The sequence below is a fragment of the Arachis ipaensis genome, chromosome B1, assembly GCF_059453495.1.
Source record: "Arachis ipaensis isolate K30076 ecotype BB chromosome B1, ASM5945349v1, whole genome shotgun sequence".
Lineage (NCBI taxonomy): Eukaryota > Viridiplantae > Streptophyta > Magnoliopsida > Fabales > Fabaceae > Arachis > Arachis ipaensis.
The window spans coordinates 143,974,145-144,046,233 of NC_142436.1; the positions used below are offsets into that span (position 1 = coordinate 143,974,145).

The 72,089-nt window shown below is 36.7% G+C and overlaps 4 protein-coding genes and 2 long non-coding RNA genes across 18 annotated transcripts; 2 read left to right on the forward strand and 4 right to left on the reverse strand.

Moving 5' to 3' along the window:
* Positions 1-7,630: 7,630 nt before the first annotated feature.
* Positions 7,631-8,376, reverse strand: LOC107619977 (Low-density receptor-like protein). Its single transcript, XM_016322206.3, has 2 exons — positions 8,104-8,376; positions 7,631-8,016 (listed from the first exon to the last, which is right to left on the reverse strand). Exons 1-2 carry the CDS (start codon positions 8,249-8,251, stop codon positions 7,889-7,891), a joined length of 276 nt encoding a protein of 91 aa, XP_016177692.1. The 5' UTR covers positions 8,252-8,376; the 3' UTR covers positions 7,631-7,888.
* Positions 8,377-26,751: 18,375 nt separating this feature from the next.
* On the forward strand, positions 26,752-28,491 carry LOC107613938 (uncharacterized). The gene has a single exon (XM_016316139.1). The coding sequence runs from the start codon at positions 26,752-26,754 to the stop codon at positions 28,489-28,491; it is 1,740 nt and encodes a 579-aa protein (XP_016171625.1).
* A 92-nt stretch (positions 28,492-28,583) lies between these two features.
* On the forward strand, positions 28,584-29,411 carry LOC107613947 (uncharacterized). The gene is made up of 2 exons (XM_016316151.1): positions 28,584-29,046; positions 29,407-29,411. Exons 1-2 carry the CDS (start codon positions 28,584-28,586, stop codon positions 29,409-29,411), a joined length of 468 nt encoding a protein of 155 aa, XP_016171637.1.
* Positions 29,412-42,183: 12,772 nt separating this feature from the next.
* On the reverse strand, positions 42,184-44,743 carry LOC107638129 (small ribosomal subunit protein uS2-like). 2 transcript variants are annotated; one of them, XM_088502032.1, is made up of 5 exons: positions 44,456-44,743; positions 43,475-43,737; positions 43,123-43,320; positions 42,722-42,944; positions 42,184-42,431 (listed from the first exon to the last, which is right to left on the reverse strand). In XM_088502032.1, the coding sequence occupies exons 1-5, from the start codon at positions 44,610-44,612 to the stop codon at positions 42,349-42,351; spliced, it is 924 nt and encodes a 307-aa protein (XP_088358158.1). In that variant the 5' UTR covers positions 44,613-44,743; the 3' UTR covers positions 42,184-42,348. The 2 variants fall into 2 exon arrangements, with proteins under 2 accessions (XP_088358158.1, XP_088358157.1); XM_088502031.1 differs by having other exon boundaries at positions 42,184-42,437.
* Positions 44,744-47,016: 2,273 nt separating this feature from the next.
* Positions 47,017-48,153, reverse strand: LOC148578724 (uncharacterized). Its single transcript, XR_015899895.1, has 2 exons — positions 47,462-48,153; positions 47,017-47,163 (listed from the first exon to the last, which is right to left on the reverse strand). It is a non-coding gene; the product is annotated as an uncharacterized LOC148578724 (long non-coding RNA).
* A 2,554-nt stretch (positions 48,154-50,707) lies between these two features.
* LOC107638138 (uncharacterized) lies at positions 50,708-57,346 on the reverse strand. Of its 12 annotated transcripts, none has more exons than XR_015902555.1 (11): positions 56,889-57,346; positions 56,582-56,685; positions 56,246-56,358; positions 56,001-56,142; positions 54,684-54,851; positions 54,472-54,582; positions 54,214-54,347; positions 53,513-53,602; positions 52,896-53,025; positions 52,589-52,705; positions 50,708-51,133 (listed from the first exon to the last, which is right to left on the reverse strand). It is a non-coding gene; the product is annotated as an uncharacterized LOC107638138 (long non-coding RNA). The 12 variants fall into 12 exon arrangements; XR_015902554.1 differs by having other exon boundaries at positions 56,001-56,178; XR_015902559.1 differs by adding an exon at positions 53,117-53,145 and having other exon boundaries at positions 56,001-56,358.
* Between the last annotated feature and the right edge of the window lie 14,743 nt (positions 57,347-72,089).

Sequence of the window (72,089 nt, forward strand, 5' to 3'; positions counted from 1 at the left end):
CTCGAGAACCATCTGTCCCCATCCCTCCCATTCTTGGCATGGAGCCAGTCGATATTCGAGGCCAGCTCAGGCTCGTGCTGAACGCCACCCAACTGTGGCAGCACCCTATCCACCTGGTGCCACTCAATGACGGCGAAGTATATCAAGCAAGTACATGCACTCCATAACCAACTGTGCTCCCCTGAGAGAATCTTTGGGTGAACAACAGCCATCACGTCGAGCGAAGCATAAGGCTCCCAAACAATCTACAGACGTTGACTGAATACATTTATTAGTCCATTAACTAACAAATATATAGTTAATTACTAGATAAAAATTGAAACAAAATGAATAAACTTACATCTCGATCACCTAAGCAGTCCAACGCTAGGCGACACTGGACAACTCTCTCCTCCTTGCGGTCGGATGTCGACAGGTAGGTGGCCCACCTGAACGAATACAATGTTATACAGTGTTAACAGGTAGAATGATAATAAAAAAAGTTACAGTTCAAGTCTAACTGTACAGATATGTATACCTGGAAGCCAATGGGAAGGAATATGTGTCGAATCCCCGCGACCTGAGGCTAGGAAACCGCCAGAAAATCCATGACTGCAGTGGCTACAGGGGCCTGCCAAGTTTGTCATGTTGAGCCTGTAAAGACTGTGTGCTTCCGCCATAGTCCCGGCTCCGATCTCAACTCAACCAACCCACACTTTTCTCTCTTTTCCTCTCTCTAGAAAACATCTCCTTCTCTCTCTAAAAAACTTTATCTCCAGCACAAATGTAATCCGCGATACCCCTTCAGCGTATTTATACTCACGCATAAACCGCTAGACCCCTATCGCGGTTTATGCTTATTTCCCTTAACACATAATCTGCGATACCCCTATAGCGGATTACGTGTATTCGTAAACCGCAGGACCTCTGTCGCGGTTTACATAAATTATGGAAAAAATATATTTTAGTATCCATTTTCTATATGCATTCTGGTAATAATAGATGCTACATTATTTATTATAGTAAATTGTCCTTCAAATTATGAAATAGTTATTGATATATTTATTATATTAAATTACCTACCTTTTTCATCATAACAGGATTAATTTTTTTAGTTATGAAAATTCAAAATGTGTTATATCCAATTATAAAAAATTATGTATTTCTTATGGATATAAAGATATTTTTTTTAATTAGAATTCACAAATAGGAGACTTAATTTTGTCTTGAAAACAAAACTTGCCCGATTTGAGGTCATGAAAATATTTGAGTCTCAAATTTTTGTGGGTTAAAATTTAAGTGATAAGTAAATCGGTGAGTCAATTTTATGAAAAAAAAAATTATAAACCACAAATTTAACTTTTATATTTGTATTTAAAAAAAATTAAAAACCATAAATTTAAGGATCAAATTTATAGTATTTTAAAAAAATTACCAAATATTCATATTATCGAAAAATATCACTTGAACCATAACACTAAAAATAAAAAGCGGTACAACAGATAGGGGTGGCAAACGGGCCTAAATCTGTCGGGTCGGTCCGCATAAACCGCCAAAAAAAGTGGGTCGGACTGGAAAATTTGGACTGCCAAATAGCAAAAGTCCGCTTAAACCGCGGGTTTTGGCGGGGTGGGGTGGGCTTCCCTGCCGGACTTAGTATTTTTTTTTGCAAGGGATATTTTTACAATTTTTTTTACCAAAACCTAACTTCCCCCAACCCAACTTACAAGAGAATGAAGATGAAAATTGAGTGTTTTAGATTATGTTTATTTTGTTTTAGAGACAATATTGTTAATTATGTTTTGGAACTCCGCCTATGTTACACTTGTGGTACATAGCCGGTCCCAAGCCCGGATAAAGGAGGAGGGTTGTGTTAGGTCTTCGGCAACCAACATAAAATTATAGCCGAACCCCCATGACACGAATCAAATACATTATTGCGCTAAAGCTAGGTCGTTGCCCGGAAGCAACGCGCCATATGGCTCGAGTACGGTGTCAAAGCAGGAGCCGCTGCATCGGTGCCCGGATGTAGTGTTAAATGAGCAAGGGTTCTCGCGTTTTCGTGAACGGACGAGGGTAAATAAGCTAGTTCACAAAGTAAAAGGTAAAGGTCGAAGTGACAGAAAGTTGAGATTTGGGACATGGAACATAGGCACTCTAACAGGAAAATCTATGGAGGTGGTGGACACCATGAAAAGGAGGAAGATTAACATTATGTGCCTACAAGAAACAAATTGGGTTGGTGCAAAGGTTAGGGAGTTGGATACTTCTGGTTTCAAACTTTGGTATACAGGAAAGGTGAAGAATAGGAATGAGGTTGGAATAATTGTGGATAAGTAGTGGAAGAATGACGTAGTGGATGTCAAGAGGGTGGGAGATCGGATCATCTCTATCAAACTTGTGGTGGAGGGAGGTGCTTTCCATGTGATTAGCGCCTATGCACCGCAGGTGGGTTCGGACGAACAACACAAGATAATGTTTTGGGAGAATCTAGAGAGTTTGGTTCAAGGCATACCTTTGGGAGATAAGATTTTCTTAGGAGGAGATTTAAATGGCCATGTTGGGAGAGAAGTAACTGGATATGGGAGTATTCACGGAGGCCATGGTTTCGGGGTGATCAATGCCGAGGGTAAAACTATTTTGGACTTTTCCTCAACCTTTGATCTTCTCATCGCAAATACATGTTTTAAAAAGAGAGACGAACATCTTATAACCTATAAGAGTGGCATGACAAGCTCTCAAATCGACTTCTTCTTGTTGAGGAGAGTCGACCGGAAATTTTGCATTAACTGTAAAATTATCCCAGGAGAGAGTTTGACAACACAACATAGGGTGCTCGTCATGGATTTTCGCGTTGAGCAAAAGTTGAGGAAAAGACATCATACGAAGAACCCAAGGACGAGGTGGTGGCGGATGAAAGGTGAGGAACAAAGAAGCTTCCTAAGACGGGTAGGAGAAGAGGCAAAGTGGGATGGGAATGGAAGCGCGGAAGAGATGTGGAGGGAGATGGCAGAAGTTATTAGAAGAACAGCAAAAGAAAGTTTTGGTGAATCTAAAGGAATAGGACCAAGAGACAAGGAGTCCTGGTGGTGGAATGCGAGTATACAAGAAAAGATAAAGATAAAAAGGGAATGCTTTAAAGAGTGGTCTTTATGCCGCAATGCAGATAATTGGGAAAAATATAAGGCGGCTAAGAAAGAGACAAAAGTGGCTGTAAGTGAAGCAAGAACAAGAGCATATGAGGGTCTCTACCAGTCTTTGGGCACGAATGAAGGAGAAAAAGGTATATATAGAATCGCAAAGAGCCGGGAAAGAAGAACGAGAGATTTGGATCATGTTAAGTGCATAAAGGATAAGGATGGAGAGGTGTTGGCTCAAGAGGAGAAGATTAATGAAAGGTGGAAGAGCTACTTCTACGAGTTATTTAATGAGGGACAGAAGACTCTTCCGAGCCTTGGTCGATTATGCACAAGGGAAGAAGATAAAAACTTTGACTATTATCGAAGGATTCGAGACTTCGAAGTAAAAGAGGCTCTAAAGCAGATGAAAAATGGCAGGGCAGTAGGACCTGATAACATCCCGATTGAGGTTTGGAAGGGTCTTGGAGAAAAAGGCATCAACTGGTTAACCAAGCTTTTTAATGAGATTTTAAGGTCAAAGAAGATGCCTGATGAGTGGAGAAAGAGCACCTTGGTACCTATCTACAAGAATAAGGGGGATATACAAAGTTGCGGAAACTATAGAGGGATTAAGCTTATGAGTCATACTATGAAGTTATGGGAAAGGGTGATAGAACGGAGGTTGAGAAAAGAGACACAAGTAACAGAGAACCAATTTGGATTTATGCCAGGAAGATCTACCACTGAAGCGATATACCTATTAAGAAGGATGATGGAGAGGTATCGTAGTAATAAAAGGGATCTACATATGGTGTTTATTGATTTGGAAAAAGCGTATGATAGGGTACCAAGGGAGGTCTTATGGAAGGTTTTAGAAAAGAGGAGAGTAAGGATCGCATATATTCGGGCAATTAAAGACATGTATGATGGGGCCACAACTAGTGTGAAGACTCAAGGTGGTGTGACAGAAGAATTCCCTATTGGTATAGGATTACACCAGGGATCATCCTTAAGTCCATACCTTTTCACATTAGTCTTGGAAGTACTCACAGAGCACATCCAAGAGCCTGTGCCATGGTGCATGCTTTTTGCTGATGATATTGTCCTTATGGGGGAGTCAAGGAAAGACCTAAATAAGAAGTTGGAGTTATGGAGAGAAGCTCTAGAAGTGTATGGTCTGCGCATAAGCCGTAGCAAGACGGAATATATGGAATGTAAGTTCAGTCTGAGAAGGGAAAACCCCAATATAGAGATGAAGATTGGAGAAAACACCCTACGAAAAGTTAAAAGTTTTAAGTATCTTGGGTGCATCATACAGGATAATGGAGAGATTGAACAGGATGTAAATCATAGGATCCAAGCAGGTTGGTCAAAATGGCGGAGTGCATCTGGTTTTATATGCGACAAAAAGTACCTTTAAAACTTAAAGGTAAATTCTATCGCACCGCTATAAGACCGGCTATGCTGTATGGTACGGAGTGTTGGGCGGCTAAAGGGGAGCACGAATATAAGCTGAGTGTGGCAGAGATGAAGATGTTGAGATGGATGAGTGGTCATACGCGATTGGATAAAATAAGGAATGAAGATATAAGGGAGAGAGTTGGAGTAGCACCCATTGTGGAAAAGATGGTTGAATCGCGCCTTAGGTGGTTTGGACATGTGAGAAGAAGACCGATAGAACATCCAGTCAGGAGAGTGGATGAGATGGAAGATGGACAAAGGGCGAAAAGCAGAGGAAGACCTAAGAAGACCATCCATGAGGTGGTCAAACGAGACCTACATGTAAACGGTCTCTCTGTAGACATGATACATGACAGAGCACAATGGCGTCGTTTGATTCATGTAGCCGACCCCACTTAGTGGGACAAGGCTTTGTTGTTGTATTGTTAATTATGTTTTGGATTATGTTTATTTTGCTTTGGGAACAATATTTATAATTAGAAAGACTTTAATGTTTGTGAATATAAAAATTATAATTTATTTATACTTTTAAAAATTATAATAGTTAAAAGTAAAAAATAAAAGAGATTTTTTTATATTTTTATATATATTATTTAATAGTTAAAAAAAAAAGAGGATATTTGGCGGGTTTAGCCCGCCGGCCCGCCAACCCGCCGTTAGGCGGAACGGGTTGAGATTCTGGAACCGCCTCACTAGACAAAGTGGGACGGACTAGCCCACCAAAAGACAGACTTCTGGCGAGACGGGGCGGACTTCCCCGCTTACCACCTCTAACAGCAGACCCTTTTACTTCAATATATATATATAAGTTCAATAATAATTAGCATGCAAAGGTTAGAACATGTGCATACTGCATAGACACAATAAATGAATGTAGAGTACTTACATGGAGAGAGACTCGAACACAAATCATTTTGACATATGTCCTACGCTATGAAACATGACACTTCACTATTTGACCTTAAAAAAAAAAAAAAAAAATCTAACACCCATTCTGCACGCATCTTTAGTAATGTCTAAATAAAATAATAAAAAAATACTTCCTCAAGCACACTTGAACACCTTCAAATATGATTGCAAACTAAGATGTCTAATTTTATTCTTCGTTGATATACTTGAAATAAGTTTAAAGTATATCAAAACAATTCTGCAGGTCTAACAAAAGTTAAAATTAGCATGTCCGTGTTAATTTATCATTGGCAGATAAATGATAAATGATAAATCCATACAGATAAATGATAAATCCAAATGTTCAATCCAAATGTTATGCAATGTTCTTTTGTCCTTTGGTTTTCTATTTTTACTTTTTTCACAATATTTTATAATTTGACGGAGTAAAAATTAATCCATTATGAATTTAAATTTTATTTAAAAGTTTATTATTGGTCAATAGATTATTGGATACACAAAATGAAAATTAAATTTCCTACACTTATTTAAACGACAAATAAACTAACCACTCGAACAAACATTCTTTTTAATCTTTTAAATACACCTAAAATAAAAAGACAAGGAAATTTTGTCCAATTCCATTCTATTCAATAAATAGGTTCACCATTAAGAAACTTCAATCAATAAACAGGCTAAGAACTAACGTTTTGGATTCGCTTAAGCAAGTCTCAAGTTTAAAGCCTATTGTATGTAGTTATTCTAGTTAGGAGACTCGTCACCACAGCCAGATGCGCAACCCATGTCACATTCGGACTAGTCGGGCCAAGCTCCAAAGACCGGGCAAATAGAGATGGCAAATAGACCGAAAACTGCCAAACTGATTCACATAACTTACCAAAATGATGGATCGGGTTAGAAATTTAAAACCACCAAAGTTAAAAAACTTGCCCAATCTGTTGGCTTTGGTGGGTTTCGACGGGCGGGCTTCTGGAGCGGATCCATTTTTTTTTTAATTGAAGATATTCATAAGTTATAATTTAAATTATATTTTATGTTTGATTTATTAGAGATTTGAAGATGTTTAATTATATAGACAATATTTATTTTATTTCTTATAATATTAGTTTTATTATTTTATTTCCAAAAAGTTTAGCTGATGATAATGTTTAAAAAAAAAAAAAACAGAATTGGCAGGAGTGGGGCAACGGCCCACCGCCCCCCGGGAGGCGGGGGTTGTTTTGCGATTTGCCGGGGCAAGCAACCCAAAGAAAGGTTAAGAAAATAAGTACTAGTTAGATCACTACAACTATCTATGTGGCAATGCACGGTAATTTGAAATTTGAAAGTAAACGCACTTGCAGATGGCAAAGAAAGAGTAATGCATTAACTTGATTAACTTTCGTGTTAGAGGGGAGGGGAGTAGGGAGAGGTAGACACGTCTTTAAATATTAAGTCCATTCTGAATTAGGGGAGTTCTTTGGTGTCTATGATTTTTGTGCCTAAATTGCCTAAAAATAAAGATAGAAGAAGATGGAATCCACTTTTTTATTTTTAAATTCTCTGTCTAAAATTTAGGCACCATAAAAAGCCCCTCCAAATTATCTGTAACTTGAAACTTCTTATGATGTATTCAGAATCTATCATTTAATACATTTAGATACCAAGATACATTGAGTATATTTCTACCATGTTTCTAAAATTTCTAAAGTGACATAATTTGTAACAGAGGAGTTGATTTTTCAGGGTCATACAATATAACTGCAGCTATGCACCGGAATATTATCAATTTTTAAAAAAATTTCAAGCAAAAACGTTTCCCAAGATAGGTGAGGCCTAATGCGTACAGTGAAGGGAACAATTTTTCTATGGCATGACAAAGTTCCAGTTTCCTCCTACTCTCAGATCCCATTCCTATAGAGCGGATCATCTTTTCTCCTTCCATATTATTGAGCTTCAAGAAATATCAAGCCGAGTTTCATGTTATTTACCAGTAATGTGATTATTGAACTTAACCAATTTACTTTTGCATCGCCTCCATTCAAATTCAATATAATATAGAAGTGACATTCTTTTTTCTGAATGTAACATAATATAATACAGCATAGCACCAGCACATCATTAGTTCATTACCCTTCCGCACTTCAAGCAAAAGTTAACACAATACAAGAAAACAGAAGACATAAGAAGAAAATCATTCACATTCACAGGCAACAAAATCATGTGATTTGTTCTATACGGCAGCATTAATAACTACATAAGAAAATTACTAATTATTAATTTATTATGTTTCCGTTGAAAGTCTGAAACCCTAGCATCACATGCTTGAATAAGATTAACCTAACTAATTATTGTCACTATAGACAATTAATTACATGTATAATAAAAGCACACAACCGAATCGTGAATTCATAATTTATTAAAAAAAACGCACACGAATCCTAACCAGCGACAGTGGAGAAAATGCGACGGAGGAGCTTACGGCTCTTAGCAGCACGGAACCCTGAGTCAGACTCGTCGTGATACCAACCGACCGATTTCTGAGCTTCGATTACGATCTGTGAGAGACCTGGAGCGAAGAATAACAGATTAATTGAAGAATAATTGTAGAGAGAGAAACATCGGAATGAAATTGAAGGTGTATTGGTATTATTACCTTCTCTAACGGTTTGCTTGTTGTTGCGAATGTCATGGACGGTAGCGGAGATTTTCCAGTACAAAGGGCGACCGATGTAGAAGAGAAAGAGAAGCAAGATAGCCACCATTGCTACGCGGAATACAGTCCTTGATGTCCTCGACGCCATTCTCTTCTCTCTTCTCTTCTAAGAGGGGGAAGAAGAAGAAGAAAGATTGTGCGTTCACTCTTCTTAGATCTACTTAAATACGTCTAAACCCCCCAGCGAGTGGGGAGTTCCACATATCTTTTTAGCTAAAAGATATATCGTTGGGAAGCAATAAAAATCAAATCAAAATCAAAGTTAGAAATAGTGTAATACCCAAACAGGTCTTCAAAATTTTGAGATATTAATCTTAAATTTAAATAAGTATATTTTAAATTATATCTATAACTTTTCAAATTTAATTAGATATACAATTTTTTGTTAGTTGATTTTTTAACTAGTTTTTATTTTCTTCTTATCTACAAAAAGAGTAAAAAAAAATAATCATATTTATTTTTTATTTATCATCAAATTAAGTCTAATAATCTTTATCATGCATCGAATATGATTAAAATTTATAATTTTAATTTTTAATTAAAATAAATTAGCGGCTCAACAGGCACTGTCGTGCTTCTTCAGTCGTTTTTGTATTGAGTTAAAAAAATATTTTTATATTTTTATTTCTAAAATTATAAATTTAATATCAATAATTAAAAAATAAAAAAATAAAATATTTTAAGTTATTTAATATATATAAAAAATATAAAATAAATAAATTTAAATTAAAAAATTAAAAAAAATTTTGTTGTTATTATGTATAACAATAAAAATAAAAATTTATTAACATTATTTACAAATTAATTATTTATATATTAAATTTATTTATTTTTTCAATTCTATTTAATTTGAAATAAATTTAGAATTTTATATTCATATTTAAAATATTTTTTTTTATGCATAATTCTAATAGATAAAAAATTATTTCTGTAATCTTATATTAAACATCTTTAATTTTATTATTATTTTAAAATTATTAATTTTTATTTTGATTATATCATCTCATCATATTATACACTATTGTTTTTTTTATTATTTTTTTACATATATAACTATTATTGTCTGCCGTCACTATTATGTTGCCTTGTTTTATTCTCGTTTTTTGTTTTTTTTCTTCTATTAACCCCAACCGCAATCAATTACCACCATATCATATTACCATTATCGCAGCTCTCATTTTTGTTTGTCACTTTGATTCATACATATCTATTGTGTTAACTTTTCCGTTGTTAAAGATTTGTTAAAAAAGTTTTTTTTTTGTTTGATTTCGATATCTAGATGTATAACTATTATAAAGATACTTATTTTTCATACTTACTTGTTAAGTCATATTTTATTATTTTAAAAAAAATTAAGATATCAAGCATTCAAAAATTTTGTATAGAATAATTAAATAAAAAATAAAAAAATTTATTAGTTATTTAATTTATTTAATATATAGAATAATTGAATTTAAATTAATTTAGGTATAATACTAAAATCATTATGTTATTACTATGTAACAATGAAGATAAAAATTTATAAATATTTATAAATTTATTTATTTTTCAATTATATTTAATTTGAAGCAGATATAAAAATTTATATTTAAATCACTCTTTCTCTCGTATAATTTTAATAGCTAAAAAAATTTTATTTTTTATAATTCTATATTCAACATTTTAAATTATCTTTTGTCTTATTATTCTTTTAGAATTTTTAATTTTTGTTTTTATTATTCTTTTTTCTTATCATTATCTATCTACATATGCCTCACTACCATTCTTATATTAGCTTGTTCTCTCTTCCTTCCTCGGTTTTTATTCTCTTTCTATCTCCTCTTCAATCGCAATTAGTTGCCAACATATATTAGTTCATAATTATTACACTAAGTGAATACTACTTTAAAAATAAAAGTTCAAAAAAATCTCGCAACTCTTATGTGAATCATTTACACTCCTATAAATTTAACGAATGAGTAAATTTAACTTTTTTTTATTATGAGTTTTTTTATTATTTAATACATTCAAAGTCACATATTTTTATTTATGATAAAAATTAAAAATTAAAGTTAAATGATATTAGTAATTTTTGGTTTAATAAAATTAAAATAAAGTACAAAAATAAAGATAAAAACTAAAAAAATAGATGACTCTAGAAAAGAATAATATTAAATTTTATGTTATTATGTATGAAACACTTGATTTATTTTATTATATTATTTTTGTACCAAATAACAAAAAAATTAAATTTTATGACCGTTTTTTATTACTTATGTTACTTATCTATAGTTATTTAAATTATACTCTATAGTCATTCAGTCTTGTTTTATTCCAATAAAAAATAGTTATGAAGTCATTTTTATTTTTTTATAGGAATTGTTACGGCCTGGCCCAAACTATTTGCGGGCCAGCCCGACCTGAGCACCACCCAACCCGAACGGTCAGGAGTAAGGTGCTCAGCCGCCGACCCGGACACGCGTCCCTGACAGCTTTGCTACAGCTGTGTGAAGGAAGTATTCAAGAAGGTGGGCCTGCCCCTGCGGGGCCCACCTCTGACACGGTATATATAGGAAGGTCCTACCATTCCCCCAAGGTACGTCACATACCATTCACCCCTTTTTCGCCTGCACACTTTGCTGACTAGAGCGTCGGAGTGTCTTTGCAGGTGACACCCCCTCCACACGCGAAGTGCTCGGGACGTCGTCTACCCCAACCCAGTAACTTACGACCAGGCGAGACCTCCCCCTCATCAACCAGGATACTAATCCGAACCGTATGGTACCCGACCAACCGAACATTGGTGCCGTCTGTGGGGATCGCCTGAATGGACGTTGTACTGGATCCAGGAGGAACAGGCCGCGAGACCGAGCGCAGAGGGGTCCGTGGCTTCTTCCCGGGAGCGCACAAGGTCCCCTCCAAGACGAACCTCACGATCTCTCGAAAGGCGCCCCTTTGGGGGAACTGGTGACAACAGCGCCAGAATAATGCAAGAACTACGTCACAGGATGCAGGACCTAGAACGCCGGCTGGCAGACCGGGAACATCGCCAACAAACTCCCGAATCAAGCTACTCCCGTCCCCCCCCCCCCCGAGAAGCGGCTCCCGACGAACAGCTAGCCCACGATCTGAGCCCGAGAGCGCCAGGGAGGAAGGACGCGCAAGAAGACGCCGCGACCCCATCATTTACACCAGGCATGAAAGGAGGCGCACCACAGATCGAAACCGCGAGGACGCTCGTCGGGAGGACGACGAGGGAAGAACAGCGAGAGCGCGGGGACCAGTGATAATGGGCGCAACCCCATTTCATCATTCCATCCTCGAGGTCCGGCTGCCAAAGCACTTTGACAAGCCAACGGATATGAGGTACGACGGAACCCAAGACCCACAGGAGCACCTCACGGCTTTCGAAGCCAGAATGAACCTGGAGGGAGTGGGAGACGAGGTAAGGTGCCACGCTTTCCCGGTCACCCTAGCGGGACCTGCAATACGGTGGTTTAATAACCTCCTGCAGGGCTCGGTGACCAGGTTTTCGGACATCAACCGTGCCTTCCTAGTCCAATTTACAACCAAAATCGCAAAGGCAAAACACCCAATCAATTTACTCGGAGTGACTCAAAGGTCCGGCGAGCCGACCAGGAAATACCTAGACCGGTTCAACGATGAGTGCTTGGAGATCGACGGGCTGACGGATTCGGTTGCTAGCTTATGCTTGACAAACAGATTCCTAAACGAGGACTTTAGAAAGCACCTCACCATGAAGCCTGTATGGACAATGCAGGAGATCCAGAGTGTAGCCAGGGAATACATTAATGATGAGAAAGTCAATCAGGTTGTGGCCGCCAACAAGCGGCAGCTCGCCTACAACCAAACCTGACAGCACGGCATCGGGGAGAGGCAGAAAGAACACGCCAGAGACGGCGGTCCGAGCAAGACGCCCCGAGCGTTTCCTTGTGTCAGGAAATTCACCAATTACACCCCCCTCACCGACCCCATTATAGAAGTCTACCAGCAGATAGCCGAGAAGGGAATTCTATCGAAACCTCGACCTCTGAAGGACCGAACCGGGGAAAACAAGAGCCTCTATTGTGACTATCACAAAGGCTATGGACACAAGACATAGGACTACTTTGACCTAAAGGACGCGTTGGAACAAGCTATCCGGGACGGGAAACTGGATGAGTTCTCCCATTTTATCAGGGAGCCGAGGAGACGAGATTGCGACCGTGAAAGAGAGGATAAGACCCGTGCGGCAAAGCACGCCACGAGCCTAAGGACGACGAGCACGGCCTCACCATTGTGAACGTGGTAACGGCACGAGATGCACCTCCCAGGTCGAGATCGGCACATAAGAAAGACGCCAAGGTCCTGGCGGTCTCCTCGTCCTCTCCGCGAAGCTCCAAGAGGCTCCCATCCATCTCGTTCGGCCCTGAGGACCAATGGTTCGATGAGGCCGCAGAAAACCCTCCCATGGTCATCACGACTAGGGTAGGAACCGGCCTGATCAAGCGGATTCTCGTGGACACCGGGGCCGACTCGAATATCATGTTTCGCAATGTATTCGATGCCTTGGGCCTACGGGACGCTGACTTGAAGACACACCAGCACGATGTCGTAAGATTGGGCGACCACTTCATCAAGCCAGATGAGATAATCTCCCTACCTGTATCCGTAGGATCAGGACAGGGATGAAGATCGGTAATGGCCGATTTCGTAGTTCTACGAGACTCAACGGCTTACAATATCATCCTAGGAAGAAAGACCGTCAACGACCTAGGAGCAGTGATCAGCACGAAGATGTTGATGATGAAGTTCGTCGTCGATGATGGATCCGTAGGATCCATAAAAGGAGACTTGGAAATGGCAGTCGCTTGCGACAATGCCAGCCTCTCCTTAAGAAAAAAATCTAAAGAAGCATCGGGGTGTTCCTTGCTGACCTAGACGCCAGAGTCAGCGACAAGCCGAGACCCGAGCCGGAAGGAAACTTAGAGAAGTTCAGAGTCGGGGATACGGAGGAGAAGTTCACCTTCGTGAACAGAAACCTCCCACACGACTTGAAGGAACCTCTAATGGAAATGATAAGAGCCAACGGCGACCTATTTGTATGGACGCCAGCCGACATGCCGAGTATAGACCCCCAACTCATGTCACATCACCTGGCCGTGATGGCGGACGCAAGACCGGTAGCTCAAAGAAGAAGGAAAATGTCGCAAGAGTAAGCGGAGGAGGTGGCCTGGCATACGGCTAGCGTTCTCGAAGCAGGATTTATTCGAGAACTTGACTACTCGACATGGCTGTCGAATGTGGTTCTAGTGAAAAAACACAATGGGAAATGGAGGATGTGTGTGGATTACTTTGATCTCAACAAAGCATGCCCCAAGGACTGCTACCCCCTGCCCAACATCGATGCGCTCGTCGACGCAGCAGCAGGATATTGGTACCTGAGCTTCATGGACGTTATTCAGGCTATAACCAGATACCGATGCACCGGCCTGACAAAGAGAAAACGGCGTTCATAACGCGAAGAGGGACATATTGCTACAAGGTGATGCCGTTCGGCCTGAAGAACGCTGGGGCAACGTACCAAAGGCTAATGAACAAAATATTCAGTGACCTTATAGGCAAAATGGTGGAGGTGTATGTAGACGATATCCTCGCAAAGACCACCCGGTCTGAGGACCTCATAAGTGACCTTGGAAACGTGTTCGCCTCCCTCCAACAACACGGCATGAGGCTCAACCCACTCAAATGCGCCTTTGTCATGGAAGCAGAAAAGTTTCTAGGGTTCATGATAACCCAAAGGGGGGACCAGGCCAACCCGAAAAAACGCCAAGCAATACTCCAAATGAAGAGTCCGGGCTGTGTCAAGGATGTTCAGAGGCTATCCGGAAGACTCACCGCTTTATCCCGTTTTCTCGGAGCGTCGGCTGCTAGAGCGCTACCATTTTTCAACCTTATGAAAAAAGGGATAGTTTTTTATTGGGCCCCGGCGTGTGAGGAAGCATTCAACCATTTCAAAGAAATCCTAGCAACACCACCCGTGCTCGGGAAGCCAAAAGTCGGAGAACCGCTCTACCTATACCTGGCCATAATAGAGGAGGCGCTGGCGGCAGTCTTAGTATGGGAAGAAGGGAAGATTCAACAACCAGTTTACTTCGTGAGTAGAGCGCTACAAGGAGCAAAAATAAGATACAGCAAACTAGAGAAGCTGGCTCTAGCACTGCTAACCTCCTCCCGAAGACTACGGCAGTACTTTTAGTGTCACCAAGTGGTCGTAAAAACGGACCAAGGAATCCGCCAAGTTCTCCAAAAACCCGACTTAGCGGGAAGAATGATGACTTGGGCCATCGAACTATCTCAATATGATTCGTGATATGAGCCCCGACATGCGATCAAGGCACAAGCAATGGCAGACTTCTTGGTGGAAGTAGCGGGGGACCCGACCGAAGAAGCGGGCATACAGTGGAGGCTCCATGTGGATGGGGCCTCCAACCAAACGTCCGGGGGTGTCGGGATCATCTTGGAAAGTCCTGCCGGGGTCATATACGAACAATCAATCAAGTTCGAGTTTTCCGTATCAAACAACCAAGCGGAATACGAGGCTTTCCTGGGCGGCTTGATCCTAGCTCGGGAAGTCGGGGCTACGAGGCTAGAAGTATGCATCGACTCACAGGTCGTTACCTCGCAGGTGAACGAAAGCTACCAAGCCAGGGACTCGTTGTTGCAAAAGTACTTGGAAAAGGTCAAAGAGCTAGCAAAACAGTTCGAGGAGGTCGCGGTCCAACACGTTCCGAGGGAAAGGAACACACGGGTAGACCTCCTATCAAAGCTAGCGAGCACGAAACCGAGAGTCGGCAACAGGTCCCTTATTCAAGGAATGATAAAGGAACCAGCAGTCGTCCTCCACCTGACAAAGATAGGCTCCTCCTGGATGGACCCTATCACTGATTTCCTAGAAAATGGCAAACTACCTGAGGACGAGAAGGAAGCTAAAGCACTGAAAAAGGGAGGCGGCCAGATATGCGATCATACAAGGCCAACTGTTCAGAAAGGGACTTAACCAGCCCTTGCTGAAGTGCCTCCATCCCGACCAGACGGACTACGTACTCAGAGAAGTCCACGAGGGATGCTGCAGTCACCACATCGGGGGCAAAGCCCTAGCAAAAAAGCTCATCCGAGCGGATATTACTGGCCGTTGATGATGGTCGACTCAAAAGAGTTCGTAAGGAAATGTGTCAAGTGCCAAGAGAACGCCAACTTCCACAGAGCGCCGGCAACAGAACTAAGCCTGCTGATGTCCTCCCGACCTTTCGCACAATGGGGAGTCGATCTACTGGGACCTTTCCCAGTCGGCCCAGGGAAAGTCAAATACTTCATAGTCGCTATCGACTACTACACCAAATGGATAGAGGCTGAACCACTGGCGAGCATATCCTCAGCCAATTGTTGAAAGTTCATGTGGAGGCAGGTGATAACTCGATTCGGCATCCCAAAAATCGTCATCTCTGACAACGGGACACAGTTCACCGACAAAAAATTCGTGGAGTTCCTCGTCGGCCTGGGCATAAAGCAGAAGTTCTCCTCAGTAGAGCATCCCCAGACAAACGGTCAAGTCGAGGCCGTAAACAAGGTTATCTTGCTAGGCCTCAAGAAGCGGCTGGACAACAAGAAAGGGGCATGAGCCGACGAACTCGCCTCGGTTCTTTGGTCCTACCGAACAACCGAGCAATCCTCCACAGGAGAAACCCCTTTCCGCTTGACATACGGGGTGGACGCAATGATACCCGTAGAGATCGGTGAGCTAAGCCCACGATTACTTCTGAAGTGAGTAGAGGAAGCGGTGGAAAAAGACCTGGCAGACGAGGCTAGGAAAATATCCCATTTGTCGGAAATAGCATTAAAGCAAAGAATGGCCCTGCGCTACAACTCCAAAGTGCTCAAGAGGGAATTTAAGTAAAACGACCTTGTCCTACGACGTAACGACATCGAGCTACTGACCCAAGGAGAAGGTAAACTGGCGGCGAACTAGGAAGGCCCCTACAGAGTCAAAAAAGTGATTGACAAGGGCACCTACAAATTGGAGAAGCTCGACGGTAAAGAGGTCCCGAAAACTTGGAATGCAGGTAACCTAAGAAGGTTTTATTCTTAGCTCAAGCACGCCGACCAGGCGGCCTAACGAGCTTAATCATTTACTTTTGCACTTGATACGATAATAGACTTGTTCAATTACCGGTTAATGTTTACTTGTCAAAATTACCTCTCTATTGATTTTTCCCCTACTTATACATCCCACGACAACAAGTTCCATATAATACGTTAAACGGAATCACAATACGGCACCCCAGAACTGCTCACCCCGGGAGCCACCTAAATTTAAGCCATAACAAACGGCTACGGCAATACTAAAGGCCACGACCTGGCTCCGCCAAATTACCAAAACGGTAAAGCAAACACGAGCGACAAAACCAATACCAACCAAGCGGTAGCAAAATGAAACGAAAACAATACTAGATGAGCGGATAAAGATGATAACCAAAACCCGACCAGGCGACCAATAAAGTATATCAAAAGACTAGTTCCACAAGTTCTACAAGCAAAATACACCAAGTACAAAGAGATCACATTTTGGGCATATCGACAATCTTGCCATCCTTGATTGTTTTAAAGACCCCAATTGCCGACGTATCGAAATCAAGAGCCACGATCTTCACCTGGGCCTTAAGCGCCTCTTCAGTCATGAAGATCGCGCTCTTTCCCTGTTTCACAGTCTCTTTATGCTTCTTTCTGAGCTCCTCGACCTCAACTTGGGTAGCCTTGGCCGACGAAAAGGTCACATCACGCTCCTTCTCCAGAACGACCACCCGACCTTGCGCGACATTGAGCTGATTTTCCAAAGCCATCTCCCGCTCGGTTAAACAAGACATGGTGGCATCGGAGGCCTCTAGTTTCTCCTCAGCAGACGCAGCTTTCTCTTCAGCAGCCTTAAGCTTTTTCCCCGTCTCGGACAGCTGCTCCTGAAACACTTCAACTTGAGTTTTGAATTCATTATTGGCCTTAGCAGTAGCTTCGAGCTTCTGGCACAGCGACTGCATCCCCGACAACTCGAACTCGGCCTTCCGGGCTATTACAGCATCGCGGAGAAGGGTACGATACATCCACCTTGCCTGCCCCGCAAGCTCGGTTCCGAGGAAGTGATCTTCCGTGCTGGGGATCAGTTGGGAGTCTATGAAAGCCCCAACGTCGAAGTTTCTCTCCATCACGGTGAGAACTCCTTCAGGACTGGAAGATTCCCTCTGCCTTTTGGGAGTAGGGATGAGCTTCAAATCATCATCCTCTTGTTCGGTGGAGGACGAACGCCCAATGCCGGCCGTCTCCTCGGAAATAGGGGAAGCATGCGCCCCGGCAGAGTTTTTGTCAGACATCTCGGCGTCACGAGGGGAAGGCACCGCCTGATCCTTCTTTTCCTCAGGAGGGCTCTCCGGCTTCCCGTCAACCTTCTCGTCAGCCTTCTCCTCATCACTGTCCACCAAGAATATCTTGTACAAACCCTCAAGCCCTGTCACCGAAGCAAACATCTCCACTGTGACAAGCAAATAAACAAATTAGTCGTGAAACCGGCAAAACCAAGTGAGGCAATAGCAACGCAAAAAATACAAGGCAAAACAACTCACAAATATAGCTTCTGACGACCTCCCGGTCACCCATAAAAAATGTGGGGTTCACATGATTCTTTCCAAAAACAGCCAACAATACATAGGCAACCCTTTTGTCCACAACGGACATCCCCTTATAAGTCACCTTAATAAAAGTGTTAGATCCTGCCCCGAAGCTCCAGTACGTCGGGATGAGGCGTTCCCCTTCTAACGACAGCCAAAAGGGGTGACGACCTCTGACCAGACGCACCTTAAAATACTTGTCTTTAAACCCATGATAAGAGTCCTCGAACAAGCCGAAAATCCTCCGACCCTGGGCAGATCGGAAGGACATGAACCCTTTCCTCGCTTTCCCCTCCTTCGAAGGATTTGTGAGGTTGAAGAAAAAGAGGAAGACGTCAACGGACGCCAGCAACTCCAAATATTCAATACCATCTCGAAAAAGCGGATAGAAGCCCAATTGTTCGGATGCAGTTGCGACGGCGCCACGGAGATCCGATTAAGGAGCGCCATTTGAAAAGCAGAAAATGGGATACGAACCCCCACCTGGGTGAACATGTATTTATAAAATCAGATCCAGTCGGGGGACCCGAGGGGAATGGAAGTTAAGCTCATATAGTCATTCATTGGGGGCAGGAACAAAGACGTCATAATTGGCTTCCTCGTCTGTCCCTCCGCACAAGTACTCGCCTTGGCGGAACTCCGTTAGCTCCTCCTCGCCCATCTGCTTCGGGGAGTCCTTCACATTGGAAGTCACCCAGGCGTAGGGGTCATAATTTGCGGCGGAGGGAGAGGCTCGAGAAATGACGCGAGGCATACCTACAGTGGGGTACCACTCGGTTAGTCGATGAGGTCGGGAGTCTGGAAAAAACCCAGAAATTACATTTAAGCCTATTCAATAGCTAAGATCAAGCATGGCTAAGGCAGAATTCAAACAAAAGCCTACCCTGGAATGGTAACCCCTTTTACGCACCTACTTGGCACTAAAGGCCATCTACCATGCAAAACCAAGCAAACAGCATGCATGCAGAAGAACTAATGGCAAAGGCAAAATGAACACGAAGCAGAGAACGAAAAGATGAATGATTACCAGGATAAATTGCGAAAATTCGAAGGAGATGATTGAAGGAGCGAATACGCAAGAATGCAGAAACAACACTCTGGGAAACTCAGAGTAGGGGAAGATGAAGATGATTAGAGTGAAGAAAACAAATGAAAAAAATATTTAAAACTGCCACTCAAGGAGCGCGAAAGGCCTAGGGGCAAAAAAGTCTTAACGCGCGGGATTTTAAACCCATTATGAGCATTTAATGCTCTGCACGAGGAACGAGGCGACAAACGGTCACCTCAGCAACGAACAGACACGCACGCAAGAGGCACGTCCCCCCACGGGCGGCCGACCTGGTGACAACACATGAAGGAAGAGATAACACGCCACCAACAATCCTCATGGTCATTGCTGGCGTGTTGGGGGCACTGTTACGGCCTGGCCCAAACCATTTGCGGGCTAGCCCGACCCGAGCACCACTCGTCCCTGACAGCTTTGCTACATCTATACGAAGGAAGCATTCAAGAAGGTGGGCCTGCCCCTGCGGGGCCCACCTCTGACACGGTATATATGGGGAAGGTCCTACCCCTCCCCCAAGGTACGTCACATACCATTCACCCCTTTTTCGCCTGCACACTTTGCTGACTAGAGCGTCGGAGTGTCTTTGCAGGTGATACCCCCTCCACACGCGAAGTGCTCGGGACAGTCGTCTACTCCAACCCAGTAACTTATGACCAGGCGAGACCTCCCCCTCATCAACCAGGATACTAATCTGAACCGTCTGGTACCCGACCAACCGAACAGGAATAAATCCATTATATCATGATTTTAATAATTAATGTAAAATTTAAAAAATTAAATAAATATATATTTATTTTGATTACATTCAAGAGTGAATTATATATATTCCTATAGTCAAGAAATACACTTTACTTATTCTATAATAAATAGTTTTTTAATCGTCAAATTTATAAGAAAGATTCCATCTTTTTATTTATCCTAAAAATTAACATTAAAATTAATGTTAATACTTTTTTATTAACAGAATTAAAATAAAACGTAAAAATAAAGCTTGAATAAGAATAAAAATACAAAATTTTGAAACCCAAAATATAAAATAGTTATATGATAAAAAAATTATTTAAATATAATTTTTATAAGGTACTCTATGAATGAACTCAGATGAATAAATATTATATGTAAAATGAATTTTGATATATTGGTACAAAAATTATTCTATGTAAATTTTTAAAAAAAAATATTGTTCTATTAAACTATTTTACTTTTATTCTTTTAAAATATATCCATAATAAAAAAATCTGCATGAATAATTTACATCCAATAGAAAACTCTTGATAAAGTTGCTGTAAAAAATATGTAAAAATTTTTTTATTCAACGTAACTAACAAATATACGGGAGGAATTTTTTTAATAATAAACTTCTCTAGGGTAATATTGAATCTTAAATTTTGGATGTCAATTGACATTATATATTGGGTAGGTACCTAGAGTATTTTAGAAGACTATGATAAGAGAAAAATTATTCAGTATAAATTTATTTTTTAAAAAATTATCCCTATTGAACTATTTTATTTTTATTCTTTAAAAATATATCCAAATAAAAAAACTGCAACAATAATTTATATCCAATACAAAAATCTTAATCAGATTACTATAGAAAAATGGATAGAAAATTTTTTATTTAACGTAACTAATGAAAGAATTTTTTAATAATAAATTTTTTTTAGAAGTAATATTGAAACATAAATTTAGACACAAATTATCCTTATATTAGGTTTTATGTTATATCTAAGTAAAGTGAGAATCATACAAGAGAAGATGAATAAGAAAAGAAAAAAGTTTTTCTATTATGCATAAACAGTAATCTGAGATGATAGATAGTAAGAGAGGAAATAGATAATTATAGAAGTTCCATGATTGTGAATTAATGAGATAAGAGAGAGGATGAAGTAGTGGAAGTTTTTTAATATGGAATAACTGACATATAGTGGGATAGATTATTAGGAAGGGTAAAATTGAAAAAGAATTTTGAACACCAAACCTATGTATTGGTATTATATATTGTTATAGATATTAAAAAATTTCATTATACATATAATATTTTTTTTATAGGAACATTATTTAAATATTAGATGAAATGAAAATATTTGTATTATATCGCCTCAGTATATCAAACACTATTCTTTCTTTTACTATATATTATTCTCTATACACATACCTGTCATTGTCTCATCGCCACTATTATATTACCTTGTTCTCCTTTCTCATTTTTTTCTTCCCCTCCTACATTCTCTTCATCCGTTATTAATTATTACCAAGTATCATCATCGCAACTTTTACTCTTGTCTATCACTATGATTTATAACCATCTATTGTGTTAACTTTTATGAGTTGTTAAAGTTTTGTTAAAAGAATTAAAACATAAAGTATTTAAAATTTTTCGAAATTATCAAAATTTGATGTCAGTAATCTTAAAAAACAATCTCAAAATATATTTTTTGATCGAAAAAATATTTTCGATAATAGGAAGTTGAATCGAAATGAGTTGAATATGGTTTCTCGAGAAGGTACGCTTGTAAGTCCGAATTTGGAGGTAATTGGTGATGATGTGGATTTCGATAGTTTTGTTGATCGAAGTAAGCCAAATCGAGTTGGAAATTCGATTCGAAGAATTAAGTAAGGCCTTCGAAAGAGCTGATCGATTAGTTGTGGAAGTGGGAAGTTAATAGCTTTTATTTCACGAGGAGATCACGGAGAATGTCTTCAATTTTGCGGCGGGAACGGTTACTAAGAGAGAATGCGCTTCAAAATTTGAAATGTCATATTTAATTATAATTAATTGTAAATTAATGGGCATTTATGTAAGGTTAACCTATAAATATTAGGAATTCTTAGTGAATAAGGGTTGGAACTTTTACTCAGAAAAATACTCTAGCACTCTATTAATTTATTCTTTCTGTAAACTTATGATTTCAATTAAATTTTATTTACTAAATGTCCTTTACTTTTGTTTGTTCAATTTATCCTTCTGCATTTGAATCTTTTATGTTGAAGTCCTTTCGATCCAATCAAGGGCATTTTACCGTCTTCTTTTAATTTTATTGCAAATCTTTCCATTTATTATTTGTTTAGCTTTCAAAACTTTCAATTTCTAAGTTTCAAATATTAAATTATGAATTTACTTTATTTTAATTTTCAAACTTGGTCTAATCGAAGATGCTTTTGATGCACTTATAGAAAACTGGTACTCGCACAGAGGAGTAGGTTTCGCTCCCAGACCATTAGAATCGAACCACCATCGATTTACTAAAAATCGACAAAATAAATTGGCACGCCCGGTGGAACAGTTTTAAATCGAAGTGTGTCAAATAAATTCTTTTCCAGTGATTGCTAGTGTATGCGATTGCGAAGTGGGAAAATCATTCACATGGCTGATGAGTTATCGAATGTGAATGGTGGTTCATCCACTAATGACAGCATACCAGTGTCCATTCAACAAGCCGACGTGTCTTCACGTCCGGAAGGTGCAGTTGGGACTGAAAGTATAGTCGTTACGACTATTCAAACTGAAAATGTTGGGCATAATACTCGTCCACGTGGTCCTGTGCCACCATATCAACCTCCATTAACCGCTGGTTGGCCCCCTTATGGTCTTCCTCCGGGTTATATCCCACCGGTGGGTGGTTTTATGCCGCCTGTCTGTTTTGGAAATGTAAATGGAGCGAATAATGTTCAAAACTCACAACATCACGAATATTCTCGTGATTAATTTTCGAATGCTGCAAATTCGATGGCAGTATATCGACAACAAGTAGAAGAGAGTCATCATGACTTGGTCAATTTATTGACTCAACAAATAACTACAATTCTGAATCCCATGATGGCTGATCATGAATCAAGATTCGAGCGTCTTGTTAGACAAGTTGAGAGGATTGCTCGAATTGTTGATTATGATGAAGGTGAGAGGCATAATGCCAGGGGAAATAACGAAGGAATGGAAAATATTTTTCAAAATAAAAACCAGATTTTGAATCCAGAAAATCCTCATATGGTTCTCTGAGGTCAAAATGCTGATGATTATCTAGCCGGATTACGTGGTGATCGCTATCAAGTTACTAGAATTATTGAAGAAGTGTTAAATCGAGTTGGGATAAATGTTAGTTTTATGAATCAATCACATTTTGTGTCTGCTTTTTCCCAAGTGGTTCAAATGGCTGAAGTGCCAAGAGGGGTGAAAATCCTAAAAATAACCACAAAATTTGCTGGTGAAGTTGGAGAATCAACTACTGAACATGTTGCTCGTTATTTGGTCAAAATCGGGAATCTCGCTAATGATGAAAATTTAAAAATGAAATTTTTTCCTTCATCATTGACAAAGAATGCATTTACTTGGTTTTTGAATCTTAGACCAAATTCGATTACAACATGAAATCAGTTAGAAACTGCCTTTCACGCTCAGTTCTATCGAGGTGAAATGAACGTAGCAGTTACTAATTTAGTAGCTTTGAAACATGAAGATGGTGAGACCATTGATGATTATTTAATACGTTTCAAAAATGCTAGAAGTAGATGCTATGTATCATTACCTGAGAATGAGATAGTGAAAATAGCAATTATGGACTTGGGATTTTATATGCGTAGAAAATTGCTTAATGTGCATATTCCCGATTTGGCCCATCTGGCTGAAAAAGTTCGACAGACCAAACTTATAAAAAGAGAAAAAGAGAAATACAGGAGTGAACAGAGATGGAAGAGTAAACCTTTTACTCGAAAAGAAAAAGGTTGCTTATGTGACAATGAAGTCTTCCGAAGAGGAATTCGATTTCGAAACAGAAGTCGATTTGGCTGAAATTAAGAAAGGTCCTCCATATGTTTGCTCTTTACTGAAAAAACTCCCTAGTAATGAAAAGTCGAATGATTCAAAACTTAAAAGTGGAAAGAAGTATAGTTTTGATATCTCGGAATCTGATCAGATTTTTGATGTGTTGCTTAAAGATAAACAATTAGTTTTGCCTGAGGGTAGAACTTTACTTTCCATAAAAGATTTGAAAGGAAAGTCTTACTATAAATTTCATCAAGCAACTAGTCATTCGACTAACAGCTGTGTGCATTTCAGGGATTTGATTCAAGAGGCAATCATGGAAGGATGTTTGAAATTTGACAATGGCAAGAAGGAAATGAAGGTTGATGTAGATCCCTTCGAAGTTGATGCCAGTTGTGTCGAGCCCTACTTAGGGGTGAATATGGTTGGCATGGCTTATGATTTTGATGCGGCTCTTGATGATTTTGAGTCACAGGTAAGGTCTGTATACCCCAGAACGGGAGATGGCTTGCTGGATTTCTTGGTTCAGCAGAAAATAAAAGACCGGGACGTATCTCTGTGTCCACGGTGTAATGCTGTGTTTGATGCTGAAGCGGTAGCAATCTTTGAAAAAGAAAGGATGAAAAAAGAATTGGCTCATAGGGAGGAACAAGCACGCCAGAGACAGCCAATTCGACGTGTGGAAGGTTCTAGTTCGAAAATCCCTCAGCATGATGTGACTGCACCTTTAAGTCGATCCCAGGCTGTAGGTGTTCAGTGGATTAGAAACTGTCAAGAATTCCAAAGGCGTGATCATCTGTATTGGCGTAATCCTCAGTGGGGGCATCGGGCACCTTCCCGGAATCAGTATGCCTTCTATCGGGGTCGAGCCAGAGGATATCCAAGAGGCAGAGGTGGAGGAAGAAGTTTTAATCGGAATAAGAAACTTCAAATGGAGACAGAAAAAGAAGTGAGCAAGGGGGCAACGCCTTCTGTGTATTCTCGGATTGTCTTTCCTTCTTATGGAGAGACTTACCCTAAGGAAATTCTATTACCTGCAAAGATGAAAAAGGGTAAAGTTGTGGCTCAATCCTCTGGAATTGACAAACATAAGGACGTTGATGTTGATGAGGAATATTTTGATGAAGGAGATGATGATATGGTTGGAACGATTTTGATTATTCCGACTGAGTACCTTAGAGAATGTGAGAGTAATCCGGATGAGGATTATGATCAGGAAGATGAAGGGGCTTTCTCTTTCATTCGCATAGAGGATGAGCCAGGTTTCTTTCCTCGTCCTACTGAAAGACAGATGTCTCATTTATGTCCACTTCATGTTATTGCAATATTGAATGGGTTTAAAATAAACAAGGTATTGATTGATGGTGGGGCAGCAATTAGTCTTCTGCCTCAGAGAATGTTAGGAAAAGTAGGAAAGCATCTTGATGATCTGGTCCCTACAAATATTGCTGTGACTGATTTCAGTGGGACCTCTACGCCAGCGAGGGGACTAGTTACTCTGACTGTGAAAGTGGGATCTTCAGAGAGACACTCTGTGTTTGTGGTAGTGCCATCGAAGGCTAGTTATAATGCCTTACTAGGAGGAGATTGGATCCATGGTGTAGGTGATGTACCCTCAACAGTGCATCAGAGCGTGCTTCTATGGACTAAAGAAGGTAAACCTGAAATTGTCAAAGCAGATTCGAGTCTGTATGTCGAACAGATGCATGTTGATTTTAGGATTTATAATCGAAAATTAAAACCTTTGAATGTTGATCGATCTTTAAATCCTTATAATTGTGAAGGTTGTTATTTGACTTCAGAAGGCCTTTCGGTAAAGTTGTGTTATCCAGATGTGGGTTTCGAACCGACTGGTTGGGACTGTCTCTCTTGAAGACTTTAAAGCCTGCACCATGAGTCAAGGTGATGGGGTTCCTAATTACCTGGTAACATTACATAATTATTTAAATAATTTTCAGTTTTTAGAAAATAAAGATGATTCTTCTGGTGAAGTTGAATCGGATAGGGTTAGTAAAATTGTTAATGGTAGTATGTTTGATTCGACGCTTCCAGTCAAATTTAGTTATGATTTCCCTACTTCTTGTAATGAAATTAATGATGTGAGCCAGACTGCCGATTTAATAGCAGAGGCCCATTATGTAGAAAATAAAAATAGTAATGATTTAGTCGAAAGTCAAGTTTCTTCTACTTTCCATGATTCTATTGATTTTACTTTCGATTGCATTTATGATTTGGAGCCTTTGGGATTTGAAAAATATTCAATTAAAGAGGATGATTATTATAAAGGGTTTGAATCTCAAGATCCTTTAGAAGAAATTAATTTGGGGACTCATGATGACATTCGAATTACATATATATGTAAAGATCTTATTGATCCTTTTCGAACTGATCTTTTTAATTTGTTACATGAGTTTAAAGATTGCTTTGCGTGGGATTATCATGAGATGCCTAGTCTCGATCGTTCATTAATAGAACATCGATTAGCATTAAAGCCCAACGCTCGACCTGTGAAGCAAACCCCAAGATGTTTTGCTCTTGAAATCAATGTGAAAATAAAAGAAGAAATAGAACGTTTGATCAAAGAAAAATTTATTCGAATTGCATGTTATGTGGAGTGGGTATCGAATATTGTCCCTGTGATGAAGAAAAATGGGAAGTTAAGGGTGTGTATTGATTTTCGAGATTTAAATAATGCCACCCCGAAGGATGAATATTTTATGCCGATTGCAGACATGTTAATCGATTCTGCGGCAGGAAATGAAATTCTTAGTTTCATGGACGGTTATTCTGGATATAACCAAATCTTTATTATGGAAGACGATGTGGCTAAAACTGCCTTCCGTTGTCCTGGGGCGTTAGGTACGTATGAGTGGGTGGTTATGCCTTTTGGCTTGAAGAATGCTAGGGCGACATATCAGCGCGCCATGAATGCCATTTTTCATGAGTTTATTAGGAAATTTATGGAAGTTTATATCAATGATGTAATGGTAAAATCGATTTCTGTGGGTCAGCATATAGACCATTTAAGAAAAGCATTCCCTACTATGAGGAAGAAATGATTAAAAATGAATCCTTTGAAATGTGCTTTTGGGGTTTCAGCCGGAAACTTCTTAGGCTTTGTTGTTCATAAAAAGGGGATAGCTATTGATAAAAATAAAGCAGATGCGATATTAGCATTATCTGTACCCAAATCGAAGAAAGAAGTACAATCGTTTTTGGGAAAAGTGAATTACCTTAGAAAATTCATTTCGAATCTTTCGGATCGAACTAGGGTATTCGCGCCTTTGGTGAAATTAAAAAATGGTTCAAAATTCGAATGGACCACAGAACGTCAATCGGCGTTTGATTCGATTAAGTCATATTTATCAAAAGCTCCAATTATGGCGAATGTGTGTCCATTTGAACCTTTAAAATTATATATTGCAGCATCTAAAGACACTATAGGGTGTATGTTAGACCAAGATGATGAAAATGGGCATGAACGGGCAGTTTATTACCTTAGTCGAGTTTTAACTGATATTGAAACAAGGTATTCCCCGATCGAAAGATTATGCTTGTCTTTATATCATGCTTGTATGAAGTTAAAATGTTACATGGTGGCTAAGTCGGTGAAAGTTATAGTACAAACCGATCATATTAAATATATGCTAAGTTTCCCTATGTTAAGAGGACGTTTGGGAAAATGGATGTTGGCATTAACAGAATTTGATTTACAATATGTTCTGGCTAAGGCTGTAAAAGGACAGGTCATTGCAGATTTTCTTGTGGACAATTCAAAAGATCTGAATGACCAGGGAGCAAATATAGTCGATGTAAAAGTTAATTATTGGAAATTGTATTTCGATGGATCTAAACATAAAGATGGTGCGGGGGTTGGAATCCTCATTATCTCACCAGAGGGCATTCCATCAGAATTCCTGTTCGAACTAAAGTATCCTTGTTCTAATAATGTAGCCGAATATGAGGCTTTGATTTTGGGTCTAGAAATTTTAATCGACAAAGGAGCTTTAGAAGTTCAAATTCTAGGGGATTCACAGTTAGTTTTAAAGCAGTTGTTGAAGGAATTTAAGTGCAATAATGAGACGTTACAAAAATATTTAGTAATTGCTTGGGAGTTATTAACGTCTTTTCGAAAAGTTTCTTTGGTGCATATTCCTCGAATTCATAATGAGATTGCTAATGAGTTAACCCAAATTGCTTCGAAGTATCAGGTTGGTCCGGAAACTATTAAAAAATTATCTAGTATCCATCAAATTTTGGTACCAGCAAATGAGAGAGAGGTGTTATGCATGGATGAGTGGGAAGATTCCGATTGGAGAAAACCTATTGCTCGGTATTTGAAAGATCCCAATATTACAGTTGATAGAAAACTAAAGTTACGAGCAATGAACTTTGTTTTATTGGCTGATGAATTATACAAAAAAGGGATCGATGGAAGTTTGTTGAGATGTTTGAGTCGAGAAGATCAAAACATTGCTTTGGGTGAAGTTCATAATGGAATATGTGGTGCTCATCAGGCAGGGAAGAAAATGAGATGGGTGTTATATCGCGATCATGTATTTTGGCCATCTATGATAAAAGATTGTATTGATTATGCAAAGGCATGTCAAGAATGTCAGAAATATGGTTCGATACAGCAGATTTCAGCGGCTGAACTGCATTCGATAATAAAGTCATGGCCATTTAGAGGTTGGGCTTTAGATTTAATTGGATTGATTCATCCCCCTTCATCGAAGCAGCACAAATTTATTTTAGTGGCCATTGATTATTTCACGAAATGGGTTGAACCGCAGTTCCTTTGGTAGAAGTTGGTCAAACAGAGATAATTGATTTTGTCGAGGAAAATATTATTCATCGATTTGGAATTCCTTAGACGTTAAGTACTGACCAAGGAACTATGTTTACTGGCCAGCGAATTAAAAACTTTGCGGCTTCAAGGAACATTAGTATGGTCACTTCAACTCCTTATTATGCACAGGCTAAGGGGCAAGTAGAGGCAGCAAATAAGATATTGATAGGCTTGATTAAAAAGCATATCGGGAACAAGCCTCGAACATGGCATGAGACTTTAAGTCAAGTATTATGGGCCTATCGGAATTCACCAAGAGGTTTGACAGGGACTTCACCTTATAAATTGGTGTATGGCCATGATGCAGTTTTACCATTAGAAATTAATTTAAATACTTTAAGAGTATCAAAACAGAATGATTTTCCAGTCGATGATTATTGGAATGCAATGTTCGATGAGTTAAATGAGTTAGACTCGGAGCGAATGTTAGCACTTGATAATATAATTCGACAAAAAGAAAGTGTTGCTCGAAGTTATAATCGTCGAATTAAGGAGAAATCTTTCAAGATAGGTGAGTTAGTTTTGAAAGTTATTTTACCAATGAAAAAAAAAATCAAAATTTCTTAGTAAATGATCCCATAACTGGGAAGGCCCCTTTCAAGTGATAGGGGTATTTTCTGGAAATGCTTATCAGATTAAAGACATCGAGTCAGGGAGAGTGGTTAATTCGATTAATGGAAAATATCTAAAATATTTCTATTGCTGGCAAATATAGAAATTCAACAGGTATAAGTTCAAAAAAGGAGGAAGTCATTACAAAAGTAAAATAAAAAAAAAGTTCAAGATGCTAATAATTTTGCCAAATCAGAGCGCAGCTTTGTCCTTTTGTTTTCCAGAATCGTAAGCATTTTGATCTGCTTGAACTTGTCAGTTTGAATTTTCTCGAGTTATTTTTCATATTCTCCCTGCTCAGTGTCGATTAAGACAAGTTTCTGGATAAGGAGATGTTGCTCTTGTTGGGCTGCAGCCAGAGGTTTAGCTAGGGTGGCTCTATCTTGGCGTATGGTGGCAAGTTGTTTTTGAAGTTGAGCCAATTCTGCTTCGAGTCTTGCTTCTTCTTGATCATGGAAAGCCTGAACGGAAATAGCATGAGAGATTCTTACATCAAATTCCTCACGAGAGGATTGAATTGGTTGAGCAGTTGCAAGACAGTTTTCTATTTTAGATTTGGCCGTAGCTTCTTCATTTTCAGTTTCCTGAAGTTGAAATTGATATGCAATGCTATCATTGAGAAGTTGTTTGAATTTTTGGATTGAAGCAGAATATAGTGTGTTATTTGGGAATTCAAAAGAAGAATTCAAGCAGTCCTCCAGGAGTTTGTTGAGGATTGGATCATTAACCCATGAAGTAGGTGGATGATCCAAAAGTTTGATGAATAATCGAAGTTGTTTCCGAGTGTCAGGTTCTAATTCGACTGGAGGTCTTGATGTGGCAGCCTTGAAATTTCTGGAACAGGGACCGGAACTTTATTCTTGGATAATTTTATTCAAAACAGAAATCAGGTCATCCAAGGTAGCACTACTTGGAGTGGTAGGAGCATTCGATGTCTCTGGTCTTGGTCCCAGAGGGGTTTGGAGTGAAGGATCAGGTTGTAATTTTGGAGGGGTCTCAAAAATCTTGGATCGAGAGGAGTCTGAATTGGTGGTGTCAGTGGCTTTAGAAGCAGAATCGGAGTCTGAAACCGTTTGGTTCTCTTTAATTAGTGCAGCTTGATTGTTTGGTGAAGTTGATTCAAGTCTATGTGTCTCTTCTGGAGAATGATGCAGAGGATTTTCTGTCAGATCGATCACTTGTGTTATGTGAAGAAGAGGTGGATGAGTAGCAAGAATCGTTTGTAGGGACCTAGTGAATTGGATTGAATCATGTGATGTGGAGTGTTCTGGGTCGATTTGTTGTTGAGAAATTAGTTGATCGAGAGCTCCAGTGAAAGAAGCCGCCTGGACAACATTAATGGGCTAATATAAAAGGTACACAATTATAAGTTTAAGATCTATTTTTAAACTAAATAAGAAGTATATAGTGAAGGATGTGTTACCTGAGGAATTCTGGACCTTAGTATTAGCTGAGAGCCAAGATCAGAATCGGCTGCATCTTCTGATTGAGAGGAAGCAGCGAGAGAATCCTTGTTGGTTGGTTCACTTTCATCATCGCTTTCGCTTGATGATTGCAAAACTAGCTGTTAAAAGTTCAGGATAAAAAAGTTTTAAAAAATGTATAATAGTAATATTCGAAGGACATTTCAAATTTGAAAGTGGAGTTATGAATAGAAGAATTACTCTGCGAGAAGTTCTAGTAGGAGTCCTTCTGATCTTATGTGGTGGTGGTCGAGCAGCTTCAGCTTTCCTCTTGTGAGTTCTTTTTGGGGAGCTTTCAGTAACAGTTACTCGAATAGCCATTTGCTGAATTTCTTCTAAGGTACAAGTATACCTTGAATAATAAGCAGTCCACCATTCCATATAAGATTTGGTGATAAATGAACTGCATTCATAAATCAAGAAGTTGAAGCGGTCTCTTCATTTTTGATTTTTTGAGAGGCAAGTGTTGAAGTCTTCCTGAGATGTCAGGGTAATCTGACAGAATGGTTCGCTGTGTCGAGGTTGAGGAGTTAGGATGGCCTGAGAAAATTCCAATTGTCTTGCAATCAAGTGAGGAGCGTACAAGGTTATTTTAAACCTTTCCTTCTTATATTGTGGCAACCCTATTGGTATCACTTGAACAGCCAGTAGGTGTGCCCAAGTTCGATTTGCAAGTTCGCTTTCCTCATTAGTGTTTGGAAAGAGGAAACGATCGAGCCAGGCAGGGCCGCAGTTGCGACGCAAAAAAGGAGTGAAATTGAGTTGATCATTGTCAAAATTTCTGCAGGAATGGAAAAGAGAAAAAACAGCCCAAAATTTGTCTTCGTCCGATTGAGCGTTTGGAAAATTGGGCTTGTAATAAGATAAGCAAAAACCCTTGATGTGATGTTTATCAGTGTTGCCCCCTGCAGGTTTTATCATGTAGTTTTCGAAAATGGCATTGAGCCATAATTGAAGAAGCCAAAGTGGACCTCCTGTGTTGATTATTTTGTTGTCCTGGAGGTCATAGACAAGTAGGCCAAGTTCTTCAAAAATTATGTCCTAGAAGAAGTTTGGCCAAGTTAAGAGCTTTCCCCTCATGTAAAAGAGCAGCTAGGGGAAGAAAGATTTTTGACATCTGTACGCTTTGGGAATAGAATAGAACTGCATTTAACCAGTAAAATAAGAAGGCAACATGTTCATTATCTGTGATTTCTGTACCATCTTCACCCATATTATGGGCGATGAAGTCACTGTATGGGGTGTTGAAGGTGACATTGTACTGGCGCTGAGATTGCATGTCAGGGGTACAGTCTGGAGAATTTATTGGGAGTCCTGTAATAGCAGCTACATCGAGGAGAGACATTCCAATCATTCCACAAGGGAGATGGAAGTTATTGGTAGTTCTGTTCCAGAAGCAGGTTACTACTCCAATCATCCAGGGATGTGGTGTGAGTGAGAAGTGAGAAAGCCTTAACAGTTCTTGTATGCCTACGGCTCCCCAGGAAGCACCCTTTGTGGGTTCGAGGCGTTGGTACCAAGTGGTAAAGTCAGACCCTCAAGGTTTAATTTTTGGATTATTTCGAAATGGCTTTTGGTTGATGAAGTGAGAGATATTGAAAGCTTGGTTTATTAATAAATCTTTTCCTTCGACATTAGGGAAGAAAGAAAGCTTTTTGTTTGCCCTTTCAAGAGTTTCAATTGGCCCGAGGAAGCAGTGTGTATCTACACCGATTGTGAAGGGGATTAGAATCCTGGTATCATTGACTTGTAGATGGGGGTCATCAATGATTTCATCATTGATTTGATTAAGGATGCGAAGAGATGGTGGAGATGACGGTGCTGTTGCATGGCCTTTACCCTTATCTTGAGAAGTAGTACGAGATCAGAGGAAGACCCACATTGTCAAGGAAAGTTGAAGATTAGAGATTTTGTGGGAAAATTCTTGATGTAAAGGGAGTTCAGAGAATGAAGAGTTCAAGAGATTTGAATGACGAAGAAAGGGTGAAATTTAAAAGTGTCATTGTAGCCGTTACTGTGAAAGGAATGCAAATAGAGGTAACTTCGTGAAGAAGATGAAGTGGTAGAAAGAGAAAGCGCAAGTCTCGGGAGACGTGTTGAGTGGCTCAGTGGTAATGGGGAGTCTTAAATGACAATTATCATTGGTTTGAAAACTGATGTCTTTTGGATTAAGTGCTTTATTGTTTGATAATAATATCGAAAGCAACCACATTAATCCAAGGGGGCAATTTGTTGATCGAAAAAATATTTTCGATAACAAGGAGTTGAATTGAAATGAGTTGAATATGGTTTCTCGAGAAGGTATGCTTGTAAGTCCGAATTTGGAGGTAATTGGTGCTGATGTGGATTTCGATAGTTTTGTTGATCGAAGTAAGCCAAATCAAGTTGGAGATTCGATTCGAAGAATTAAGTAAGGCCTTCGAAAGAGCTGATCGATTAGTTGTAGAAGTGGGAAGTTAATAGCTTTTATTGCACGAGGAGATCATGGAGAATGTCTTCAATTTTGCAGCGGGAACGGTTACCAAGAGAGAATGCGCTTCAAAATTTGAAATGCCATATTTAATTATAATTAATTGTAAATTAATGGGCAGTTATGTAAGGTTAGCCTATAAATATTAGGAATTCTTAGTGAATAAGGGTTGGAACTTTTACTCAGAAAAACACTCTAGCACTCTCACATCCCAGCGAATTCCTGAGTTTGCATTCGAGTTACATTTTCTGTAGGGTTCCTTCCACCTTCTCCTTTCTTTTAGTTTATTCTTTCTGTAAACTTATCATTTCAATTAAATTTTATTTACTAAATGTCCTTTACTTTTTTTGTTCAATTTATCCTTCTGCATTTGAATCTTTTATGTTGAAGTCCTTTCGATCCAATCAAGGGCATTTTACCGTCTTCTTTTAATTTTATTGCAAATCTTTTCATTTATTATTTATTTAGCTTTCAAAACTTTCAATTTCTAAGTTTCAATTATTAATTACGAATTTACTTTATTTTAATTTTCAAACTTGGTCTAATCGAAGACGCTTTTGATGCACTTCTAGAAAACTGGTACTCGCACAGAGGAGTAGGTTTCGCTCCCAGACCATTAGAATCGAACCACCATCAATTTGCTAAAAATCGACAAAATAATATTATTTTCAACCAAAATAATAAAAAATAGTACATAATTGTAATTTTTTTAACTAATAATTATAAATTTAAGTCGCAGTTTAATATAGTACCTTAGGACAGAAGGTAACCATTGCTATTCACAATTGACTATTATTTTATACGTTTCATATTTATTTTATTGTGCACATCAATTAAACTATGCTTTATTATTTCATTTTACATGTTTTGAAATAATGCCATCGTATTATAAGGATGAGATTAATTTTCATAATCTAATACGTCTTATTATTTTGTTTGTTATTTGAATACTATCCATAAAAAATAGTTACTTAAACTGAAACACTGTATAAAGAGAGACAAAAAAATTTTAGATTTATCGTTCTGTTTGCTTCTTAAACCTCACTTAATATACTCAAATTTAATAGCTTTGATGGTACTGATTCTTTGTAATTATTTAAAAAATCTCAACTTTCTCTTTCTCTCTCTAACTTTCTCTACGATTTTAAACAAACTTAATTTTGTTATTAAATAATTTTTTAAGTTTAGAATATTTTTAACTTCTTATATAATAAATATATTTTAAATTATCTAATGTATAAAAGGTTACATCTTTTCATGTGTATCTTTTTTTTTCGCAAAGACAATCATTTTATTAAATGGAAAATTTGGCTTTGTCCTCGAAGGACAACAGAAATTGAAGAGGTGGCACTCGCCAATACAAACAATTCATTGATTAAAGAAAACTAAGAGATACTTAAAAAAGGATAGCAAAAGATAGCTCTGCAAAACTCGTCTTTGCCTCTAGTGGCAGCCTGAGCAATCTCCAAGTTTGAGGAGTTTTTGCCTTCAAACACCTTTAAGTTTCGAGCTATCCATATTTGCCAGAGGGTTATTGCAGCGAGACATTTTCTTCGAATACCATTGTTGCCTGAACCCATGTTCTTCATATTCAAGACCCACCATTTCCACAACTCATCATAATCTCCAGGTATGTTAGCAATTCCAATTTCTGACCATACTTGAGCTGAGTGTTGGCATGTAATTAAACAGTGCAGAACAGTTTCTTCCTCAATTTGACATTTGGGGCAATTTGATGGGGCTGTGGGATTCTAACTTGCAGTTTCTTTCTTACAAGTATGCCACCATGAACCGCTTTCCAGAGACAGAGCCTGACCTTAGCTAGACACCTAAGCCCCCAAATTGAGCGCCATAGCTCCTTCTGGTGGAAAATTTATGGAAGGTACTCCTGCGCTAAATGGAAGAATTGAAAACTAATCTAATAACCGGTATTTACCAAGTAAGAGCCCTTTTTTCCTTTCTCTATATAAGCTTGTCTTGTTCACCAGTTCTAAGAGTTTGCAAGATGTTTTGAGCTACTGTATCTGTGAAAGTGTTACAGATTAGGTCTTCATTCCAGGAGCCATTAGGAAGCATTAGCTGATTGACCCATATTAGATTATTATTTGAAACATTAGTCGATTCTCTCTGGATTCTGTCTTTATTGTTTTCCCAAACATCCTCAAAAATTTAGACCTGAGTACCTTGTCTGATCTGCCAGTTCAAACCTTTTTTGAGCACGTTTCTGCCTTCAAGAATGCTCCTCCAAGCCCAAGAGGGGTTTTGACCAATCTGGGCATTCATGAAGGGGGAATAGGAAAAGTATTTGGCTTTGTAAACTCGGTGCAGCAAGGAATCAGTTTTCTTTAGTATCCTCCAACTTTGCTTTCCCAACATTGCCAAATTGAAGGCTTTCAAGTCCTTGAAACCCAATCCTCCTTGATCTTTATTTCTGCACACAGTGTCCCACTTAATCCATTGAAGTTTTCTTTCATTCCCTCTCTGACACCACCAGAACTGCATCATTTTCCTTTGTATGTTGTCTATGAGTGATTCTGGTAGTTTGAAACAACTTAGGATGTATATAAGCACAGCAGAACCCACAGACTTAATAAGAACTTCTCTAGCACTAGCCGATAGTTAAAATCGCTTCCATTGATTAAGTTTCTTGGATACCTTATCTTCAATGTAGCTAAAGGTAGTGTTTTTTGATCTGTTCACAACTGCAGGGAGGCCTAAATATTTATCCTGTGAACCAACGTGTGGAACCCGCAGAATCTCTGCAATCTCATTCCTCATCTCCTCAGGCGTGTTCTGACTAAAGAAAACCGAGGATTTGTTTAGGTTAGTAATTTGACCACTAATCTCACTATACTCTTGAAGTAGTCGAAGTAGATTTTGACATGTTTGAGCGTTGGCTCTTCCAAATAGAATAGAATCATCTGCAAAAAATAAGTAACTAATGGTAGGACACCTTCGGTTTAGTCGTAGACCTGAAAACTCATGTCTCTATTCACTCTTGTGGAGCAGATGAGACAATCCCTCTACACAAATGAGAAATAGATAGGGAGAAAGGGGGTCTCCCTGCCGAAGACCCCTAGTAGGCTTGAAGAAGCCATGAGAGAACCCATCCACAAGAACTGAGTAGGAAACCGTAGTCACACACTCCTGCATCCAGCCAATCCACTTCTGACAAAATCCCATCCTCTTGAGCATTTCCCAGACAAAACTCCACTCAACTCGGTCATAGGCTTTACTCATATCCAACTTCAATGCCATATCAAAATCACCCTGCCTCTTGTTCTTCAAATAGTGCATAAATTCATGGGCTATAATTATATTATCACTGATCAACCTACCCTTAATAAACGCACTTTGATTCATACTGATGATTTTATTCATACAAAAATGCATTCTATGAACCAGAAGCTTTGAAATTACCTTATAAAACACCGTACTCAGACTAATAGGTCGAATCTGAGTCATAGAATCAACACCTGTAATCTTTGGTATTAAACAAATTTGCGTGTGGTTCAGGGAACGAAGCATTTTACCTCTAGAGAAAAAGCTAGCACATGCCTGAAAAACATCATTCTTGACAACCTCCCAATAGAATTGGAAAAACCTTGCTGTGAACCCATCCTCACCTGGCGCTGAGAAAGGATTGACAGAAAAAATAGCTTTTTTAACCTCTTCCTCTGTGATGGGTCTAGTGAGTATGCGGTTCATTCTATCATCTACCTTCCTTTCCAACCCTTCTAGAGCATCTTCGGAGTTTTTAGGATTTGAAGTAGAAAAAAGCTTCTTAAAAAAGGATTCGGCTACCTCCCCTATACCTTCCGCATCAGTCCGGTATAACCCGTTCTCGTCCTTCAGTTTCTCTAACCTGTTCTGTCTATTCCGAGCATGAAACTTTGCATGGAAGAACTTTGTATTTTGGTCACCCACCGTAACCATTTCACGCGGGACTTTTCTTTCCAATATCTCTCCTCCTTCTCATAAGCATCTTGAAGATCATCTTCTAAATTTAAAATGAGGCGCTTATCTGCTACCTGACCTTTCTGTTTTTTAGCTTCCAATTTTTTATTAAGCTCCACAATTAGCCTAGCCGAGTTATTATGATTGGTATGTTGCCATTCTACAAGTTTATGACGACAGTTTTTCAATTTACTGAATAGAATGTACATCGGTGACCCTGAGAAATTTTGTTACCAAGCTTCCTTGATAATGTTTTGGACCTCCTCCAACTCATACCACCTTTCTTGGAATCGGAAGTGTCGCTTCTATTTTCGAACTTGCTGATCAGTCTGAATAATGATTGGCCGGTGGTCAGAACCCATATCCTCTAGGTGTAGAGCCCTTGCATTAGGATACTCCGCCAACCATCTGTTAGAAATGAAGCATCTGTCCAGCCTCTTTCTTATTAGATTTTCCCCAAATTGTCTATTTGACCAAGTGAATTTGCAACCATCATAGCCAATGTCTCTTAATCTGCCCGCATTAATGAAATCATTGAAACCTGTTACAGAACTTGCTGGTTTGTGCTTGCCTCCTTCTTTCTCATGCTAAGCCAAAATTGTATTGAAGTCTCCAATCAGCAGATAATGTTCTCCAATGCCTTCAAATCGCTGAAGAATTTCCAAATATTGGGCATTACGTTGCTATTCTTCGCTGTGAAGGTGGACAGCAATAACTACCCACAATATGTTCCTCCCTTTATCTAGCCAATGAAAATGAATAAAGTAGCTTTCTGCATCAATAATTGTTACCTGAGCGTCAGAAGTCCATTCCAAGACTAATCCACCCGCCATACCTTGCGGTTCCACGCAAAAATTTTTTTCAAATCCAAATCTTTCACACTGTCTCCTAACAAACGAAGAGGTATTTTTTGTCTCACATAAAAATACCACCTTGGGGGAATGGGATCTTTTGATCCCTTGTATGTTGTGAACTGTTAGGGTCTTCTCTAAACTCAGACAGTTCCACATCATCATCTTCATTGGCTTTGGAGTGCCAATTGCGGGTTGACACCCTCCCCCGGTTCAGGCATATTCAAATCTTTAGCGTCTTCATGCCTCCACCAAGTTTCATCCTCAGCTTCCTCTGACCTCTTTTTAACACCCCCTGTAATGTGAGAATTAGAATCAGTCTTCCTAGCCAAGTGTTTAATTTTTGGCTTTTTGATAACTGGCCCGACCTTCAAATTGGTTCTTTCGATCTGCTGACAATTACGTACATCAGTAATAGGATTTCCTTCTTTTTTTTACTCTCTAGAAAACTTTCAACACACACAATTGGCTGCTCCTCCCTATTATTCTCTCCCTCCTCATTGATACTAATCAATTCTGCTAGAGGCTTTGTAGCAGTAATCGAAACCTCCCCTCTACTTGTTCTCGTTTCCTCCATGTCAGCGTTGTTCATGTTTTTCTTCTCTTTTACAGATAATGATGTCATACTCCTAAGGAGATTAAATGGAGTGGGCTTTCTGGCCTTATTCCTCCAGTCACTTGAGTTTGAACCCTGATTTGTTTGGGAGTTCTCTTTCAAGTGTGTAACCCTTTTACTTGTTTGTTCTGCCTTCATCCACTCTCCCTAACATTCCTCCACCTTCTCTCTCTTCACCGTGTCATCTAGCAGTGTGTTGCAGCTTTTCACCTCGTGCCCCAGATGGCCACAATAGGAATAAAAATACCCTATTCGCTCATACTTCAGATCTACCTCCATAACCCGACCATTTAGCCCTGCAATCCTCGCAGATTTTCTCAGTTTCTGAGTAACATCAAGGCTAACTTGCACTTTTACAATCCTTGATTCCCTTCCTTTCATTGTAAACAGTCCCACATCCAACACGTCACCAATAGTTGCACCAATTTTTTTCCCAGTGCTATTGTCTTACAATACTCTGGGAGGCCCCATAGTTGCACCCAGATCGGAACAAGGGCAAACTCTTCAGCATTAATACACATCTCCTTGTTCCATTGTTTGATATTGATTATGTAGTTTTTGAGAAGTCATGGAACCTCCTCCTCCACCCTAATTAAATCCTGCTCGTTATCAAAGAAGAATTGGAAGATGTTGTCTCCATGATCAGTGACATGAAAACCTTCAGGCTGTCGCCATATAGCAAACATTGCAGGTTCAATTGTGCCAATTGAGAAGGACTTATCAGACAGAATTCGACTTACCAGGCTCTTTCCACATACCTCCAGCCCTTCTTTGATATCATCATCATCGAAGAACACCACTCCATTCTCTTGTGATCTCTCTCGATCCTCCCTTCTCATATCTCCTACTCCTCTTTCTTCCATTGATTACGAAAACACCAACCGAGTGAGAATTAGCACGCGGAAGTGCAAAATTAGGATTTTCCACGCAGTAAAACTTTAAAGCACCTAAACCCTAGCAGAGCACTTGAAACCCTGTTTGGGTCACTTTCATGTGTATCTTGAAAGTTAAAAATTAAAGTTAAATGATATTAGTTTTATTATTAAGTATAAAAATAAACATAGTCCGAATGATATTAGTTCTTTTATTAAAATAGAGAAACTCTATGAAAGGCTAATATTAAGTCCCATATTATTATATATGAGAACATGTACTATTTATTATATTATATATAATTTTTGTACCATATAACAAAAGATGAAATCTGTAAAGTCAATACAAAGAGTTGACCATGACTTTAGTTTTCAATTTTTTTGGACTATATTTACTTTCTAACAAACCATTTTATAAAGCAAATTATAAGGATAAAATAATCATAAAATTTATTTTAAAAAATTTAATAACCTTCCACTAAAATAAAAACAAATTTGTTACTCATCTAACCATAATAACCATAAAAACAAATTTTTTAATAATATAATTAACTTATATACATTATCTAAATTAAATATTTTTTGTATTATCTAAATTTTTTTGGCTGAACATTATTTAATTCTTTATCTAAATATATTATTAAAAATATTTTTTGTCTAAATATTTTAAAGTTAAACATTATTAAATATTTAAATATTTAATTTAGATATTAAACATTATTTAAAAATATTTTTTGTCTAAATATTTTTAAAAATATTTGTCTAAAAAATATTAAATAATTGTTATATTTGTCACTAAAATATTTTTTGCCGAGAGAGAGGAGGGAGTTCTTTTAGGGTGTTCCGGTTTTGGGTGTGTATACATGTAATAAAAAAGATAGAGTACGTAATAAAATTGTGAGAGTACATAAATATAATTTGTGTATTTTTTATTAATACACAAATAAAAACCTAATATTAGATAATGTGTGTATTTTCTAAAATATTTTTTGTCTAAATATTTAATTTAGATAAAGAATTACATCTAATACCACCTAATATTTAAATTTAAATTTTCATATAATACAAATATTTTCATATCATCTAACATTATTTAAAAAGAATACTGTTTGATATATTGAACATTATTAATGTTTAAGAAAAATATTTTCATATCACCTAGCGTTCTTGGTATAAAATGCGCCAAATTCTTAAGTATGACTTTTATCTTCTCGTAACATGTAATGTGACACGTTTTTTGATATGTTCAAATTTTAAGGTATTTATATTAAAGTGATTAACTGCCATCTCAACAAAAAAAATGTAACATTCAGTTTACTATTTTTTCTCAATTATTTTTTTTGTGAGATATTTGTAAAAGCTACTTGGATTCGGTTTTGTTTTTTTTTTTTTTTTTTGAATATCTTGGTGAATAAATGCATTAATTATGTTTGTACGGTCAACAAATAAAATGCAATTGTAATGATTTGTATTTAAACTCAACTCTTTTCAAACTTTTTTCTTTGTGAGGTCTCATTCATTTTGTATCAAATATCAAATATTAATATTTTATCTATATCTATAACAATATATAATGCCAATACATAGGTTTGGTGTCCAAAATTATTTTCTAATTTTACCCTTCCTAATAATTTATCCCACTATATCTATTATAATATTCCAGATTTTTGAAAATTAAGTAATTAATTATTTATAAGTTATTATAGTATATTGAGATTTTGTTTTTAAAAAAATTATTTTTAATAAAAATAATTAAATAGAATTTTATAATTATTGAAGTTTAATTTAATTATAACTTATTCTATTAATTTGAACTATTTGTTAAAAACTATTTTGATAGGTAAAATTAAGTTGATATTTTATAGTTATTATTATTATTATTATTATTATTATTATTATTATAAATAATTAAATACATTATGCACATATAATAGAAAAAAAATATATTATCAACAAAGGTATTAAGGAAAAAAAAACAGAAATGAAACTTGGCTTTTATATATATATATGACTGTGTACACCTGACCCTTTATTTAATGGAACTATGATACCCTGATTAGTATTATTATTTAATATTAATTTCTTTGATTCCTTTCTTTTGGCTTAAGCCATTAAGGACAGAAAAATCAAGAAAAAGGCAAGCGTATGGCTTGTTTACATTATGTATATGAGGCTATTAAGAAAACAAAGTTCAAAGAAAAGCCAAACGTGGCTTGTTCACATACATGTATATATATAGATAATGTGACACCTATCCTTTTTATTTCATTAAGCACTTATCCCCCTTTATTTCATTAATTACCTATCATTAGCCTTTAGTTTCTTTTCTTACCACTATCGAACCTAAGCAAATAAGAAAGAAAGACCAACCGTGGGTGAGGGAGAAAACCGTAACTGCATTGATGCTCGGCCTTCGATTTTTTGAGATTCATAACTCCAATAAAAGATTTAATCCGATAAAAGTGTTTATATCTTTTCCCTCTTCGTGTTAGCGTCACTTTTGTCGGGGAGTTTTGAGTTTGGCCCTCTTCGTGTTAGCGTCACTTTTGTTGGTGATGTAACTCTCCTTCCCTTTGAGTTTGGCCAATTGAAGTTAATTTTCCATTGCATGTTGTTGGAAATTGATTAGATATGCGACATTTTCTTAACAGTTATTAAATGATGGATTATTGTCCATAGTATGAACAGTTTTAAATTTTATTCTTACATAGTAAGTTTGAATTTCAATTAAAGATGGGGCATCCGAAAAATTGAGATAATAGGTCAAAATATGCAAAATGTGATTGTAAGGTTATCCCGATATATTCTTTTGTCTCAGCAAACTTCAGTACCATTAGCGGTCGCAACGGAACAATTAAATTGTTGAAACAAACCAAGTATCAGTATGCTAAATCAAAATTTTACAACTTCAAATATCAAACCTACAGGAAACGATGCATCTATCCTAAACAAAAGAAAATCCCATACTCATCCTATTCCCAACCAGTGGGAGCAACAGCTCCGGGTGCCGGAACGGAAGGCTGAGGAGCTGGAACCGGTTCCCAATCACCTGCAGCTGCAGCTATAAAAAGAACTTAGGTCAAACAAATTGTGATCTTATATTTTTTTAACAAGACTATGTTAAAGCTGTAAGAGTTTCTACCATTTCGAGGGAGAACCTTTGAAACACAAGAACATATTAAAAGCTTGATGCAGCAACTATTACGCATCCAATTTATTAGGAAAAAGGGGGGAGAACAAATACGGACGTAAAGAGAATGACAATACAACCAATCAAACTGAAATTAAATCACACAAATGACTAGCATATAACCACAGATCCAAAGTTGAATAAATTATTCTTACAAGCATCTGGGGCCCAGTCAGCAGGCGCAGCTGCAATAGGTTGTTGTGGAACTGCCTCAGGCCAGGGTTGTTCTGTGACAACCGCCCATTCACCATCAGCTGCGGGGAAACCGGCAATGCCAGCAGCACCAAAGTCTTGAATGGCATATTCTGGGGCAGCTGGTGCTTCCTCCTCCTCTTGTTGCTTGGCCTCTTCAGGTTCTCTATAGAAGAATAGATCCACCTACAAATGAAAAGTTGACATAAATTATCTAATATTGGAAGGTTACCACAAAATAATATTACTATCTTACAAGAAAATATGAATTTCTAGACGCTTGCACGTACTGAAAGAAAACTTGTTCTGAATCAAGTGCAAAGTAACAATAGTTACATTCATAAGAGCAGAAATAAGTTTTTACCATCACATCCCATTTAAGCCCTGGACGAATAATACCCCTCATCTGCAAAACCATCCTTGCTAATAGCCAAAAAAGACAACCAATACTGTGCTTCCCCTTATTATTGGCAGGAATGCCAACATCAACATACCGCATTGGAGAATCAGTGTCGCAAAAGGCAATGGTTGGAATATTTCCAAGAGCACCTTCCTTAATCGGCTGCACAAAAATGGAAAAACAAAAATGAGATCAACTAATAGCAGAATTTCAAAGCCCCATGAAAACATTGGTAGTTAAAAGTGAAAACATATTATATATACAACATTACATCCTCAACACAACCAAAAAACTCTTTGAACATCTAATGTGGTACCTGATGATCAGTCCTTGGATCAGTCAGAATGAGAAGGCGAGGCTCGTTATAGGATGTCTGCATCTGATTAGTGAATGTTCCAGGAGTGTGCCTTCCAGCAATTGCATTTGCACCGGTGTATTGGGCAAATTTCAAGACTGCCCTCTGACCATATGGCCTAGCAGACTGAACAATGATATCCTGCGGATTCTCGATGGCGACAATAATCCTAGCAGCAAGTTGGAGCTTCTCCCATGTCTTGCCAAGGTTAATTATGTAAATACCTGGTAACAGGAAATACTAAAAATCAACAAAAAGATAAAATGCGTGCTTTGTTCAGTACAATGTACAAACAAAAGAAGAGTAAATTGACAAAAGTACACATAAAAGAGTTTGGGATGGACAAAAATACCTACAAGATTCGTGAATACAAAAGTATTCTTCAGATATTGTTTTCGATAGACAAAAGTGTCATACTGTTAGTAAGGTTTGATATTTACAAACCTTTAATGTGTACTTTTGTCCAATGAAAACAATCTTTGGGTGTACTTTTATATTTATAAATCATAGCCTGTATTTTTATCCACCCCAAACTCTTTCACGTGTACTTTTGTATATTTATTACTGAATTAGAATGATTATAGGCATCTTAAGGTTTGATAAATTTTGGAACAGAAGTTACCCGTTTATAACAAGCTAATAAAAAGCACATAACAAACAACAGAACCCTATAGACACGAAAGATAAATAAATAAACCGAAAAGAAAATTCACGAATGAGCAAGGAATATATAGACAGAATAAATAAATAAATTTCTACACAGATCTCTGTGTATTTAATATGAGCAAACGAATATCAGAATAAACCCCAAGATATAACGTTACAAAATCAAAATGCCCTTCAAATTCACCACAATCGACTCACGCTTCAATCATATTCATATTCACAACCAAAAAGTAACCGAGAAAATAAGAAAAAATTATCAAAAGAAGAGTGATTTACCATCATTGCGGCGTTTGAAGACATAGCGTTCCATCTGGAAGTCGCAGTTTTTGGTTCCCAAATGCACCTCAGCCGCAAGCATCATCTGGATGTCTTGCTCCTTCTGAGAGAGCTGGCGCGGCGCAGCGGCGGTTGTGGTGGCGGCGGAAGTGGCCATAGTTGCGGTGGAATTTGGTCTCTTGAGAAGATTTGGAAACGCTTGAAGGTCCAAGTAGTAGCAGTGGCAGCGGCCAGAGGAAGAAGGTTTGACGAGTGAGGGTTTTGAGGAGGCACTTCTTCTGTTTCTCTCACATATATATATATATATATATATAACCAACTATTGTTTTATTATTATAAAAATTTATTGATACTTATTTATTGATATTAATAATTATTATTTTTAATTTTAAAAGTTTTCATATATAAAAGTCAATTATTAAGTGTATAAAACTGTTTTATTCTCTATTTAATAAAAGTTAAAATAATGTTGTTATTTTTTAGTTTGTATTAATAGATTCTACTTAAATATAAAAATTATGTTTATGTGTTTAAATAAATATTGTTACGCAGTTTCTGTTATACTATCCAAAATAATTAAAATTTTAATTAAAATAGTTTATATTCTAACCACACAAATAACAAATAAAATAAATTGTGTATCATTTTAAAGAGGTTTCTATTTTAATGAAGAAAAAAATAATTATATTAATTAAAATACAAATACAAAAAAAAATATTATTTATACATCAAAATAGTATTTATTATAAAGATGTATATACATCAGAAATAACAAAAATTAATCACTTAAATTGTTTCTTTTAGATATTCACTACTAATAAATTCATAAATATATCTTACTTTTTAGGTTGCGAGAACCGAACCAGTTATTAAATCGGTCAAATAACTAGTTTAATGGTTTAATGGCATGGTTCTGAAAATCGGACCAGACCGGCCGGTTTAACCGAAAAAACCGGGAACCGATTACCTAGTCGGTCTGGATAATGTGAAAAATCGTCTGACAAAAAATTGGTGAAAAAATCGGTCGAACCGGCGGTTAACCGACAAACCGAAAGAACCATTCGGTTTTTTTGCGGTTCAATGCAAATTCGGACGCCAAACGACGTCGTTTTGGCATTTTAAAAAAAAAAAAAGGAGAAAGGCGTTCACGAAAGTCTCCCTCTCCTAACTCCAAAGCCACTAACCTTAATCTGAGAACCCCCCCCCCCTTTCTTCCCCTTTCTTCCCCTTTCCCCTAACCTTATTTAGCGTTCAGCGACCACCACCGGCCGAGCCCGCCTCCTCGTCGCCACCCACAACCATCGACAGCAACACCGACCACCACCGGCCGAGCCCGCCTCCTCGTCGCCACCCACAACCATCGACAGCAACAGAGACCACCACCGGCCGAGCCCGCCTCCTCGTCGCCGAACGTCACCTAGCCGGCTAGCCCGCCTCCTTCTGAATTCGGTAAGACTCTGTTCTTTCACCTATGCTTCTTGATTTTGATTTTCTGAGATTCTGATCTTGTTCTGTGAGCTCGCCTGTTCTATGCTGCCTTGTTATTTTGGATTTTGAGTTTCTGAGGCTATTTTGATTTAGCTGCTTCTATTTTGCATTGCTGCTTCTGTTAGCTGCTTCTGTTTGCTGTTTCATTATTTTCATCATTGCTGTTTTTGATTTAGCTGCTTCTGTTTTGCATTACTGCTGCTGTTAGCTGTTTCTGTTGTGCATTGCTGCTTCTGTTTGCTGCTTCTGTTTGCTGTTTCATTATTTTTATTATTGCTGTTTTTGATTTAGCTGCTTCTGTTTTGAATTGCTGCTTCTGTTAGCTGTTTCTGTTTTGCATTGCTGCTTTAGCTGCTTCTGTTTGTTGCTTCATGATGAATATTTTGATTATTTTCATGGTTTTCTGAAGTTATTTTCTGGTCTTTGATTTTCTGATTCTTATAGATGGAACAATCACAAAGTAACCCACAGCCACAAGATTCTCAAACTGGTTCATCCAGAGGTAAATCTGATCCAGCTTGGCAGTATTTCACAGTGAAGTATAACAAAAATAACAAAGCTCAATTTACATGTATTTTTTTTATGATGGTGGCTTTGGATTACCTGTTTATGATGGAGATGTTGGAACACTTAATGATAATTATGATTTTTGATGAGTTGCACCATTGATTAGTTGAAAACTTGCTAGTAATTGTATCTTTTGAAGGTAGAACATTATAGGTTTGTCATTATGTACATTTTATTTTTTGTGTAGTTATAAACTTTGAAGTTTGAAGTTGTTTGTGAACCTCTAATTTTAAGTAATGGATAATTTATTATGTGAAATATTAAATTTTATTTAGTTAGAAATTATTGAATTTATATACTTAAGATTATTTTAAGTTTTTTAATAATTTTATTTAATATTTAATTAAACCAGTTGAACCCCGGTCGAACCAATGAATCATTGAACCAGTGACTTCACCGGTTTATTGACCAGTCCGGTTCTCGCGACCTTGTTTAATGGTCTAACCAGAGTCGAACCGGGATCGAACCGATTTAATTAAATATACAAAATTATTTAAAAATTGATATTCAATTTCAAATATTTAAATTCAATATTTTTAAACTAATTTTAATTCAATTACAAATTTCAAATATAAGACAAAATTCAATTCAATTCAGTTACAAATTCCATTGATTCCACCAAATTGCTAGCATACCATAAGCCCTATTCCAATCTGTTCATCAACAAAATAAATAAAACATTAGAAAAATCAATTGGGATTTTTTTTGGTAGCATTACAACAGGGAACGAAAGATTTTAAATTATAAGTATAGTTTGCTGTGACAGAGTGCAAATATCTTGTCTTCAACAATTCCAGCAGCTTTGGTTTAACATTCAACAAAACAAATAAATAATTCAATTTCAAACTCAGAACAGAGACTCAGCTCAGAATCTTCAAAATTAGTTGGAAAAAAGATGAATGGCAAAGAGCCAAAGACAGAATGAGCTCGGAGAGTCTGAGACAGAGTTACCTAAAATCAGAGGAGAAGAGAAGGGGCGACAGCCAAAACGGTGAGGAGTGGAACAGCGACGACCCACGGCGAAGAGGGAGCAGCGATGACCCACGGTGAGGAGTAGAGCAGCGACGACCCACGGCGAGGAGCGAAGAAGCAGCGACAGCAAGAGAGCTCGAAGAGGGACCTTGAGCTTGGACAAAGACACAGAGAGAGAGAGAGAGAGAGAGCGCACTTGAACACGAGATCCACAGTCTGTCCCGCCGGTGGCCAAGGAAAGGAGATCAATGATGAAGAAGGTGGTGGCTAGGGCTTCTAGTGGGTGTTTGCTCTGGTAGGGTTCAATTTGGGATTTTGGTAAATAGTAAATACTCAATAGTGAGAGAGATAGAAGGGAGAGAGGGTGTCTGTTTTACTTCAGCCCGTCTGGGCTTTTCTTTTTTTTTTTTTAAGGATCAAAACGACGCCGTTTAACCCGCTCTCTAAATAACAGGCCCAGTGTAGCCGGTTCATTGGTTAACCACCGGTTTAACCGGTTTTTTACCGATTTTTTGCAGATCGATTTTAGACATCAACCGAACTGTCCATAAGATTGATTTTCGGTTAACCCGGTCAAACTAGTCGGTCTGATCCGATTTTTAAAAGTTTTTATTGTAATATATCCACCATTACCTAAATTTTGAATAAAATAAAAAATAAATTTGATTTATTATTTACCATGATAGCAGTAAAGACAATAAATTTTATGTTTGTTTAATTATTCAATAGAAGATTTTTACATAATATCTAAAAACAGAAAGATAAAAGTACTTCCTACAAAAATAGTATTATACATACTACCATTATCGCCTACACAAATATGAAAATTACAAAAAAAATTTAAATATGAGATCATTTTTCTATTTTATAAAAAATATTATTATTATTATTATTATTATTATTATTATTATTATTATTATTATTATTATTAATAACAAAAAACACTAATTATAAGAAAAATAGTGAAGTAGTGAAAAATAAATAATTTTGATACGATCTAATTTTTTACATGGTTTTCAAGTCTATGCTTATTTGATAGTTAATATTTTTATTACTATTATTTGCTAAGTATTTTGTGAGTTAAATGAGATTTATTTATTTATTTATTTTACCAACCTAAAATACTTTTTATTTTTTAAAAATAAAATCTTAAAATTTTATCCTTTAATTAATACCGCACGAGAAACATTTACCATTTGTACCATTTTAAAAAAATATTTATATAAAATAGGAGTATACTCCCGCTATTTATTTCATGTTAAGTGATCTTCAATGAAATTTTAAGTTATTATATTTATTTGATTGATAATCTGAATTTGATTCATATTAATTAGTTTAGAACATGATAAAGAAGTAAAATTACTTAACCAAAACCTAAAATCATAGGCAAAGAAAAATTTAGTAGGAGAGTCAATTTTATGACAAAAATGATAAAAAATAGCAATTGAAATATGCAATTCCTTACCAGAGTAATTATAAAAATGATAAAATTGAGATATTAATTTTTAAAGACTAATACCTTATCAAAACGTAATGCAACAAAAGAAATTTTTTGGTTTGCTATTTTATAAATTTCAGTTCACTCCATCATATAAGTCTTTCTCAATAAAAAATTTAAATTGGTATTTATTTGAGTCAACCATTTGATATTAAAATGAAATGTCAATTTAAATGCCACAAATGATTTTTTTTTTTTAATTTAAAGAGGATTTATTTAGTTTAACATAAAATGTTTAAATATAAAAGTAATGAGAAAAGAAAAATCCTAAGAGATGTTACAAAATTTAATGGTACAATGCTTTGGATTCTCATGTTTTGAATGAAAAAGAAAAGAAAGGACAATAACAATGTAAGAGACCCACTTCAATGAAATTCAGTAACATTCATATTTTCAAATTCTCCATTGTTACTTAGCTCACCAGAGATTGTTCAGATCCAATATAACTAAAAATAATCACAAAAATAATTGTTTATCCTATGATATGAATACGCTTTCCATTTAACAATGAGCAGCAATCTGGAACTTTGAAAAAAATAGCAACTACACTTATGAAAATGGTATGGTGATAGATAGCAAAAACAGATAACAGAACTTGCAAGGATCGAGTAATGACAAATAAAAATAGATAATGTATCTTATAAAACCTAAACATTCTGTTATGAATGTACAAAAAATAAACTTGTAAGTTGCACAATTTACCTTTTTGTAGAGAACAGTTTGTAGGGATTAGAAATTAAAAAAAAATATTAACAATACTAAGTAAAAGAATAGAATGTAGTAAAATTTCATATGAATAAAAAGATGCTAATCACCTACTTATACTCGTATAGACATATATGAATATGAGTGAATTCCGATAAATAAACATGTGTCAATAGTTATACAACATCACATTTAGTAAAACAACTTATTTTTGTAATTTTTCTATCCAAAATTATTTCAACCACCCAAGTGAATATGTCAATTTTTTGCCTATTAAAAAGACAAAGCAAACAATAAAAAAATCTTAAAAAATCTAAAAAATGTTTACAGCAATTTTAGATAAACTACCATTCTAATAAAATTATTTTTGTTACAAAAGATCAATATACCAAGAAAGGGCACAATTTGAAATGTAGATCTACAAAAGAACAAAAATCAATTATCAAATAATAGGAAAAAAATTCAGCACAGGAATAGACAAAAATTAATTATGAAGATAATAGTATTTAATTGTCTAAAAGTTATGAGTTATACGCTTGTGCAGCATAATCAATTCGGCACATATAATCAAAAACAATAAAATTAAATAATAACTAATATAATACAATTCAGTTAGTAGAATCTTTTCAATTAACGAAATACCGACAAAAAAAAAAAAAAAAAAACTAAAGGCCATGTGAAAATCAAGCTCAAAAGATTTACTGGTAGCTAAAACATACACACACATCCAAACTAACAGTTTAAAAGTGTTAAAATTAAGCTCAATAAACTCAATAAGAGATAATAACCCAATCTCAAAATTAAACGTAAATGGAGCAAAAATATAACATCTGTCTTACCTAATACCCAATTATCTATGACAATGTTATTAGTTCTAATGCTTAAAATATGAAGTGAGATTATTTTCTTGAACTCAAATTGGTCATAGATATCAAATATTAATAAATTTATAGATCGTTTGCCAATGCCTAATACGCTACAATAACTTAACTCAATCAACTTTAAACCAATAAAATTCGGTATCAAGCAAAGTGTCACCTCATAAAAATACTTCCACAATACATGTTTCAGATGCCAAAAATACATAAACAAAAGGTGAAACAAAAAAAACACAACATTTTATCTAATCTCGATCCGACACATGCATAACTCTGAATTCCCAACCTACAGAACTTATTGAAAACAGCGAACATTCCATACCAAATCCTTTTAGAAAATATGAATAAAAACAATGAACATTCCATACACACGAACTAATCCTTTAATATTGGAACAAAACAAAGCCAAGAAAAACCAAAATGAGAGAAGCCAAAAAGCAAATCCTAAAAGCTAACCTTTAAAAAATAAACAGAATCGGCGAAAATTAAACTTATCTACAAAAAGTGATCCACACTAAAATCCTTCGCCGTAAAACAAATGGCCATTAAGCTGCTGTCCTCTTCCATACTCTGCACTTCATAATTTTAAAACCACACACTAAGGAATCACAAATGTAAATACCTATATTGGCAAAAGTAAAAAACTAATAATAAAGTCAGATATCCCTTTAAATCTTGGTAATGAATATTTCATTGGATGAGTTTTTTACATAAAGCTTATTACCAAAATTTTCATTTCAATTTTTAAAGGAACATAAAATTAACCCCTCAATTGTAAATTTTGAGAAATGTATTCTAAAATTGAATTTAATTTCTTAATAATATTTTAGCAAGCCATCACTTACAACTATGTTCAATATTGGCAGGTATTTTTTAGAATGATAATTTCAACTCCCAAGTCATAAAAAGTTATCTATGGAAAGAAGTACATTAATATCCCAAACATATTACACAAAAATAAAACCTAGGGGTGTTCATGGGCCGGGCCACACCGGGTTTGGCCTGACCCAGACCCGACCCGAAATATAGACCGGGCCTAATTTCATGACCCTAACCCGACCCTAGACCCAATGAAACCTATGCATCTTCGGGCCGGGTGAAAACCGGGTAAAAACCGGGTGAAAACCGGGTCTTCAACATGTAAAAATCACCTAATGTCCAATCTTTATTTCACAATTCACATAGTAAAATTCACTTAAAAAATTATAACAAGAACCAACCATTTTCTAAAATTAAAACATAACCACAATCAATACTAATATTGTCTAATAACACCAAATATTTAAATCAATACAAATAACACAATATTATGAATTAGTCTAAAGTCTTATGTATTTTAAACATAAAACATTAACTTATAGTCTTATAATGACTAATAACACAAAATATTAAGGTTTACAATACTTAAATTTCACATAAGAAAAGTTTTCATCCATCACTAATAACACAAAATATTAATTGTGTATGATGACCGGGCCACCGGGCCGAGTTCGGGTGACCCGAGCTATGATCCGGACCCGACCCGAAATAATGACCGGGTCTATTTTTGAGACCCTTACCCGACCCTAGACCCGATGAAATCACACTAAATTAGCCCCTAAAAGGTTCGGGGCCGGGCCGGGTCTTCGGGCCGGGCCGGGCCATGAACACCCCTAATAAAACCAATTTCTAAAGACAAATAAATTATGACACCATATAACGGTATAAGAATAGATGTCTTATAATACATTCTCTAATTCAGGAATTTTGAACATTTCATAATGCTAGAATCTCAAATTATCACAGTCAAGATGTGAATCAATGCCTAGAGTTAAGTAGAGTTGCACTATTGAAGCAATCAAAGTCAATATATGCCTATTGGTTGCAAAAGAAAAAATTACTCTTTGAAAGAAGAACTCATATGAAAAGTAAAGAAAATACCTTGACAATAACCCAAAATCATTACATCAAACTCAGATATGCAATGTTAGATAAAGAGAAAAAAAAACATAGAACAAATAGTGTCTCAAGTTGATAAAGTGATACCTTAACCACAATGGACTTATGTTGGAGGATAATGACAGTATTGGAAGAGCACTCATATGCTGCAAAAATCATTTGGAAGGACTTGATTGAGCACCCTCACATAATCAATTTCCTATTCTGAAGTTGAAAAAAGAAAAAAAAATTATGTTTTACAAAATGAGTGAAAAGAATCTGTACAATTGTCAAATTGTTATAGTTATAGATTTCTCTTTGCTTGCATCCCGAACCTTAATGGTGTTTTCTGTAACTTTTTCTTAAAAGAAAGAAAAATAAAAATAAATTTCTGGTTTTAAAAAGGAAAAATTACCCAGACCGCCGATGACAGGATCTCCGAGCTCTCCATTCTTTTGACCGGTGTTTCAACTTGTTGCCAACTTCTCCTCCTTCACTGATGGCAGTAACACCATTCACCATGCCACTGTTCTTTCTCCTTGCAGCTGCATCAACAGTCACCGTCGGCTGATAGAAAATTATTTATTCTATATAAAAAATATAAGAAAAATAAAAAATCACAAAAATAGTATGTACCTCACAGGGTGATATAAAACCATTTTGACCTTTGTCAAAAACATTAAAATCCAATTTTGAGCTCCTCTTTTGCATCATTTTTGAATTGCAATTGGCATTTGTTAAAAAAGGGAATGCATTAGAATCAAAAGAAAGCTGAAATTCAGGATGCTCTTTGATATTTTGTTTCAAACATACCAAAATTACAATGCAAAGATTCTCAAGAATGGACTCTCAATAAGCAAACTAAACGGGTTTGAAGCAGATTTCTTTTTTTATTTTTTTAGGGAATTATTTGAACAAATGATGCATCAAATTGAATCCATTCAAATAAACCAAATTTCAGCTAGTGAAAACAACAGTTTCATCATTGCAAAATAAAAAAAATTATAAAATTGCAAAGGTTAGTAATCAAACATGTAGCCCCATATGTTTCCTCCTTAGAATTGCTTTTGTGCCACCTTTCTCCTCTTCTTCTTGAGCTTGTGAAACCCAGTCACATAGTCCCTTCACAACCAAACCAAAATTCCCACTTTTATTAATATCATTATACACTTAAACTCTAAATCACAATCACATAAGTTGCAAACTTTTTCAGCACAAACAAAAATTCTAGGAAATCAAAACCAAAAATAAAAACAAAACGGGGCACCACCTATTTTTCTCGGCATAAGGAAGAAATAAAAAGGATTCATCATCAAAACTACCAAACTTGGAACCCACCAGAGATAAAATTACTAAACTAACCTCTTCTTTTAAAGGAATCATGGACAATTCCAATCAGAAAAGATTGCTTTCAACCTATTTTTCTTAATTCAAACTCATAAAAACACAAAGAATTAGTCTTTATCTCAAGGCATTGTTCTTACCAAAGCAGTTCACACACAAATCATCTATACTTAATGAAAATTAACGTAACATCAACCAAACGATCAGCAAGTGGTCAAGTCACTGCCTAAACCAAGTGCAATAATTTAGCTCAGCTAACCAAAATTGCTAATTAACACAATGCTACTTACCTAACACATATATGAGACCAAGAAGTAAGTCGATGATGGCTTAAACTCAAAAAATTAAATTGCCGCTGAAAATAACAGATTGGCAAAAGATAATCCTACCGATATATCTGCTATCCAAACTCCAACAGAGTTTCAGTAGTATGAGTATCCCAAAAGTTTTCCATTAATACAAAACAGGCTCCCATGAATACACCTCCAATGTTATTAAGTGAAACAGGAAGGGTATGCGCAATCTGCAGGAGAACAAATTTTGAGCAAATGAAGAACAAATTTAAAAGATGAAAAACTGATCAGTTACACACTAATTTTAAATTAGTCGTACAACCCAAACACAAAACCTTGAAAAAATATTCTTACAGTTTTTTTTTTGGCATTACTCGATGATCTTCATTGCTCCAAACTTATTTATTATAGAATGTCCAAAACCAAAGTATTCTTTCTTCTCTATATATTATAGAATAAGGGCTGCTGTTTATAGGCATCAAACCCAAATAAATAGAATAATCAAGAGTACTAAAGAGGATAACAAAATTTAATCAAAATCCAAAAATAAAATGATAGAATAATACCTGTCTGCTAGGGTACTTTGAGAAGCTTTGATATGATTCATTTTCAACCGCATCAGACTGGATAGAGTAAGCTGAATTTACGGGAGGCATTGATGGAAACTCATTCTGATGCTTTGAGGGAGTGACTTCAAACCACCAAAAGCTTGTCTGTGTGCTCTCCCTTTTATCCTTAAAAACAGGTCAACAATTATACTTTTGGTTCTTGACGCCATTATTTTGTTAAAAAAAGATCTTTTTTCAATGAAAAAATATCATTTTTTATTTTTTAACGTGTTTGGCAAATTTCTAGTAGTAAAAGTAAAAGCACTAGTAAAATCAAAAAAAGATTTTTTTGAGAAGCTGTAATTTACATCTTTTTTTAAAAGATCTTTTTTCCTTAAAAAAAGATGTTTTTCATGTAATAAATAAACAAAAAAGTATTTTTATATTGTTATACCCAAATATAATTTATTGATAAAAAGACCTTTTTACATGAGATATCCAAACATAAAATTACTTTTACTTCTTTATAAGATCTTTTAAAAAAATATAACTCGAAAAAATATCTTTTCTTAGAAGCTCACCCAAACAAGCCCTAAGTGGCTAATAAACAATCACAATGATAATACGGTTTAATAATCAAACTTCACTATTTTTTTTGAGTACTCAAACGTACTCTCTCCCTAGGTTTTCCTCTAATGATGTGTATGAATATCCTATACACTTTTCAATTTTCAGTTTATTAAAACCTGACTCACAGGCCAGCTTAATGGAAAGCTAAAGCTTGTATCACCAAATAAAAGAGAAGGAAATCAAACAAAATCATCGAGTGAGAAAATCTCTTAATAGTTTCTTGTCCTTCTCATACAGTATAAACTTCATTAATATTTTACTCAACATGCTGCATTTCAATAAAAAAATATTTAATGGCAGAAAAGAACAGGAGAAGAAAAAAACACAGCTCGATTCCTACTACTACTCTCCTATTTTCAATATACAAATCCTAAAATTCAATGGAACCATCTCATCAAAGCATCACATGTTTAAGTTACAAACAAAAAATAAACTGCCCTATGTTCATCAAAATTTAATTTAATTAAACCAAAACTTTTTTTAATTCTTACCAATGCTTTTAAATGATGAAGTAACTATTTTTAAAGATATATACTTCGTAAAATAATCTTTAAGCTTCAATTACATTTTTAAAACAATAAAAATAGATAAAGAAATAATGAACAACAGAAAACAAAATATTAATTACATCATAATAAAAACAAACCAGCTCATGAATAAATAGTAAGAAGTGAACTGAGAGAGCAAAGAGAACTCAAAAATCACCTCAACTGACCAAAAAGAATATTATGCACAACGAAGGCAATCACAATTCTCAGTTTCTTTCTTCACCACATCAAGCACTGAATCCATCAACTCAGCACGTTCCATGTAGTGTCCTTTCGCCCAGCTCATCAAGCACAGAGTTCTTAGTATTCACATATTTTGCATTTTTAATTATATTCTGCACAAACAATTTAACCCCTAAAACATTCAGTGAAAGAAAATAAATTCAACTATGAAGAACAAACCTTCCTGATAGCTATATTTGCCTCTCCTCTACCTAACACTTTGCTAGCAGCATTAGTTAAGACCAACATCTTCATAGTTGATGAGGGAGGCACACTGAGTATAACAAATGAAGCTGCAAAAACATGAATTGAATTGAATTGAATTAATCATATTAACATAAAAAGGAAAGTAATTTAGTCGTAAGTTTAAAAATGTATATATACCATTAATAAAAAATTATGTTCTCAACAATCTAAAGACTCATATATAAAGTAATTTTGCACAATTGAAAACTGTTCGGAGTTCCTGGGCCTAGATATACAGAAACATTTGTAAATTCCAAGTTAGATACTTACATGATACAATGATGATGGCACCACCGTTTCATACCATTCATTCTGAGAAATTACACCTTCGACACCAAGCTTCTTCCAGTCAGGAACATCTTTGGGGGATGTCACTGCACCCAGCACCCAGCAACAAAAACGGTAATCAACAACAAACACACTTCAGTTAAACCACTACTACAAAACAAATTATTAATAATACCATCATGGAGACAAACAAAAATTACAGGAAATCAAAAAAAAAAATGGAGAGTCGCCTATTTTTGTTGGCATAAGAAGGAAAAAATAGGAAGGAAACATGAAGGATTTTAAGTACCTCATTCTTGGTTGAACCGAAATCACTTGCCGGACCTGGATAAACAAATCGTATAGGTGCGTCTTGTCGGTCGATCTCAGGGTCCAAATCCCTGACGTACAACAACTAATGAACTGGTTCATCACATTTGCAGTACCTACCTCCGGTTACGAAGGAGCCGTTGCGATACTGTTCTGCGGTGGACGCGGTTCTGCCGATTCGTCGCCACCTTCTTCTCCTTCTTCTGTTGTATTTTCTTCTTCTGCTTCGTTGTGTCTCTCTCACCATTAACCCTCTTTCCCTGCAATGTCGTCGGAGGAAGTCTTTTCCCAACCACCGCCATTCTCTATCTTCTCTCCCAGCTACTTCTTCCATCACCGCGAGCTCCTTCTATCTTGCCGGTGAGAGAGAGAGCGAGAAAGAAATAAGAGAAAGAGAGAGATGCAGAAATTCAAAATTTGTTCATTCAATTTTTGATTTCAAATACTCTGATTTTTTATTTCAAATACTCTGATGCAGTAATTTTTTGTGTTACTATTATACAAATAAATTGGACACTTGTCGATTAAATAAACTATACACTTGTCAAGCATTCAACCTATTACTGCTCTCTTATTTTATATATATATACTAGCAGAAAACCGTGTATCGTACTGATTGAAAATTTCTATTTCTTTTTTCAGTTTTTTTAGATTGTCATTTTTTATATTAATAAAGATATTTTTGTTGCTCAATTTTTTATTTAAAGATAAAAAATTTATTTATTTTATCACTACTCAAAATACATAAGTATCATTTTTTAATTCATCATAATTTGTAAATTTTATTTTAATTAAGACCAAATTTATACTCATTCTTTCTATTTTTATTTTTCAAAACATGCAATTTTTATTTTTCAAAACATACATTTGACTGTCAGCATACTATTTGATGAGCACTTAAAATTGGCTAAAAAAATCCTGCCTCACAGTATATTGTATCATATTCAACTTCATAAATTATGCGACAACAAATACAATTTAAACATATAAACAACACAGTTTAAAAGATACAATAACAACAACAAAGCCTTGTCCCACTAAGTGGGGTCGGCTACATAAATCAAACGATGTCATTGTGCTCTGTCATGTGTCATGTCTACAGAAAGACCATTTACATGTAGATCTCGTTTGACCACCTTATTGATGGTCTTCTTAGGTCTTCCTCTGCCTTTCGCCCCTTGTCCATCTTCCATCTCATCCACCCTCCTGACTGGATGTTCTATCGGTCTTCTTCTCACATGTCCAAACCACCTAAGACGCGATTTAACCATCTTTTCCACAACAATGGGTGCTACTCCAACTCTCTCCCTTATATCTTCATTCCTTATTTTATCCAATCGCGTATGACCACTCATTCATCTCAACATCTTCATCTTTGCCACACTCAGCTTATGTTCGTGCTCCCCTTTAGCCGCCCAACACTCCGTACCATAAAGCATAGCCGGTCTTATAGCGGTGCGATAGAATTTACCTTTAAGTTTTAAAGGCACTTTTTTGTCACATATAAAACCAGATGCACTCCGCCATTTTGACCACCCTGCTTGAATCCTATAATTTACATCATGTTCAATCTCTCCATTATCCTGTATGATGCACCCAAGATACCTAAAACTTTTAACTTTTCGTAGGGTGTTTTCTCCAATCTTCACCTCTATATTAGGGTTTTCCCTTCTCGGACTGAACTTACAGTTTAAAAGATAAAATATGAATAAAAATCATAACCAATATCATTTATGTAAAAATTCTTTGATTTATTGTGTTAAAATAATTTATTTCTTAGATAAAAAAATTATTTTACAAAAATATAAATTATGATTTTTTAATGCTAATGAAAGTCTATAAAATTTAAAAGACCCCATGCATAAAAAGATGAATTTAAAGATTTGAAAAAACTACTATTTTGACCTTTGATTTTATTTATTTGTTGATTGAAAAAAAAGAAAGAGAATAAATGTCCAAAATCTCTCATCAAACTTATTTTTCAAGATTAAAAAAAAAATACAGAAATAAAAACAAAACTTTTTTCCAATTTGAACTATCTTTCAAATCTCTTAACCACTACCTTTTAATTTGAATCCTAACTTAGTTTAAATAAAGCACCATAGAGGACGTTACTTTTTGTTTTCGGACGTTGCTTTTTGCTTTACCTTTTATTTGAAAGGTAAAGCAAAAATATAATCTACTTTTAATATACCATTTGAAAAATAGAGTAGTATTCCAAAAATACTTCTTAATGTGCCTCTAAATTTTTTTCAACCTATCAAATTCAACAAATCATGTGACTTATACTACTAAAAATATCTATCCAACCAACAAAGACATAAAATTGAAGAAGTATAGAGTTGTAAAATAACAATTAAAAAAAAAGAGGTCAACTCAAACAACAATTGTAAAAAATAAAAAATGCATGTGTAGGAAATGCAAATTTCTAATAGCCTTATACCACTCTAGTCTAGCTCTATATTAAAATTTTAAAAAACATAAAATCTCAAAGGGTATTTACAGTCGACAGATACTCTCTTCCTCTTTTTTTCTCTTTCTTAATTTCCAACCATAATTAAATCATGAATCCCAGTGGATAAGCTTATGGCATAATGAATCATTTTCAAAAATGACACAAAATCAAAATATAAGAAAAGTGCTTCATCACATAGACTTGACCCTCCGACAAAATCATAGGCCTCCAAACAGTAACTTGTATTTTGCACCTCTGTCAATACACAAGATAATTTGTATCAAATTTGGCATCACTGTCCAAGGAAAGAAAATGTATAATTGGCACATATTAAATGAAATAATAGTTCGAAAAATAAAAAGGACAAAATATAAGACAAACTACAAAGAGCCAAACATTAAATACAAAAAAATCTAGGAATAGATTAAAGTGAGAATGAGATAAGGACACAACATGCTAAATTTCACATGTTTAAGAGTTACAAACACAACAAAGAAAACACCCCAAATCAACCTAAGAACAATGCATTTAAAACAAAAGATTAGACCATAATGTATTAATTAAGGCATGCTTGGAACACAAGAACCCACAGATTCATCAATTAAAATCAACATCGTAGAATTTGGGAAGAGCTGACCACTGAAATTGGAAATAATCCAAAGCCTAATCACCCTAACCTTAAGACTCAATGGTTTCTTCTTAAGATTAATCTTATTTATCATATCCATGGGAGTTCTCATTTTGAAATGGGATGAAAAAGATGAAGGAAAAACTCTAATAGAAAATACAATGGGCCAGATAAAAATGAAAAAATTCTGAATCAACCAATGAAAGATAGTAACCCAATCTCAAAATTAAACGTAAATGGAGCAAAAATATAATATCTCTCTTACCTAATACCCAATTATCTATCTCATTTTTATTAGTTCTAATGCTTATAATATGAAGTGAGATTATTTTCTTAAATTCAAATTGGTCATAGACATCAAATATTAATAAATTTATAGATCAATTGCCAATGCTTAATACGCCACAATAACTTAATCAACTTTAAACCAATAAAAATTGATATCATGCAAAGTGTCACCTCATAAAAATGCTTCCACAATACATGTTTCAGATGGCAAAAATACATAAACAAAAGGTGAAATAAAAAAGAAACACAACAACATTTCATCTAATCTACATCCGACACATGCATAACTCTAAATTCCAAATCTACAGAACTTATTCAACCTAATTCCTAAATTGTGAAAAATAACATACTAAATTCTTTTAGGAAATATGAATAAAAAATAATGAACATTCCATACATACAAACTAACCCTTTAATATTGGAACTGTTAGAGAATCATTAGAATCAATTTAGATTAATTAGCATCGTCTATATTTATATAGCATATCTGTACATTAATTGTAGGATTCTATGTCTTTATTACTTTGATTCATTTAGCACCTATAAATACCCCTTGTATATTGTACCTCATACACAACTCAATAATACACTTTTCATATTATTCTCTCAGTCTCTTTTTTTCCGATGAATATTAGTTCATAGCCCCTTTGTTTTTCCTTGTCGGCAGTGTTCTTTGGCCTCCTTTTTCGTTCTCTTTTTGACGCTTTGGTTCGTCACCCTCATAACCATCTTGTTCGTCTTGTCGCCGTGATTCCAACGCAACCAGAACCGTCGCCATCCGCCTCCGGACGCGCCTCCACGCGCCGCCGAAAGACGCTGCCACGACCAGGTTGATCTTCCCTCCAGCTTCCACCCGTGCCACTTTGCTCGCAATTTTCGAGCTGTTTCCGACGCTTTGGTTCGTCACCTCCGGCATCATCGTGTTCTTCTCTCCGTCAGCTTTCCAACGCCGCCAAGATCTCCTCCAGAGACCGCCGCACGCGCCTCCACGCGCCTCCAGAACATTGCTGTCCACCACCACTCTTTTCTCATCCAGAGGCTTCAGCAGCCGTTGGATCTTCGTGCAGATCGGACGTTCCTGGAGCGTCCACGTGTCACACGCAAGCTAGTTGGGCAACCCTGACCCGACCCGACCCGCCCTTCGACCCGCGTGCCACCTGTCGCCAGCGTGCTTCCTTCCGCGTATCACGTGCTGCCACGTGTCGTCACTCGCTGACGTGGCACTGACGCACTGCTGACGTGGCGCTGACGTGGCCGCCAAGTGGACCCTCCCTAAGGTTTTTTGGTGAGCTCTTTCCGATTCTGCGCTCTGTTTTCTCATTTTCTGCCCCGAATTTGCAGTTTTCTTCTTTCTTTTGCTATTTCTTCTATTACTATGGAAAAATCGGATGTCTTTCAGCCTATCCCTGTTATTCTTAATGGCTCCAACTATGCATATTGGGTTGAAGCCATGCGAGGATTTCTTAAAGGGAGAAAATTATGGCGATATGTGACTGGTGATATTGCTTGTCCTGTTAAGCCAACTGTATCCAAAGATGGTGCCTCCAAATCCAAGGAGGATGCTGAGAAAGAGAAGGACTATGCAGAGAAATTGGAAGATTGGGATAGTAAAAATCATCAGATTATCACCTGGTTCCGCAACACTTCTACTCCTGGCATTCATTTACAGTTTGGGCATTTTGAAACTGCTAAAGAGGTATGGGATCATTTGGCAAAATGTTACACTATCTCTGATCTCTCTCATCAGTACCAACTGCTTAAGGAACTTCATAGCCTTAAGCAAGAACGCGGCCAAGCAGTTTTTGATTTTCTTGCTCAGATGGAGATTATTTGGGATCAGTTGACCTCCTGTGAGCCTGTTCTTAAAGATCCCACTGATGCTAAGGCATATGAGGATTATCGGAACCGGACACGTCTCATCCAATTTCTGATGGCACTTACTGATGACTATGAGCCGGTCAGGGCTTCTCTTCTTCATCAGAATCCCTTGCCTAGTTTTGAAGATGCTCTTCCTCGTCTTAAGTCTGAAGAAACGCGCTTGGGATTGCTTCGTTCTAAAAGTGAAACTGTCTTTGCTGCCACCGACATAAAGGGAAAAATCTGTCGCAATTGTAATCGGCCTGGGCATTCCTTCTCCGACTGTCCTTCTATTGAATGTCGTAAGTGCAAACAAAAAGGCCACATTGGCTCCAACTGCCCAAAACTGTTCTGCCATTATTGTAAGCTCTCGGGTCACTTGATTGCTACCTGTCCTACTCGACCACCACGCTCAGATCAGAACAAGTATCACCCTCGTCCCAAAAACTCTTCGCATGTGCCTGCCTCTACTGCTGCTGCTGCTACTGAGTCCACCTCTTCCACATCTCTCAACACACCTTCTGTCTCTCCATCAGATGTTGAAACCCTTCTTCGGCAACTTCTCTCTTTTTCTGGTAATACCCCCGCTACTCTTTCCACCCCTCCAGGTAATTCAAAATGGTATTTTGATTCTGGTTGTTTCAATCATATGTCTCCTTTGCGTCATCTTTTTTCGTCGTTGTCTCCCACTACAAATGCACCTTCTGTTAACACTGCTAATGGTTTCCTCTTGCATGCAACACATCACGGGGTTATTTCACAGTCCAATATTCATCTTTCTGATGCTTATTTTATTCCAAAATTGAATTTTAATCTTATCTCTGTCGGTCAGCTTGTTGAACTTGGTTTTGATGTCATTTTTTCAAATTCTGGATGTCGTGTGCAGGATCGTCGGACAGGAAAGATCATCGGGACTGGATGTAAGGTTGGACGCTTATTTGAGCTCGAGAACCTTCATGTTCCCTCTACAAATCTCTGTGCTGCTTCCTCTCCATCTACTCTTCACTTGTGGCACCGTCGTCTTGCCCATAGCTCCTTAGGCAAATTACGTCCTCTTATATCTACGGGTGTTTTAGGTCAAGTTCAAAATGAGTCTTTAGATTGCATTTCTTGTCGCACTGCAAAACAACCTGCCTTATCATTTAATAATAATTCCTCTATTGCATGCTCTCCTTTTGATCTTATTCATTCTGATGTTTGGGGACCCGCTCCCACCGCTTCTATGGGAGGGGCTCGATATTTTGTCCTCTTTATTGATGATTATTCTCGTTTTACTTGGGTCTATTTGATGACTAATTGTTGTGAGTTGCCTCAGATTTATATTAATTTTGCCACTATGGTTCAAACTCAGTTTTCAAAGGTCATTAAAATTTTCAGACGTGATAATGCTATGGAATATCGTGACTCCAAACTTTTAAATTTTCTCGCTGAACAGGGTACTTTGTCCGAGTTTTCTTGTCCTGGTACCTCTCAACAAAATGGCAGAGTTGAGCGTAAACACCGTCATATTCTTGACTCTGTCCGTGCGATGCTTATTTCCTCTTCCTGTCCTGAGCGTGCTTGGGGTGAAGCTGTCCTCACTGCTGTTCATGCTATCAATAGACTCCCTTCTTCTGTTCTTGGTAACACTACTCCCTTTGAGCGTCTTTATCGTACTTCTCCCAATTACAGTTCTCTCCGGGTTTTTGGTTGTGTCTGTTTTGTCCTTCTTCAGCCTCATGAACATAATAAGCTTGAACCTCGGGCTCGCATGTGTTGTTTTCTTGGGTATGCTTCTGAACATAAGGGTTATCGTTGTTGGGATCCTATCTCTCGCCGTATTCGTATATCTCGTCATGTTGTCTTCTGGGAGCATCACATGTTCTCTAGTTTTTCCTCCTTTGAGTCCATTCCTTCTACTCCATCACCGTTTTTTACTAACCCAAATGTTGATCTCTTTCCCAGTGATGATACTACAGGGCCTACCCCAAGTCCACCCCTCGAGGCTCTTGATCCTCCACCTTCTCCATCTCCCGATGATTCCAGTCCGGACGGCGATCCCGCTCCTAGCGTCATGCCTCCTCCTCCCACTCGTTCTTCTAGGGTAAGGAATCCCCCTCCTCATCTCCTTGATTATCATTGCTTTTCTACTATTCTTCATCAACATGAACCTAAGTCATTCAGAGAAGCCTCCACAAATCCAAATTGGCAACAAGCAATGCAGGAAGAAATACAGACACTTGAAAAAGTACACACTTGGGATTTGGTTGATCCTCCTTCTGATAAGGAAGTTGTGGGCAGTAGATGGGTATACAAGATCAAGACTCGCTCTGATGGCTCTATTGACCGTTATAAGGCACGATTGGTTGCTCAAGGTTGTATGCAAGAGTATGGTATTGATTATGAAGAGACTTTTGCTCCTGTTGCTCGCCTTACGTCTGTTAGGGCTCTCCTTGCCATTGCTGCGGTTAAAAGATGGTCTCTCAGTCAGATGGATGTGAAGAATGCATTTCTTAATGGGGATTTGAAACAGAGAGTCTATATGAAACCACCTCCAGGATATCCTTGTCCTTCCAGTAAGGTTTGTCTCCTTCGCAAGGCACTTTATGGACTTAAGCAAGCTCCTCGTGAATGGTTTGACAAGTTCAACACTACCATATGCAGTCTTGGTTTTACTTCTAGTCCTCATGAGAATGCGCTTTTCATTCGTAAAAGCGACCGTGGAGTTATTCTTCTACTTTTGTATGTTGATGACATGATCATTACTGGAGATGATGTTGATGGTATCTCTGATCTCAAGACCTCACTTCACCGTACCTTTGAGATGAAGGATCTTGGTTCTCTCAGCTATTTTCTTGGCCTCGAGGTCATCTCCATAGATGATGGCATTTATCTCTTTCAGGCTAAGTATGCTTCAGATCTCCTTGCTCGCGCTGGGATTACAGATAGTCGCACTGAGTCTACTCCTCTTGAGCCTAATGTTCGATTTACCCCTATGGATGGCACTGTTTTGGATAATCCGACACTTTATCGCCAGTTAGTTGGCAGTCTCGTATACTTGACTGTCACCCGACCAGACATTGCCTATCCAGTTCATGTCCTCAGCCAGTTCTTGTCTGCACCTCGTACTACTCACTATGCGGAAGTTCTTCGCATTCTTCGGTATGTCAAAGGCACTCTTTTTCATGGCCTTTATTTTTCTGCCCATTCCTCTTTGACCCTTCAGGCATACTCTGATGCTGATTGGGCTGGTGATCCCACTGATCGTCGTTCTACTACTGGTTATTGTTTGTTTCTTGGCGACGCTCTCATCTCTTGGCGTGCTAAGAAGCAAACGTTCACTGCTCGCTCAAGCACAGAAGCTGAGTACCGTGCTCTTGCTGACACCACTGCTGAGGTTGTCTCGGTTCGTTGGCTTCTCGAAGATCTGGGTGCTCCTCAGTCTTCCCCTACTGATGTTTTTTGTGATAACCGCAGTGCTATTCAGATTGCACATAATGATGTGTTTCATGAACGCACCAAACACATTGAGATTGATTGTCATTTTGTTCGACAACGAATCCTTATTGATGCTGTTCGTCTCATTGCTGTTGGGACACTGGATCAGACTGCTGATATCTTCACGAAAGCTCATCACCCGACTCGCTTTCGAATTTTGTTATCCAAACTCAAGTTGGTATCCTTAGCTCCCACTTGAGTTTGAGGGGGGGATGTTAGAGAATCATTAGAATCAATTTAGATCAATTAGCATCGTCTATATTTATATAGCATATCTGTACATTAATTGTAGGATTCTATGTCTTTATTACTTTGATTCATTTAGCACCTATAAATACCCCTTGTATATTGTACCTCATACACAACTCAATAATATACTTTTCATATTATTCTCTCAGTCTCTTGTTTCTATCAGGAACAAAATAACACCAGAAAAAACCAAAATGAGCGAAGCCAGAAAGCAAATCCTAAAAGCTAACCTTTAAAAAATAAACAGAACGGGTGAAACTTAAACTTACCTACAGAAAGTGATCCACACTAAAACCCTTCGCCGTAAAACAAATAACCCTCAAGTTGCTGTCCTCCTCCATACTCTACACTTCATAATTTTAAAACCTGTATATTTGTCCGGTGATTGAAAAATTTTTCAACATAAATTCTCATTTTCTTGAGTAGCAATAGGCATTTAATAAAAGAGAATGCATTAAAATCAAAAGAAAGCCAAAACACAGGATGTTCTTTGTTACTTTTATTTGAACAACTTGAATATCAAATTGAATCCATTTAGAGTAACCAAATTCTTCAGCTACTGAAAACAACTGTTTCATCGTTGCAAATATATATATATATATATATATATATATATATATATATATATATATATATATAAAAGAGCAAAGGTTAGCACCATATGTTTAGATCATGTCTTGAAATGACATAAAAAGATAACTTTCATCATTGCATCTACCTTTCAAGTTTTAGTAGTAATTTAATTTACAAAAGTTGCATGTAATAAAATGAGGACATGATTTCAAATCATAAATTATGCAAGATACCTTTTTTGTTAATTATAAAGTACAAGCAAGGAATATCCTTATGCAATCTCAGGAACCATGTTTGTCCTCTATCAAGCATTTCTTTTTCATTAGATTCTGCAAAAGCATTTGGATAACAGAGCCATAAAAAACAAATTTCCTTTCCAACTTCTTCTGCATAATTGTTTCAATAAAAATAGATAAGACATCTATTTGTAAAGTAAATATGCATTAAAAATATAAAGTAAATAATTTCTTCCGTAATATTTCATGTTTTTGAGAGGAAGTAATATCATTGCTAAATTATTCCAATACAAAAGGCCCAACGCACATACCCGATAATATCAGTATCAATTTTGCTTTTTGTTCTTTTCTTCCACGCGTGTATCTAATATATATCACTTGCACAAATATTTAGCCGAATTCCAATCAGATAGTAACTGATTGTCAAATTTAATTGAACAAATCATGAATATTTTTGTACCAATACAAATGGGAGTTCCATAATATTCAATCACCAACCAATTTTTTATTTTCATTCAAGAAAAAAGAAACGAAGACCACATTGCATAAGACTAACTATTGAACCAAATTAGAGACGATAAAAAGAATTCAGAGGCAAATAAGAAAAATCCTGATCTCAGGCTTTGAAACTATAAAAATTCATCCAACTCCCCCTATTGTTCCTTTTTGCTAGAGAGACCAAAAAACAAAGTAATAAAATAAATTTCATCTCAGATTAAAAAAAGTGAGAGACTATAAATTTAATGGCCAAAAAATATTAAACCAGTTAGAATCAAAATTTACAGAAGATAGTGTATAAATTACTTAAATTCTTTGATTTTGGACATCAAGAAGGGTTATTAAATAATTACTACTAACATACATGCAAGAAATAGCCTGGGGAATCTTCTAAGCAAAGAAATCAAATAAATTTTATATCAAAAAATACTTTAAACACCTAAGAAAAATAGAAAAAAAAGAATTGAAAATTAAATTCAAACAGAATGAAAAAATTAAATAAAAAAAGATTAGCAAAGAAACATATGAATTAATAAGACTAGTAAGTTCAAATTACACTAACCAATATAACTTATCCCCTTACAAAGATACTTATGAATGACGAAATCAAAACAAGTAGCAAATGAACAAACCTTCAATTTCTCATGAGCTTCATTCATAAAATTTTCCAGCATTCCTTTATTTAGTGAGTATTATTTATATAACTGAAAATATGATCAAGTAATAACCATGTGTTTAGATTGAATGCTAATTTATAGAAAGTAGTAACAAAAGAGTAAGAATAATAACACTTGTTTATATTAAAAAATGTTGCTGCATTGTTTCTTTTATATGATTGAATTCATTTGCTTAGCTTAAGATTTTAGAATAGTAAAAATAAATCAATAAAGCAATTAAAAAGTAGCAGAAATACTTACATCAAATGCCTTGGACTCAAATTGTGTTTTATTTGCATGTTCTCACAGATTCACCAAAGAGTATTGCCTACTCATCATATCTGTTGAAATCAGATGTTGTTCACATAGTGTAAGACCTTGAATATGCCACATCTGAGTATTTGCAACCTATAAAAATTGTACAATGATAAAAATGAAATTTTCATGTATCAATGTTCAAAGAATTGAAAAAGAAGCTCACACATTGTTGGATCAATAAAAGTAATTAACTTGACACAAAAGCAATCTCTTCAACAAAGAAAACGTCCATGCAGACAGAAAACACAGAACAAAGAATAAAAAGATCATCTTTTTCCCATAAATTGAGAAGTTATTTTATCTTTTAATTGAAAATCTTAAAAGTTCTTTCCCTACATCAATAAGTAGGGCACAACTATAACCCATTAACCACAATTATAAGGAAGCTAAGGTAACATAACTATATGATGCTAGATCTACAGTCTATAGTTCAACAAACCAATAAAGCAAGCAAACAACATAACCATATGCAACGTTCTCAGCAACAAAAACAACAATTAAATTAAAACAAAAAGATAAAATGAAGCAAATCAGCTTAAACAAATCAAAATAAGATTTTAGGTGAAGAAATAACAGTGCACTATATTCCATCAGCATAAGAAGTAAGAAAAAGTTCTAGATGTACTTTTCTAGTGGCTTGCCTCTGCAAGGAGCTCCTGCTTTGATCTGACCTAAATCCAAACACACACACACATGAAACAAACTAAAAGAAGGGAAACAAATGTTTTGAAATAAAATTTCTAACACACAGGATATCTTTACCTACAAAATCCTGCAAGGCAAAAGAATTTTCACCAGAGCACGATGCTTCCAAAGGTACCACACTCGTAGCGTAACCTAAAACACCAGCATTGAAGAAGCATATGATTTCACCACTCCCCAAAACAGCTTCATTTTGCAGAGCCTCACACATTCCACTGCAGTCGCAAAGACACAAACAATAACTACCAATGAGAAATCACATTCCAAAACCAACACATTCATTACATTCTAATTCTAAAACTGTTAGTAATTTGTAGTTCATGCCAACCCATCATTCACCTCCAAATAAAAAAAAGGAATCTCAATCAACTGCACGGTGATTATGCTCATCAGAGGCTGGATCAGATCCAGAAGCTCCTTGCACGATGCCTCCATTTGGAAACCTGAAACAAAATTAAAAAAAAAACCCCTAAGAGGAAGTAGGCCAGAGAGAAAGAGAACACACCGGCCAGAGGTCACACTCACCGCCTCAGAGGGAGAACTCCCTTCCCGTCGAGCCCTCCTCGACCCCGTTATAGTCCATCTTGCCTCTTTGACTCCTCATCGCCCTCTTTTTCTGATCATTTCGCCGCTGCTGCATTTGAGAGGGATAGTCACAGCCTCAGGAGGAGAAGTCTCGACCTGTCCTCTGCCTCATTATAGCCCATCTCGGCTATGAGTCTTCATCGCCCTCTTCCTCTGCTCATTCTGCCGCTGCTGTGTTTGGGATGGATAGAGAGAACTTTGAGACATTAGGGTTTCGAAGAGAGAGAGAGAGAGAGAGAGAGAGAGAGAGAGAGAGAATATATGATTATACGGAAGATCAAGGAAACTATTACGATAAGGAAGCCTATGTAGATGACCATTTCCCTACAATGGCTCAAGTATTGAAGAAGAATATTATTTAATGTAATTTGACAATCTTCCATCACATACGCTTATAAATAGAGGCTTTTGCCTTAGAGAAAGACACACAACAACAACTGAATATTATTCTCTCTCCCTTTATACACATAGCAATAATAAAAGCAAATTCTATTATCTCTCTCTTTACTTTTCATACTCCTTTCTATCTTTATATATATATTTATGTAATTCTCTCTCTCTTTACTTTTTATACTCCTTTCTATCTTTGTATATATATATACATTATAACATATAATATTATTATATATCTATAAATTATTATTGAGCTAATTATTTTAATACTAGAGTCTTCTATTTATACATCTTTATCTTATATATATCTCTTATTTTACAACACGTTATCAGCACGAGACTCTGATCAAATTTTTAGGAAGACTCAGAGAATGGCAAGGATATGTAATGAAGATGTATGCCTTGCGGATAGTGCAAGCTCGCACACTATTCTCAAAAGTGATATATATTTTACCCATCTTGTGCCAAAAGAGGAATATGTTAATACTATTATTGGCTCAGACAACGTGATAGAAGGCTCCGGAAGAGCTATAATTTTGTTTCCTGGAGGAACAAAATTTATAATAAATAATGCACTGTTGTCTACCAAGTCTCGAAGAAACTTGTTGAGCTTTAAAGATATTCGCCGAAATGGATATCATATTGAGACTATGAATGAGGAAAATCATGAGTACTTATGTATCACAACTCATGTTTAAAATAAGAAAGTTATATTAGAAAAATTACCCTCACTTTCATCTGGGTTGTATTATACCAAGATTAGTGCAATTGAATCACATGCCATTGTAAACCAGAAGTTTACTAGCCCAAATGAATTCATAACTTGGCATGATAGATTGGGTCATCCGGGAACAACCATGATGAGGAGAATTATTGAAAACTCTCATGGACATTCACTAAAGAACAAGAAGATTCTTAAAACTAGTGAATTTTGTTGTGCTGCATGTTCTCAGGGAAAGTTAATTTTAAGGCCATCACCAGTAAAGATTGGATTTGAGTCCCCTGAATTCCTAGAAAGGATTCAAGGTGATATATGTGGACCTATTCATCCACCATGTGGATCTTTTAGATATTTTATGGTCCTGATAGACGCATCTTCGAGATGGTCACATGTGTGCTTATTATCTTCTCGCAACCTGGCGTTTGCGAGATTATTGGCTCAAATTATTCGATTAAAAGCACAATTTTCAGAAAATCCAATCAAAACAATTCGTCTTGATAATGCTGGTGAATTTACTTCCCAAGCTTTTGATGCTTATTGTATGGCTAATGGAATAAGTGTTGAACATCCAGTAGCTTATGTTCACACATAAAATGGGTTAGCAGAATCACTTATTAAACGCCTCCAATTAATTGCTAGACCCTTGCTTATTTTACATGCTATTTCACACACAAAATGGGTTAGCGGAATCACTTATTAAACGCCTCCAATTAATTGCTAGACCCTTGCTTATGAGAACAAATCTCCCAACCTCGGTTTGGGGGCATGCTATTTTACATGCCGCAGCACTTATTCGTTTGAGGCCAACGAGTTACCATCAGTTCTCTCCTATGCAATTAGCTTTTGGCCAGCAGCCAAATGTCTCCCATTTAAGAATATTTGGGTGTGTGATATATGTTCCCATTGCACCACCTAATCGCACCAAAATGGGACCCCAAAGAAAATTGGGGATATATGTTGGATATGATTCTCCCTCTATAGTGAGGTATCTTGAGATACAAACTGGTGATGTGTTTAAAGCCCGGTTTGCGGATTGTCATTTTGATGAATCAAAATTTCCAACATTAGGGGGAGAGAATAAGCTTCCTGAAAAGGAACTTAATTGGAATGCATCATCGTTGATGCATTTAGATCCTCGATCAGGGCAATGTGAACTGGAAATTCAAAAGATTATACATTTGCAAAGAATAGCAAATGAATTGCCTGATGCATTTTCCGATATAAAGAGGATAACTAAATCTTATATACCAGCGGAAAATGTCCCAATTCGAATTGATGTCCCAGTAGGACAAGTAGCCACTGAAGCAAATTCACGCCAGAAGCGTGGCAGGCCTGTCGGTTCCAAAGACAAAAATTCTCGAAAGAGAAAAGAGGTAAATAATATTCCTATTGAAAAAGACATAGTAGAGACACCTGCAGTTGTCCAAAATTCTGATATAATGCCAGAAGACGTTCAGGTACCTGAAAATTGTAAAAATGATGAGATCTCGATAAATTATGTCTTTACAGGAGCGAAATGGAACCGAAATAGGACAATTGTCAATG

What these genes read in the sequence shown, in the direction of transcription:
- LOC107619977 (XM_016322206.3), bottom strand. Translation starts at nt 8,251, where the DNA reads ATGGCGTCGAGGACATCAAGGACTGTATTCCGCGTAGCAATGGTGGCT. An exon ending in CAAGCAAACCGTTAGAGAAG is followed by an intron (nt 8,017 to 8,103) that starts GTAATAATACCA and finishes TCTTCGCTCCAG; the next exon opens with GTCTCTCACAGATCGTAATC.
- LOC107613938 (XM_016316139.1), top strand. Translation starts at nt 26,752, where the DNA reads ATGAATCCTTTGAAATGTGCTTTTGGGGTTTCAGCCGGAAACTTCTTA.
- LOC107613947 (XM_016316151.1), top strand. Translation starts at nt 28,584, where the DNA reads ATGTTTACTGGCCAGCGAATTAAAAACTTTGCGGCTTCAAGGAACATT.
- LOC107638129 (XM_088502031.1), bottom strand. Translation starts at nt 44,612, where the DNA reads ATGGCCACTTCCGCCGCCACCACAACCGCCGCTGCGCCGCGCCAGCTC. An exon ending in ATCCAAGGACTGATCATCAG is followed by an intron (nt 43,321 to 43,474) that starts GTACCACATTAG and finishes ATTTTTGTGCAG; the next exon opens with CCGATTAAGGAAGGTGCTCT. An exon ending in GGCTTAAATGGGATGTGATG is followed by an intron (nt 42,945 to 43,122) that starts GTAAAAACTTAT and finishes TTTCATTTGTAG; the next exon opens with GTGGATCTATTCTTCTATAG.